Source organism: Hyla sarda, chromosome 4 (genome assembly GCF_029499605.1).
Source record: "Hyla sarda isolate aHylSar1 chromosome 4, aHylSar1.hap1, whole genome shotgun sequence".
NCBI classification, from domain to species: domain Eukaryota; kingdom Metazoa; phylum Chordata; class Amphibia; order Anura; family Hylidae; genus Hyla; species Hyla sarda.
This window is the reverse complement of record NC_079192.1, coordinates 26,903,111-26,975,199: the sequence shown is the minus strand read 5'-3', so window position 1 is coordinate 26,975,199 and position 72,089 is coordinate 26,903,111. Positions and strand designations below refer to the sequence as shown.

Sequence of the window (72,089 nt, the reverse complement as noted above, 5' to 3'; positions counted from 1 at the left end):
CTAACAGCTGTAGGAGTATTCTGCTACAAATATTTCTGCTGATGTGGGGGAAAGACCATAAAACATAACTTTTTAATAAATACTTATAAAATACACCAAATCTTGTGATTGTGCTCCAGATTCCCAGCACCAAATCATAATAATCAACTATTAAATCGCAGTTACCACATCTTCATGTGGATTTACAAAATGTTATAGACTATTGCCAGAAATAACACCCGACGTGTTTCTACCACAGTATTGTGGCGTCCTCAGGGGGATATAGAGATGTGCAATTGATCTAAGATAATGATAAACGGCTCCCCGCCACTGCGGGTTAGCGTATCCACAAGACAACCGAAATCGGAAGCGAGGCGGCAGGAGTGTACCCAGGAACAGATATGGGGATTGTTATCCTGAAGGATTTACCCACCTCCTGCAGAGTTTCTGCACTTATGCTAAGGGAATGTACACTATGTATCGGGGGTGTCTTCCCCTCCATAATTTACTCCGTTCTCTGTCGTATCATCTTTTTAACATAAACATTATTAAGCAGTTTTTACCGCTATTATCTGAGATCTATTGCATATCTCTATATCACCCTGAGGACGCCACGATACTGTGGTAGAAACGCGTCGGGTGTTATTTCTGGAAATAGTCTGTAACATTTTGTAAATCCACATGAATATGTGGTAGCTGCGATTAATAGTTGATTATTAGGATATTTATTGTTGGTTACTTTTCCATTTGAATGCCGGGAAATATATGCCCCGAGCATGCTGGGACATGTAGTTCCACACCAGACCTAACTACAGTTGCAGGAGCATGCTGGGACATGTAGTTCCACACCAGACCTAACTACAGTTGCAGGAGCATGCTGGGACATGTAGTTCCACACCGGACCTAACTACAGTTGCAGGAGCATGCTGGGACATGTAGTTCCACACCAGACCTAACTACAGTTGCAGGAGCATGCTGGGACCTGTAGTTCCACACCAGACCTAATAACAGTTGCAGGAGCATGCTGGGACATGTAGTTCCACACCAGACCTAATAACAGTTGCAGGAGCATGCTGGGACATGTAGTTCCAGACCTGACAACAGTTGCAGGAGCATGCTGGGACATGTAGTTCCACACCAGACCTAACTGTAGTTGCAGGAGCATGCTGGGACATTTAGTTCCACACCAGACCTAACTACAGTTGCAGGAGCATGCTGGGACATGTAGTTCCACACCAGACCTGACAACAGTTGCAGGAGCATGCTGGGACATGTAGTTCCTCACCAGACCTAACTACAGTTGCAGGAGCATGCTGGGACATGTAGTTCCACACCAGACCTAATAACAGTTGCAGGAGCATGCTGGGACATGTAGTTCCAGACCTGACAACAGTTGCAGGAGCATGCTGGGACATGTAGTTCCTCACCAGACCTAACTACAGTTGCAGGAGCATGCTGGGACATGTAGTTCCACACCAGACCTAACTACAGCTGCAGGAGCATGCTGGGACATGTAGTTCCACACCAGACCTGACAACAGTTGCAGGAGCTTGCTGGGACATGTAGTTCCACACCAGACCTAACTACAGTTGCAGGAGCATGCTGGGACATGTAGTTCCTCACCAGACCTAACTACAGTTGCAGGAGCATGCTGGGACATGTAGTTCCACACCAGACCTAACTACAGTTGCAGGAGCATGCTGGGACATGTAGTTCCACACCAGACCTAACAGTACTTGCAGGAGCATGCTGAGACTTGTAGTTCCACACCAGACCTAATAGCAGTTGCAGGATCATGCTGGGACATGTAGTTCCACACCAGACCTAGCTACAGTTGCAGGAGCATGCTGGGACATGTAGTTCCACACCAGACCTAACAGTAGTTGCAGGAGCATGCTGGGACATGTAGTTCCAGACCTAACTACAGTTGCAGGAGCATGCTGGGACATGTAGTTCCATAGCAGACCTAACTACAGTTGCAGGAGCATGCTGGGACATGTAGTTCCACACCAGACCTGACAACAGTTGCAGGAGCATGCTGGGACATGTAGTTCCACACCAGACCTGACAACAGTTGCAGGAGCATGCTGGTACATGTAGTTCCACACCAGACCTAACTACAGTTGCAGGAGCATGCTGGGACATGTAGTTCCACACCAGACCTAACTACAGTTGCAGGAGCATGCTGGTACATGTAGTTCCACACCAGACCTGACAACAGTTGCAGGAGCATGCTGGGACATGTAGTTCCTCACCAGACCTAACTACAGTTGCAGGAGCATGCTGGGACATGTAGTTCCACACCAGACCTAACAGTAGTTGCAGGAGCATGCTGGGACATGTAGTTCCACACCAGACCTAATAACAGTTGCAGGAGCATGCTGGGACATGTAGTTCCACACCAGACCTAATAACAGTTGCAGGAGCATGCTGGGACATGTAGTTCCACACCAGACCTAACTACAGTTGCAGGAGCATGCTGGGACATGTAGTTCCACACCAGACCTAACAGTACTTGCAGGAGCATGCTGGGACATGTAGTTCCACACCAGACCTAGCTACAGTTGCAGGAGCATGCTGGGACATGTAGTTCCACACCAGACCTAGCTACAGTTGCAGGAGCATGCTGGGACCTGTAGTTCCACACCAGACCTAGCTACAGTTGCAGGAGCATGCTGGGACATGTAGTTCCACACCAGACCTAACTACAGTTGCAGGAGCATGCTGGGACATGTAGTTTGAGTATAATCGCTTCTTTTTTTCCCCCCCAGGTCGGAGAGATCTTCTCAGCCGCCGGAGCCGCCTTTACCAAGCTGGGAGAGCTCACCATGCAGCTCCACCCCGTCACCGACTCCTCGCCCGCCGGGTAACTGCCCCTTACCGCACCTATGGCGACAAAACATCCAACCGATCCCCAATTATGTGTCGCTGAGGGACGTCATGTTGTCTTGGGGGGTGGTCAATTGTGCCTCCTGTCACACGTACACCAGTATTTACCCCCCCCCCCCCCCTTCTTTTTTTCGTATTTTCGGCCATTTAGCGAGGCATCTGCAGAGGCGGAGCTCAGGGGTTCACATACTTTTGGTCACACAATGGAGGGGGGAGAAAGATAACAACAGTGCGGCTCGTCCGCAGATGCAATAAATAGGGTTACTGTAAGGGTTTGTGCCATCCTTCCTAGATTTTGGCCCTTCAGCTGTTGCAAAAGTACAACTCCCAGCATGCCCGGACAGCCAACGGCTGTCCGGGCGTGCTGGGAGTTGTACTTTTGCAACAGCTGGAGGGCCGCAGGTTGGACACCTAGGCCATAGTGCAGTGTCCCCCAATTATGTCTTTTCATGACAGATGGGAATTGTAGTTTTGCCCCAGCTGTAGAACAATAGGTCAGGAAACACAGCCCTAGTGGCAGGCTTGGGTACTGCACTGGCGTTTAAATAGTTGGGAAGTGTTTCCCAACCAGTGTGCCTCCAGCTGTTGCAAAATGACATCTCCCAGCATGCCCAGACTGTCCGGGCATGCTGGCAGTTGTCGTTTTGCAACAGCTGGAGGCGCACTGGTTGGGAAACACTGACTTAGTGGCTGTAATTAATTTTGCATTAGGGTTGGGCATCTATAGCGGGGGGGTCAGGGTGTCTCTTTTTCCATGTCCCCCCCCCCCCCCCCTCCGCTTCCCCTCTTGTCTCACTCCAGGTCTCCCCTTGTGTCTCCTTAGGGCCCGCTGGACAGACACTGAGATTCAGATGTTACACTCGGCCGTCCGGCGCTTCGGGGAGGACTTAAATCAGATCAGCTCAGTTATCAAGGAGAGGACAGTGTAAGGAAAGGGCTTGGGGGGGGGGGGGGTTAAGGTAGAATTAAGGATGGGGGGGGGGTTTCAGATATAAGACCTTGACCCCTTCATTATAGTCCCCACTATTTCCAACCTTAATTTTTCGCATTTCTTTCCAATATATCTACCATTACCTGGTATCTTACCTTATCCCCCCCCCCCCCCAGAGCGCAACTCAAGTTTGCCGTGAAACGGAAGATTTACGATGACAACGGGGTCCCCCTGTCTTCAGATTCCCCTAAGAAGGCGGTGAAGAAAGTGGTCCCCGTGCCCTCTTCTGTCATGTCCGTGCCGGCGCCACCAGCCGTCGGAGGAACTAGTCTTCCAGAAGGGTCTCAGGGCGCCATGAGGAAGCGAAAGTCGTCCGGTGAGCATCAAGGGGGGGGGGGGTTATTAAAAAAAATAAAATAAACGTTGATTGTGTCGCTGTTACTATCTCTCTTACTTGTTTCACCGTTTCTCCCCGCAGACGTAACGCTGAGCGCCTTGAATGACTCCGACGCCAACAGTGACCTGGTGGACATTGAGGGGCTGGGCGACAGGAGTACGGCGAAGAAACTCAACTTCGATCAGGGTGCGACATTCGAGTAAAAAAACAAATACGGGTCAATGAGCGAAGGGGGTAATGACTGGTTGCAGGATTGTAAGGGAAAGGGTTAAAACGTGAACAGGCCGATTGGTCGACTCGTACACCTTTTAGGCTGTGTTCACACGTCTTGCTAGCAGTTTTTGTCGCAAATGGATGAAATCGAGGTAAAAATGACGCTTTTTTTTTTTTCAGTGATTAAGTAAATTGTGGTAAAAGGTGTCATTATTTTACCGAGATTTCCGTAAAACATGTTAAAATCGCATGTCGTAATTAGATGCGGGATGGCTGATTAGTGTGAACACAGCCTTATGTGTTGATCCTGTCCTGCGCTCCTCCAGTCACACCTCGTCCCCCTTCTCTCATCTGACCACACTCTGTATTCTGGTAGAGGGAACTCCTTCCACCCCACCTGGACTCCTGTCTTCTCGAAGACCCTGCTCTCCCTCTGTCCCAGCTGGGCCCATCTCTCGCCTAAACACTCTTCTCCCCTTGTCTATACTAGGGATCGACCGATATCGTTTTTTTATGGCCGATACCGATAATCTGTGGAGGTTAGGGTCGATAGCCGATAACTTATACCGATATTCCGGTATAAGTTATCGGCTATTTATCCCCCCGCGACACCGGGCGGGCGCTTTAAATCAATGCACTGCAGTGGCTTTTGTGGTGCCATAGGCCGCCGCCGCCACCCGCTTCTCTCCCCCTGCCTGTCCGGGGGTCCTGAGACCTATCACCGCCACCGCTCCCCCTGCCGCGCCTAGGGGTGCCTCCAGCTGTTGCAAAACTACTACTCCCAGCATGGTCCGGGCATGCTGGGAGTTGTAGTTTTGCAACAGCTGGAGGGCCTACTGTAGGTATAGTATATTATACAGACCCCTGTCCATCCCAGAACCCTGACTCACCTTCCCAGCTGCTGCAGGGACCATCCGGGGAGGGTGGTCCGGGCGATCCATCTGTCCTGGAGTGTCCGGCGGCATTCCGGGTGGAGGGGGAACCGCTCCGGGCTGTCCTTCTTCTCCGCTCCGGCCTAGTAACGCAGCATAGATGCCGCTGCGCAGCGACACACTTGACGTCATGGCGTAGCGGCGTCTATGCAGCGTACTAGGCCGGAGTCTGCCCGGAGTGGAGAAGAGGACCCCCGGAGAAGGACAGCCCGGACCGGTTCACCCTCCACCCGGAATGCCGCCGGACACTACAGGAAGGATGGATGGCCCGGACCACCCCCATTACGGGTAAGTTTATTTTTTTATATTGACTCGGAGGGTGGGGGAGGGGCCCGACCGGTATAGCGGTATGGGCAAAAATCCATACCGTGTGAGAAAAAAAAAACGGTATCCGGTTCATACCGGTATACCGCACAGCACTGTGGTGGGGGGTGCGACGCGGGTCGGGGGGGGCGGTCGTGATGGGGGCGGTGCGGGGGGCAGGGCATTATCGGCTTATCGGCAAGGTAATTGCCGATACCGATAATGCCCAAAATCGTGATAATCGGTCGATCCCTAGTCTATACTAAATGGACCTTACGTCCAACTCCTTCTTTACCTTTCTGCTCTCTTTCCAACCGATAGATCCCACCTCTCTCCTGGCTGAACTCATGTTTCTATCCTTCTTGATCTCTGCCCCTTTTTCTCACCCCCGGGTCTTGTCCTGCTCCCCTGACGAAGCTTCTGTCCCTCTCCTCCTGCTAGAACCTGCTCTCCCTCGGTTTCACCTGGACCCAACTCTTAACCCACTTAAGCCTTGTTCCCCTTCTCTTCTCATACTGTAATCTCTATACTCCTGATCTATTGCACCTGCCAATAAACTGCTCCTAGACCAGTGTTTCCTTACTAATTAATGTGCCTCCAGCTGTTGCAAAACTACAACTCCTAGGCTGCCCAGGCATTCTGGGAGTTGTAGTTTTGCAACAGCTAGAGGCACACTCGTTGGGGAACCCTAAACTAGACCCTGTAGTCTGGACCCTGCCTGTACCCACTCTCCTATTTTCTGTCAACAGATACTACCCCCCCTCTTTCCCTCTCTCCCCCTTCTGTCTGTCCCTCTTGGGCTCGTCTCTCTCCCCCCTCTGTCCCTCTTGGGCTCGTCTCTCTCCCCCCCCCCCCCCTCTTGGGCTCGTCCCTCTCCTCTCTGTCCCTCTTGGGCTTGTCTCTCCCCCCCCCCTCTCTATGTCCCTCTTGGGCTTGTCCCCCCCCCCTCTCTCTGTCCCTCTTGGGCTCGTCTGCCCCCCTCCCCCCTCTTGGGCTCGTCGCTCGTCTCTCTCTCCTCTCTGTCCCTCTTGGGCTTGTCTCCCCCCCCCCCCCCTCTCTCTGTCCCTCTTGGGCTCGTCTCTCCCCCCCCCCCCCTACTCTCTCTGTCCCTCTTGGGCTTGTCTCTCCCCCCCCCCCCCCATCTCTCTGTCCCTCTTGGGCTCTTCGCTCCCCCTCTGTCCCCTTTGGACCCGTCCCTGCAGGGGTCTCAAACTGGTGGCCCTACAGATGTTGCAAAACTTCAACTCCCAACATGCCCGGACAGCCAATTGCTGCAGCTAACAGCTGTCAGGAATGCTGGGAGTTGAAGTTTTGCAATATCTGGAGGGCCACCAGTTTGAGACCCCTGCGTCCCTGACATCTGTCTGTCTCCCTCCACCGGGCCCGCTCTCCCTTTGCTCCCATTGGTCCCATCTATCTTCTTCTCATCCCATTAGACCTCCTCTGTAGGTTTTCCCTCTTCTCTTGCCAAATCCCCGTCCCCATCGGCCCCATGTATCTTGTCTCTCTGTCATACCTCTTGTCTCATTCCTTTTCTCTCACCCCTTTTACCACCCTCGCGCTGCTTTCTGTGCGTTTCTATTGCCCAGAACTATGCGTCACCCGTTTCCTCTTACACTCCTCCGTATTCATTGCTCCATCCCCTCTAATCCTCACTTGTTCTTCTTCTTCATTGCAGAAAGCCTAAACTTGGATTCCAGTTTTATTATGAACTCCAGTGACCTCCCGCTGTTATCCCGCTGACGCTGCTCCGCACCCGTCCGCTCGCCCCTTTCTGTAAATACCAAGTTCCTCACCTCCTGCAAGACGTGAAGTGTCCGATCTCCAGCTTGTCATCAACCCCAGAAGACCACCCCTGCCCCCCACCCCTATATATTCCCAACTCCCTTGGCTGAAATTGTGAATGAATTATTATTATAATTTTTTTTTTTTTTTTTAAATAAAATATTTTTAAAAACTCAAAGTTCTTGAAATTCTTTTCTTCATCCGGCCGTGACGTGTTTGATCCCAACACCCTGAAGCAGCACAAACAGAACTGGCAATAAATACCGGTAGGGCACTGCCAATATCTGTGTGCTGCTAAAGGGACATGGGCGCTGATGAATTATTATTATTTTTATTTTTAATTTTTCTTCTTTTTAGCTGAAGACTATTTACTGACAACATATAGACGACTTGTATGCCAGCAGAATGCTGGTGATGGGCATCCTTCTATAGCAGCTGAACAGGCTTGGATATCTGTATGGGATAAAAACCTACTTAAAAAAAAATAATAATAATAAAATATATATATATATATATATATATATATATATATATATATAAATATGCATAATAATAATTAATAAAAATATATATATATATAAAATTATAAAAAATATATATATTATATATTAAATAAACAATGGAAAATTATTTGTTAAAAAAAAAAAAAAATAATAAAATTAATAATATATATATATATATATATATATATATATATATATATATATGTATAATTATAAAAAAAATATTTAAAATAAACAATGGAAAATTATTTGTAAAAAAAAAAAAAAAAAATAAAATAAAAAAAAATATATATATATATATAATAATTGATAAAAAAAAAAAATATATATATATATATATATATATATTAAACTATGGAAAATTATTTGTAAAAAAATATATATATATTATTATGAAAAAAAAAAAAAAAAAAAAAAAAAAAAAATATATATATATATATATTCAAACAGATTTTTACAATGTATATTCACGCCTGCTAGCCAAACCCTGTTTCTAGTTCAGTGCTTCTCAACCAGGGTGCCTCCAGCTGTTGCAAAACTACAACTCCCAGCATGACCGGACAGCCAACGGCTGTCCGGTCATGCTGGGAGTTGTAGTTTTGCAACAGCTGGAGGCACCCTGGTTGAGAAACACTGTTGTAGTTCACGTGCAAACTCTTTGTCTGATCCAACCCCGTGTTATGCAGCACTTGGCAGGGTGACTCCTAATACGCAGAACACCTACTCGTCACTGTAGCGAGACCGTGGCACCACATGGGCGTCACTGGGAAAACACCAGCGTTTATACAGGTATTAATAGAAGCTGGCTACCATCTTCTATATATAGTTTGCCAGCGTGCACCTCCCCATTGTCTCCTTTTATCAGTCGGCGCAAAAAGGGAAACAAGGTAACAATATTACGTAATTAAAAAAAAATTCTAATAAAACAAATAAAAACAACAATTTAAATAAATAAAAATTAAAAATATATATAAAAAAAAAAACGTTAAATTTGAAATAAAGCAATAACCCCGTCACCAGTTGCTCGTACAATAGTGCGTATTTGCACGGGGCACATTTAGCACCCAGCAGTGGGCACTGCCCTAGTCTTATTGTGCATGCTGTTACATGTGGGGATGGCAGTCTTGGGGATGTCGCAAAAAATAAAATGCGGGCTCCCTGTTAATAATAATAAGCAATCGCGCCATCGCCATTCCGGATTTTGTGCCAGTTGAATGTTAGAAGAAAAAAAAAAGAATTTTTTTTAAGCTCCCTTGACCCAGGATGCCAACCCATTCACGTTCGGAGTGGAATAGAAAGAGGGAGAATAAGAAAGAGGGGGCAGAGTGTAGAGACAACAGAAGGACAAAGAAGCCTGACCCGTGCCCAGACCTTACCCCTCTTGTCTACATAGCACCTTCTTTACTTGCAAAATCTCCCGTACCCGTTTCGGGGCGTCCCCCCCCCCTTCTTCGCCTCGTTTGCTCACTTACCTTTTTGTGCACACCCCTGGTGTATCATTAATTTTTTGGGAGATTTGCTACCCACCGTTTTTTTTTTTGGCTCCCTTAACACCCCCCCCCCACCACCACCTCTCCCTCTGCGCATCCTCTCTCTGAGACACCAGACAGGCACCCATATCTTTCTAGCACTCCCTGTTGCACCCCAATATTTAGGGCTATCGACTTCGGGGGGCAGCTCAGGGCGTCTCCCTCGACCCCCTCGCCCCGTGTGGAGAAGTTGCGTCCAAGACGGAGCGCTCTCTCTCCCTTTCTGTCTTCCCCAGCAGAAAACTCTCTTCTCTCCCCCCACACAACTTTCTACACTTAAATCAAATGCGTTTGAGCGGGCAGAAAAATCTCAAAAAATTTGGGGGCGCGGACGAATGGTAGAGGGGCGCTGGTGCCAAATTTGGGATCTCTAGGTGAAACGGGGTGCGAGATAAAAATAGGGGAATGAGGGGGACGTTTGAGGCCCGAAGTTAACTAGTCTGACTCGTGTTTTGACTTTGTGCCAAGATAGAGCTGGAAGACGAGAACGAAGGGAGGGAGAGAGAGAGAGCAGAGGGGATCGAGAGTCGGAGAGAAAGTTAGGGGAAAAAAAAAAAAAGAAGAAAGTTTAGGCCGGGAGAAAAGGAAAGGAAAGGAAAGGACAGAGCATGGGGGGGGGGGGGGGGGGGGATAGGAAACGCAATTAAAAACTAAACACAACATTCTTTGACGACAACATAAAATAAAGAAATAAAAAAGGAAAAACAGGAAGTAAATAAATACATAAGAAATCAGGATTAATAGAGTGGAAAGTTCTGTGTTCAGGTAAAAACATCGAAATTTTGTTATTGAGTTCGTAAAGAGAAAAATAAAAAACTATAATAAAATAAAATAAATTGATTCATAAAATAATAAAGTTGTATTTTAAAATCGGGGATTATTTTCAATCGAAGCGAAAATGTGGCTAAGCTGGGGAAGAAAAAGTACAAATTGCTTTAAAAAATAAAAACAATAAATAAAAAAACAATAAAAAAAATATAGATCTATATAAACTGAAAAAAATGTATTGTATGGGTGTAATCCAAGGTCACGTCCTCAATGACCGATGCGCCCAGACTGGCGTGGGCAGCGCCAGAAACGGAAAACTGAAGAAAATAGAATGTCCAGCGCAAAATAGATCCAACGGAGCAATTTATTGGAAGATAGAACCTCACGGACAACGTGGGTACAGGTGACGCGTTTCGGCTCACCTAATGGGCCTTAGTCATTCGAGTTGCATGTGTCTGAACAAGTCTTTTATAAGTCTTTTATTGGGGATGAAATGTGGAAAAAGCGAGGTTTTGGCGCAATCCGTGGAATGAAATCACAGCACGTGATGTATAGGTAAAAGGTCCATTTATTAATACCAGAAACAGACGCGTTTCGAGGCCCAGGCAGCCTCTTTCTCAATGTTACAAGTGGTATAAGTCTTTTATTAAACTGGGGGGGGGAAAAATATAATATATATATATATATATATATATATATATGTATATATATATATATAAAAATAAAAAATAATTTAAAAAAATATATATAAACTGAATTTTTTTTTAATTAAAATGTATTGTACTAAAAATAATAATAATACTATAATTTTGGTTGGACTTCCCCACCAATCAGATAGTTATTCCCTATCCTGTGGATAGGAGATAGAACCCCTTTAGGATATTCTTGTGGGTCTTACCTGGAGATGAGCGCAACATTTAGCAGATTTTATTTTAAGACATTATACATCCTAAAGATATATTACAGCTGGAGGGACAAAAGAGGAGAGAAGTTCGGAGATCTAGAGTCGGCCCGCCGTGCTACAGGAGCGTGAAATGATGTAATGTCTCGTAAATCCAGGTGATAGAGTCCTTGTGTGATGGATGGTAAAGATCTTATCAGGTTGATCTCACAGACTTTTATAGTATTAAAGGGGTACTCCGGTGGAAAACTTTTTTTTTTTTAACCAACTGGTGTCAGAAAGTTAAACAGATTTGTAAATTACTTCTATTAAAAAAATCTTAATCCTTCCAGTACTTATTAGCTGCTGAATACTACAGAGGAAATTATTTTCTTTTTGGAACACAGTGCTCTCTGCTGACATCTCTGTCCATTTTAAGAACTGTCCAGAGTAGGAGAAAATCCCCATAGAAAACATACGCTGCTCTGGACAGTTCCTAAAATGGAAAGAGATGTCAGCAGAGAGCACTGTGTTCCAAAAAGAAAATAATTTCCTCTGTAGTATTCGGCAGCTAATAAGTACTGGAAGGATTAAGATTTTTTTTTTAAATAGAAGTAATTTACAAATCTGTTTAACTTTCTGGCACCAGTTGATTTAAAAAAATAAAATAAAAAAGTTTTCCACCGGAGTACTCCTTTATCTGAATGTAAGAGCGGTAAAAGTCCGGCACTGTTGCCCAAAAAGCAGGAAAAACGGCAACAGTCACAGAGTCAGGGAGATGTCCCGGGGGTGCACTCCGAAACAACAGGCATATGCTGTAGGTGAAAGAGATGAAAGGATGCACTCACCCGGGATGCTTGATAGCAAAATACTTTATTCCAATACGGTAAAATGTACAGCGGGTAGACGCAGAGGAGCGACCTCGCAGCGACAGGCTGTTTCCTGCGCTTAGAGCGCAGGAAACAGCCTGTCGCTGCGAGGTCGCTCCTCTGCGTCTACCCGCTGTACATTTTACCATATTGGAATAAAGTATTCTGCTATCCAGCATCCCGGGTGAGTGCATCCTTTCATCTCTTTCACCTACCTTTTATAGTATTAACACTTTACGATCAGTTATGAAGTGTGCACCCACTATACTCCTATAATACTGCCTCCTATGTACAATTTCCAAGCGTAATTTCAACGCAGAATTACGCTCGCAAATTCTCCAGTCTGAACCCCGCCTCATACTGCTCCTGAGTTATACTGCTATAATGAATCTAAAAACTTGCAAAACTCCCAGTATGACTGGACAGCCTTTAGCATGCGGTTGGGAAACAGTAGGTTAACTACAAACCAAAGTGTATTAAAGGGGTTCTCCACCATAAGGTGATTTTAGTATGTACCTGGCAGGCAGTAATGGACATGCTTAGGAAGGATCTGCGCTTGTCTTGGGGCTAAATGGCTATGTTGTGAGATTACCATAACACCTGGCTGTTGACTGGTATTTCCTGTTTGACTTTTCTTTTTTTGACTACAAATCCCACAATTCCATCTTCCTCCCTCCCACACATCAGCAACCCCACCCATTGAAACATAAATGAGCTGCATCCATTCAAAAGACCTGTGGTTTTCAATCAGGGTGCCTACAGCTGTTGCATTAGTTGCAGATTGATCTCTCTCCCACCAAGCGATCCCTCTACCCATTGAAGTAGACAGGCTCCCTGTCATCAGCTGACTAGTGATGTCAGGTCTCGGCCGCTTTGCAACCTGGGAAAAACCTGAGACAACAGTCATTTTGTATGCTGGTAAAAATAAAACCGTCACACACAGGTACAGACACTAGATTATGGACTACACTAACTTTACACCCCTGTAGCATAGTCAAATCCTGGAATACCCCTTTAAGTGTTACATGAATACTGTGTATTGTCATTTGAGAAATGTATGGTGGTATATTTTTGAGCACGGTATGACAATTGGGCACTGCATTGAAATCTTATATGCGCACTGTTTGGTGGTATATTGTTTGGACGTTGTATGTTGATGGCATTTGTCTTGTATTGTTTGAACACTTTTCTGGTGTTAATATATGGGCACTGTATGGCAGCATTATTTAGGTGCTTTAGGGAATTGTTCTTCTCAGATCTTGGCCAGGATCTACCATCCCTAGAGTGATCATGGTGGAGGCAGCATCATGTCTGGAGGACACCAGGTACTGCCCATCACCTGCCCAATATCATCTCTACAGTGATCATGGTGGGGGGCAGCATCATGTCTGGAGGGAACCAGGCACTGCCCATCACCTGCCCAATACCATCCCTACAGTGATCATGGTGGGGGCAGCATCATGTCTGGAGGAAACCAGGTACTGCCCATCACCTGCCCAATATCATCTCTACAGTGATCATGGTGGGGGCAGTATCATGTCTGGAGGAAACCAGGCACTGCCCATCACCTGCCCAATACCATCCCTACAGTGATCATGGTGGGGGCAGCATCATGTCTGGAGGAAACCAGGCACTGCCCATCACCTGCCCAATACCATCCCTAAAGTGATCATGGTGGGGGGCAGCATCATGTCTGGAGGGAACCAGGCACTGCCCATCACCTGCCCAATACCATCCCTACAGTGATCATGGTGGGGGCAGCATCATGTCTGGGGGAAACCAGGTACTGCCCATCACCTGCCCAATACCATCCCTACAGTGATCATGGTGGGGGCTGCATCATGTCTGGAGGAAACCAGGCACTGCCCAATACCATCCCTACAGTGATCATGATGGGGGGCAGCATCATGTCTGGAGGAAACCAGGCACTGCCCATCATCTGCCCAATACCATCTCTACAGTGATCATGGTGGGGGCAGCATCATGTCTGGGGGAAACCAGGCACTGCCCATCACCTGCCCAATACCATCCCTACAGTGATCATGGTGGGGGCAGCATCATGTCTGGAGGAAACCAGGCACTGCCCATCACCTGCCCAATATCATCTCTACAGTGATCATGGTGGGGGCAGCATCATGTCTGGAGGAAACCAGGCACTGCCCATCACCTGCCCAATACCATCCCTACAGTGATCATGGTGGGGGCAGCATCATGTCTGGAAGGAAACCAGGCACTGCCCATCACCTGCCCAATACCATCCCTACAGTGATCATGGTGGGGGCAGTATCATGTCTGGAGGAAACCAGGCACTGCCCATCACCTGCCCAATACCATCCCTACAGTGATCATGGTGGGGGCAGCATCATGTCTGGAGGAAACCAGGCACTGCCCATCACCTGCCCAATACCATCCCTACAGTGATCATGGTGGGGGCAGCATCATGTCTGGAGGAAACCAGGCACTGCCCATCACCTGCCCAATACCATCCCTACAGTGATCATGGTGGGGGCAGCATCATGTGTGGGGGAAACCAGGCACTGCCCATCACCTGCCCAATACCATCCCTACAGTGATCATGGTGGGGGGCAGCATCATGTCTGGAGGAAACCAGGCACTGCCCATCACCTGCCCAATACCATCCCTACAGTGATCATGGTGGGGGCAGCATCATGTCTGGAGGAAACCAGGCACTGCCCATCACCTGCCCAATACCATCCCTACAGTGATCATGGTGGGGGCAGCATCATGTCTGGAGGAAACCAGGCACTGCCCATCACCTGCCCAATACCATCCCTACAGGGATCATGGTGGGGGCAGCATCATGTCTGGAGGAAACCAGGCACTGCCCATCCCCTGCCCAATACCATCCCTACAGTGATCATGGTGGGGGCAGCATCATGTCTGGAGGAAACCAGGCACTGCCCATCACCTGCCCAATACCATCCCTACAGTGATCATGGTGGGGGCAGCATCATGTCTTGAGGAAACCAGACACTGCCCATCACCTGCCCAATACCATCCCTACAGTGATCATGGTGGGGGCAGCATCATGTCTGGAGGAAACCAAGCACTGTCCATCCCCTGCCCAATACCATCCCTACAGTGATCATGGTGGGGGCAGCATCATGTCTGGAGGAAACCAGGCACTGCCCATCACCTGCCCAATACCATCCCTACAGTGATCATGGTGGGGGCAGCATCATGTCTGGAGGAAACCAGGCACTGCCCATCCCCTGCTCAATACCATCCCTACAGTGATCATGGTGGGGGCAGCATCATGTCTGGAGGAAACCAGGCACTGCCCATCACCTGCCCAATACCATCCCTACAGTGATCATGGTGGGGGCAGCATCATGTCTGGAGGAAACCAGGCACTGCCCATCACCTGCCCAATACCATCTCTACAGTGATCATGGTTGGGGCAGCATCATGTCTGGAGGAGACCAGGCACTGCCCATCACCTGCCCAATACCGTCCCTACAGTGATCATGGTGGGGGCAGCAACATGTCTGGAGGAAACCAGGCACTGCCCATCACCTGCCCAATACCATCCCTACAGTGATCATGGTGGGGGCAGCATCATGTCTGGAGGACACCAGGCACTGCCCATCACCTGCCCAATACCATCTCTACAGTGATCATGGTGGGGGCAGCATCATGTCTGGAGGAAACCAGGCACTGCCCATCACCTGCCCAATACCATCTCTACAGTGATCATGGTGGGGGCAGCATCATGTATAGAGGAAACCAGGTACTGCCCATCACCTGCCCAATACCATCCCTACAGTGATCATGGTGGGGGCAGCATCATGTCTGGAGGAAACCAGGCACTGCCCATCACCTGCCCAACACCATCCCTACAGTGATCATGGTGGGGGCAGCATCATGTCTGGGGTAAACCAGGCACTGCCCATCACCTGCCCAATACCATCCCTACAGTGATCATGGTGGGGGCAGCATCATGCTGTGGGGACAGGGAGACTGGTCAGGGTTGAGGAAAAGCTGAATGGAGCAGCACAGAGATATTTTTAATGTAAACCTGATCCAAGGCTCTGGACCTCAGAGTGGGCCGAAAGTTCACCTCCAACAAGACAATGGTGGAGATTTATCAGAACCTGTGTAGAGGATGAGTGGTGCATAAAGCGACCAATCAGATGGCTTATTTCATTTTCAATAAGACTTTTTAAAAAAATGAAAGAAGCGATCTGATTGGTTGCCAGGGGCAACCGGTCAGCTTTTCCTCTTCACAGGTTTTGATAACTCTCCCCCAGTGTCCCTAAGCACACAGCCAGGACAACACAGGAGCGGTTTAGGGACAATTCTGTGAATGTCCTTGAGGGGCCCAGTCAGAGCCCGAACCCAACAGAACATCTCTGGAGAGACCTGAAAATGGCTTCCAGCGACGATCCCCATCCAACCTGATAGAACCTGAGATGATCTGCAGAGAAGAATGGCAGAAAATCCTCAAACCCAGGAGTGTAAACCTTGTGACCTCATCCCTAAGAAGACTGGAGGCCGGAATCACTGCCAAAGGGGCTTCACCTAAGTCCTGAGTAAAGGGTATGAATACTTATGTCACTGCACGATTATAGATTTTTTTTTTCTATAAATTTCTCAAATTCTGTTCTCACTTTGTCATTATGGGGTATTGAGCGCAGTATGATGGGGGAACTTGAATTTTATTTGTTTTAAAAGCGACAACAAAATATGAAAAAAGTGAAAGGGTCTGAAAACTTTCTGAATGCTTTGTATAAGTCGTCATCCCCGATGTGCCAGGATGCCCACATACACCACAGAATCTAGAGGGTAAAAAGTGTGAACTTAGTTTAGGATTGACCATACACTGCGCTGTGTGTACTTGGCTGTATTATTAATTCATTGTGACATTGATACCCAAAACACAGCGCCAGAATGTGGACAGATTGTGCTGTCACTATGACAGCATCGACTGTCACTATTATGGGGTATTGTGGCTGTCACTATAACAGCATCGACTGTCACTGTTATAGGGTATTGTGGCTGTCACTGTTATGGGGTATTGTGGCTGTCACTATTATGGGGTATTGTGGCTGTCACTGTTATGGGGTATTGTGGCTGTCACTATTATGGGGTATTGTGGCTGTCACTATTATGGGGTATTGTGGCTGTCACTATTATGGGGTATTGTGGCTGTCACTATTATAGGGTATTGTGGCTGTCACTATTATGGGGTATTGTGGCTGTCACTATTATGGGGTATTGTGGCTGTCACTATTATAGGGTATTGTGGCTGTCACTGTTATGGGGTATTGTGGCTGTCACTATTATGGGGTATTGTGGCTGTCACTATTATGGGGTATTGTGGCTGTCACTATTATGGGGTATTGTGGCTGTCACTGTTATGGGGTATTGTGGCTGTCACTGTTATAGGGTATTGTGGCTGTCACTATAACAGCATCGACTGTCACTGTTATGGGGTATAGTGGCTGTCACTGTTATAGGGTATTGTGGCTGTCACTATAACAGCATCGACTGTCACTGTTATGGGGTATTGTGGCTGTCACTGTTATGGGGTATTGTGGCTGTCACTGTTATGGGGTATTGTGGCTGTCACTATAACAGCATCGACTGTCACTGTTATGGGGTATTGTGGCTGTCACTGTTATGGGGTATTGTGGCTGTCACTGTTATGGGGTATTGTGGCTGTCACTGTTATGGGGTATTGTGACTGTCACTGTTATGGGGTATTGTGGCTGTCACTATAACAGCATCGACTGTCACTGTTATGGGGTATTGTGGCTGTCACTGTTATGGGGTATTGTGGCTGTCACTGATATAGGGTATTGTGGCTGTCACTATAACAGCATCGACTGTCACTGTTATGGGGTATTGTGGCTGTCACTATAACAGCATCGACTGTCACTGTTATGGGGTATTGTGGCTGTCACTGTTATGGGGTATTGTGGCTGTCACTGTTATGGAGTATTTTGGCTGTCACTGTTATGGGGTATTGTGGCTGTCACTGTTATGGGGTATTGTGACTTTCCCTGTTATGGGGTATTGTGGCTGTCACTGTGATGGGGTATTGTGACTGTCACTGTTATGGGGTATTGTGGCTGTCACTGTTATGGGGTATTGTGACTGTCACTGTTATGGGGTATTGTGGCTGTCACTGTTATGGGGTATTGTGACTGTCACTGTTATGGGGTATTGTGGCTGTCACTGTTATGGGGTATTGTGGCTGTCACTGTTATAGGGTATTGTGACTGTCACTGTTATGGGGTATTGTGGCTGTCACTGTTATGGGGTATTGTGGTTGTCACTGTTATGGGGTATTGTGGCTGTCACTGTTATAGGGTATTGTGGCTGTCACTGTTATGGGGTATTGTGGCTGTCACTGTTATGGGATATTGTGGCTGTCACTGTTATGGAGTATTGTGGCTGTCACTGTTATGGGGTATTGTGACTGTCCCTGTTATGGGGTATTGTGGCTGTCACTGTGATGGGGTATTGTGACTGTCACTGTTATGGGGTATTGTGGCTGTCACTGTTATGGGGTATTGTGACTGTCACTGTTATGGGGTATTGTGGCTGTCACTGTTATGGGGTATTGTGACTGTCACTGTTATGGGGTATTGTGGCTGTCACTGTTATGGGGTATTGTGGCTGTCACTGTTATAGGGTATTGTGACTGTCACTGTTATGGGGTATTGTGGCTGTCACTGTTATGGGGTATTGTGGCTGTCACTGTTATGGGGTATTGTGGCTGTCACTGTTATAGGGTATTGTGGCTGTCACTGTTATGGGGTATTGTGGCTGTCACTGTGATGGGGTATTGTGACTGTCACTGTTATGGGGTATTGTGGCTGTCACTGTTATGGGGTATTGTGACTGTCACTGTTATGGGGTATTGTGGTTGTCACTGTTATGAGGTATTGTGGCTGTCACTGTTATGGGGTATTGTGGCTGTCACTGTTATGAGGTATTGTGGCTGTCACTGTTATGGGGTATTGTGGCTGTCACTGTTATGGGGTATTGTGACTGTCACTGTTATAGGGTATTGTGACTGTCACTGTTATAGGGTATTGTGACTGTCACTGTTATAGGGTATTGTGGCTGTATGTCTTTTTGCTGATGACACAAAGATATGTAACAGGGTTGATGTTCCTGGAGGGATCCACCAAAATGGAAAAGGATTTAGGAAAACTAGAAGAATGGTCAGAACTCTGGCAACTGAAATTTAATGTGGATAAATGCAAAATAATGCACCTGGGGCGTAAAAACCCTCAGGCAGAATATAGATTATGTGACACAGTCCTGACCTCAGTATCTGAGGAAAGGGATATAGGAGTAATTATTTCAGAAGACTTAAAGGTAGGAAGACAATGTAACAACAGTAAACACTAGCAGAATGCTTGGATGTATAGGGAGAGGTATAAGCAGTAGAAAGAGAGAAGTGCTCACTGTTATAGGGTATTGTGAATGTCACTGTTATGGGGTATTGTGGCTGTCACTGTTATGGGGTATTGTGGCTGTCACTGTTATGGGGTATTGTGGCTGTCACTGTTATGGGGTATTGTGGCTGTCACTGTTATGGGGTATTGTGGCTGTCACTGTTATGGGGTATTGTGGCTGTCACTCTTATGAGGTATTGTGGCTGTCACTGTGGCTGGTACTGTTAAGCAGGCTACATGTGTTTTGGCAGTGTTTTAGGTCCATATGGCTCACAATATGATAGTGCTTTTGTGGGTAGCATTGATATGGGGACACTTTATACTGTTTTGGGGGGTACTCTGGTTGCAACTGGTATTGCTGTGGCTTTGGGGAAATGGTGACAGGTAATGTTATGGGTTATTTTGGCTGTCACTGTTATGGAGCACTGTGGATGTTTGTGTTATTAGGTCCCTGTGTCTGGCACTGTTATGGGGCACTGTGGTATTCACTGCTATAATGCAAATTATGTTAATTCTGTTATGGGGGTACTTTGGTTGTCACAGTTATAAAGACATTTAAGGTATTACTGTTAGGCTCCGACAGTTCCTCCGCTTAGCACTGTTATAGAGTACTGTGGCTTTGTACTGATACAAGAACTCTTTGTCTGGCACTTTTATATGATACTGTAACTGGCACTGATACGAGGGCCCCTTGTTTGGCTGTGTTATAAGGTACTGTGGCTGGTAACAATATGAGGACACTCTGATTTGCACCGTTATATGGTAGCTGTTATATGATACTGCAGCTGGTACTGATACAAGAACACTGTGTTTGGCACTGTTATAGGGTACTGTGACTGGTACTAATACAAGAACACTGTGTTTGGCACTGTTATAGGGTACTGTGACTGGTACTGATACAAGAACACTGTGTTTGGCACTGTTATAGGGTACTGTGACTGGTACTAATACAAGAACACTGTGTTTGGCACTGTTATAGGGTACTGTGACTGGTACTAATACAAGAACACTGTGTTTGGCACTTGTATAGGGTACTGTGGCAGGTACTAATACAAGAACACTTTGTTTGGCGCTGTTATAGGGTACTGTGGCAGGTACCAATATGAGAACAGTGTTTGGCGCTGTTATATGGTAATGTGACTGGTACTGATATGAGAACACTGTTTGGCGCTGTTATAGGGTACTGTGGCAGGTACCAATATGAGAACAGTGTTTGGTGCTGTTATAGGGTACTGTGACTGGTACTGATACAAGAACACTGTGTTTGGCGCTGTTATAGGGTACTATGACTGGTACTAATGCAAGAACACTTTGGTGCTTTTATAGGGTACTGTTGCAGGTACCAGTATGAGGACAGTGTTTGGCGCTGTTATATGGTAATGTGGCTGGTACTGATGTGGCTGGTACGAACAATGTGTTCGGCAATGGTAAAGGATACTGTGGCTTGTTCCTAAATGAGTCCATTGTGTTCGGCACTGTTATAGGATAGTGTGGCTGGTACTGATACACGGACACTGGTTGGCACTGCTATAGGATACTGTGGATTGTTCGTATATGAGGCCACTGTGTTTGGCACTGTTATAGGGTAGTGTGGCTGGTACTGATACACGGACACTGGTTGGCACTGCTATAGGATACTGTGGATTGTTCGTATATGAGGCCACTGTGTTTGGCACTGTTATAGGGTACTGTGGCTTGTTCGTATATGAGGCCACTGTGTTTGGCACTGTTATAGGGTACTGTGGCTTGTTCGTATATGAGGCCACTGTGTTTGGCACTGTTATAGGATACTGTGGCTTGTTCGTATATGAGGACACTGTGTTTGGCACTGTTATAGGATACTGTGGCTTGTTCGTATATGAGGCCACTGTGTTTGGCACTGTTATAGGGTACTGTGGCTTGTTCGTATATGAGGCCACTGTGTTTGGCACTGTTATAGGATACTGTGGCTTGTTCGTATATGAGGACACTGTGTTTAGCACTGTTATAGGATACTGTGGCTTGTTCGTATATGAGGCCACTGTGTTTGGCACTGTTATAGGATACTGTGGCTTGTTCGTATATGAGGCCACTGTGTTTGGCACTGTTATAGGGTACTGTGGCTTGTTCGTATATGAGGCCACTGTGTTTGGCACTGTTATAGGATACTGTGGCTTGTTCGTATATGAGGACACTGTGTTTAGCACTGTTATAGGGTACTGTGGCTTGTTCGTATATGAGGCCACTGTGTTTGGCACTGTTATAGGGTACTGTGGCTTGTTCGTATATGAGGCCACTGTGTTTGGCACTGTTATAGGATACTGTGGCTTGTTCGTATATGAGGCCACTGTGTTCGGCACTGTTATAGGGTACTGTGGCTTGTTCGTATATGAGGCCACTGTGTTCGGCACTGTTATAGGGTACTGTGGCTTGTTCGTATATGAGGCCACTGTGTTTGGCACTGTTATAGGGTGCTGTGGCTTGTTCGTATATGAAGCCACTGTGTTCGGCACTCTTATAGGGTACTGTGGCTTGTTCGTATATGAGGCCACTGTGTTCGGCACTGTTATAGGGTACTGTGGCTTGTTCGTATATGAGGCCACTGTGTTCGGCACTGTTATAGGATACTGTGGCTTGTTCGTATATGAGGCCACTGTGTTTGGCACTGTTATAGGATACTGTGGCTTGTTCGTATATGAGGCCACTGTGTTCGGCACTGTTATAGGATACTGTGGCTTGTTCGTATATGAGGCCACTGTGTTTGGCACTGTTATAGGGTACTGTGGCTTGTTCGTATATGAGGACACTGTGTTTGGCACTGTTATAGGATACTGTGGCTTGTTCGTATATGAGGCCACTGTGTTTGGCACTGTTATAGGGTACTGTGGCTTGTTCGTATATGAGGCCACTGTGTTTGGCACTGTTATAGGGTACTGTGGCTTGTTCTTATATGAGACCACTGTGTTTGGCACTGTTATAGGGTACTGTGGCTTGTTCGTATATGAGGCCACTGTGTTTGGCACTGTTATAGGGTACTGTGGCTTGTTCGTATATGAGGACACTGTGTTTGGCACTGTTATAGGGTACTGTGGCTTGTTCGTATATGAGGCCACTGTGTTTGGCACTGTTATAGGATACTGTGGCTTGTTCGTATATGAGGCCACTGTGTTTGGCACTGTTATAGGGTGCTGTGGCTGTTATTGATATGACACTATGGGAGAGATTTATCAAAACCTGTGTAGAGGGAAAATTGCCCAGTTGCCCATAACAACCAATCAGATCGCTTCTTTCATTTTTGAAAAGGCCTCTGAAAAATTAAAGAAGCGATCTGATTGGTTGCTATGGAAACTGGTCAACCTTTCCTCTACGCAGGTTTTGATAACCCTAACTATAACTGCAGGAGAATATGATGTATGTCAGTATGGTATTGGCACGGTGGCTGCTATGGGTTACCGTAACATTATCCTTTTGGGGGGGTTATGGTAGATGGCAGTATGTGACGTGGATCACTGTGCACTATGTACGGTAGACTTTGTTAGCTATGGCGATGTGTCTTTGGTTGTGGGAGATGTCTCGGTATATTTTGCGGTTTTATATGACATTATGTAGAATACTCCAGATGGCTGACATTACAGTAGGCCCGGGGCTGGTATGTGCAGTACACATGTAGATATATGCAGGCACTCAGACACGGAGGCTCGCTCCCTCTATTTCCCAGCATGCCTCCTGCACACTATGGGTGTATATATAAACGTATAGAGAGCGATTACGTTTTCCCTCCCTCTCCGAGCACTTGTGGTGAATCTGCTGCGCCCGGGAGCAAAATGAATTTACTCAGCAAGTGAGAAAGAGAGGGGGGAGAGGAGGGGGACGGTGCCTCCCCCTGCCGACTCCCACCCAATGCAGGCATGGAGTCCGTTCACTGACATGCACATAACTGCACACACACGTACGCACGGCACACCCAGACTGGGGGAAGACAAAGACTCTCACATCCACCAGGAAGACACAGAATGTATCACACATCATAGGCTTAGATACACAGCACAGCAGACAGTATCAATGGAGATTGGCTTAGATTCACAGCTCAGAAGACAGGATTACACATAATTGGCTGATTTACGGCTCTGCAGGCAGTATCACACTGGATTAGATACAGTGACTCAGCAGACAGTATCACACTGAATTAGATACAGTGACACAGCAGACAGTATCACCCTCGATTAGATACAGTGACTCAGCAGACAGTATCACACTGAATTAGATACAGTGACACAGCAGACAGTATCACCCTCGATTAGATACAGTGGCTCAGCAGACAGTATCACACATGACTGGATTAGATACAGTGACTCAGCAGACAGTATCACACTGGATTAGATACAGTGACACAGCAGACAGTATCACACTGGATTAGATACAGTGACACAGCAGACAGTATCACCCTCGATTAGATACAGTGGCTCAGCAGACAGTATCACACATGACTGGATTAGATACAGTGATTCAGCAGACAGTATCACACTGGATTAGATACAGTGACACAGCAGACAGTATCACACTGGATTAGATACAGTGGCTCAGCAGACAGTATCACACTGGATTAGATACAGTGGCTCAGCAGACAGTATCACACTGGATTAGATACAGTGACTCAGCAGACAGTATCACACTCGATTAGATACAGTGACACAGCAGACAGTATCACACTCGATTAGATACAGTGGCTCAGCAGACAGTATCACACATGACTGGATTAGATACAGTGACTCAGCAGACAGTATCACACTGGATTAGATACAGTGACACAGCAGACAGTATCACACTGGATTAGATACAGTGGCTCAGCAGACAGTATCACACTCGATTAGATACAGTGACTCAGCAGACAGTATCACACATGACTGGATTAGATACAGTGACTCAGCAGACAGTATCACACTGGATTAGATACAGTGACTCAGCAGACAGTATCACACTGGATTAGATACAGTGACTCAGCAGACAGTATCACACTGGATTAGATACAGTGACTCAGCAGACAGTATCACACTGGATTAGATACAGTGACACAGCAGACAGTATCACACTGGATTAGATACAGTGACACAGCAGACAGTATCACACTCGATTAGATACAGTGTCTCAGCAGAAAGTATCATACATGACTGGATTAGATACAATGACTTAGCAGACAGTATCACACATGACTGGATTAGATACAGTGACTCAGCAAACAGTATCACACATGACTGGATTAGATACAGTGACTCAGCAGACAGTATCACACATGACTGGATTAGATACAGTGACTCAGCAGACAGTATCACACATGACTGGATTTGATACAATGACTTAGCAGACAGTATCACACATGATAGGTTTAGATACACAGCTCAGCAGACAGTATCACACATGACAGACTTAGATACCCAGCTCAGCAGACAGTATCACATATGATAGGCTTAGATACCCAGCTCAGCAGACAGTATCACATATAATAGGCTTAGATACCCAGCTCAGCAGACAGTATCACATATGATAGGCTTAGATACCCAGCTCAGCAGACAGTATCACATATAATAGGCTTAGATACCCAGCTCAGCAGACAGTATCACATATGATAGGCTTAGATACCCAGCTCAGCAGACAGTATCACATATGATAGGCTCAGATCTAACCTGGGCTCCTTAGACTGTGTTACACATGATGGGCTATGATATACAGTATAGCACAGCAGATGGTATCACAGACTGGGCTTAGATACAGTTGTTATATGAGTGTATCAATTATGAGTAGCTGTTTATGTTACTACATAATGTTTAGTGTAACTATGTTTTCTCCCCAGTCCTATTTGATCTGTGATTGTTATCATGGTGAGATGTTGTAGAGGATTCTCACATACAGACCCCTCCTTTCCTGGGTGACAATTAATACTAACTACAACTCCCAGCATGCCCTGATACAGTCTGTGGCTCAGGAGCTGCCCCAAACCAAAACTACAACTCCCAGCACGTTGGACTGTATAGTAGTATATAGTATAGGTCAGTGTTTCCCAACCAGGGGTGCCTCCAGCTGTTGCAAAACTACAACTCCCAGCATGTTGGACTATATAGTAGTATATAGTATAGGTCAATGTTTTCCAACCAGGGGTGCCTCCAGCTGTTGCAAAACTACAACTCCCAGCATGTTGGACTGTCTAGTAGTATATAGTATAGGTCAATGTTTTCCAACCAGGGGTGCCTCCAGCTGTTGCAAAACTACAACTCCCAGCATGATGGACTATATAGTAGTATATAGTATAGGTCAGTGTTTTCCAACCAGAGGTGCCTCCAGCTGTTGCAAAACTACAACTCCCAGCATGTTGGACTGTCTAGTAGTATATAGTATAGGTCAATGTTTTCCAACCAGGGGTGCCTCCAGCTGTTGCAAAACTACAACTCCCAGCATGTTGAACTATATAGTAGTACATAGTATAGGTAAGTGTTTCCCAACCAGGGGTGCCTCCAGCTGTTGCAAAACTACAACTCCCAGCATGATGGACTATATAGTAGTATATAGTATAGGTCAGTGTTTTCCAACCAGGGGTGCCTCCAGCTGTTGCAAAACTACAACTCCCAGCATGTTGGACTGTATAGTAGTATATAGTATAGGTCAGTGTTTTCCAACCAGAGGTGCCTCCAGCTGTTGCAAAACTACAACTCCCAGCATGTTGGACTGTCTAGTAGTATATAGTATAGGTCAATGTTTTCCAACCAGGGGTGCCTCCAGCTGTTTCAAAACTACAACTCCCAGCATGTTGAACTATATAGTAGTACATAGTATAGGTAAGTGTTTCCCAACCAGGGGTGCCTCCAGCTGTTGCAAAACTACAACTCCCAGCATGTTGGACTATATAGTAGTATATAGTATAGGTCAATGTTTTCCAACCAGGGGTGCCTCCAGCTGTTGCAAAACTACAACTCCCGGCATGTTGGACTATATAGTAGTATATAGTATAGGTCAGTGTTTCCCAACCAGGGGTGCCTCCAGCTGTTGCAAAACTACAACTCCCAGCATGATGGACTATATAGTAGTATATAGTATAGGTCAGTGTTTTCCAACCAGGGGTGCCTCCAGCTGTTGCAAAACTACAACTCCCAGCATGTTGGACTGTATAGTAGTATATAGTATAGGTCAGTGTTTTCCAACCAGAGGTGCCTCCAGCTGTTGCAAAACTACAACTCCCAGCATGTTGGACTGTCTAGTAGTATATAGTATAGGTCAATGTTTTCCAACCAGGGGTGCCTCCAGCTGTTTCAAAACTACAACTCCCAGCATGTTGAACTATATAGTAGTACATAGTATAGGTAAGTGTTTCCCAACCAGGGGTGCCTCCAGCTGTTGCAAAACTACAACTCCCAGCATGTTGGACTATATAGTAGTATATAGTATAGGTCAATGTTTTCCAACCAGGGGTGCCTCCAGCTGTTGCAAAACTACAACTCCCGGCATGTTGGACTATATAGTAGTATATAGTATAGGTCAGTGTTTCCCAACCAGGGGTGCCTCCAGCTGTTGCAAAACTACAACTCCCAGCATGTTGGACTATATAGTAGTATATAGTATAGGTCAATGTTTTCCAACCAGGGGTGCCTCCAGCTGTTGCAAAACTACAACTCCCAGCATGTTGGACTATATAGTAGTATATAGTATAGGTCAATGTTTTCCAACCAGGAGTGCCTCCAGCTGTTGCAAAACTACAACTCCCAGCATGTTGGACTGTCTAGTAGTATATAGTATAGGTCAGTGTTTCCCAACCAGGAGTGCCTCCAGCTGTTGCAAAACTACAACTCCTAGCATGTTGGACTATATAGTAGTATATAGTATTGGTCAATATTTTCCAACCAGGGGTGCCTCCAGCTGTTGCAAAACTACAACTCCCAGCATGTTGAACTATATAGTAGTATATAGTATAGGTCAGTGTTTTCCAACCAGGGGTGCCTCCAGCTGTTGCAAAACTACAACTCCCAGCATGCCCAGACAGCCGTTGGCTGTCTGGGCATGCTGGGAGTTGTAGTTTTGCAACAGCTGGAGGCGCTCTGGTTAGGAAACACTGGTATAGTATATGGTGCAACATTCCGGGAGTTGGAGGATTGGTTGGATAAATACCGTCCATTGCATTGCCGGAACTTTTAATATAAAAATACCGTCAGGGCGGCCAAAATACCCGCTGTGCCGGGAAAATACCGTCCAGGTGGCGACCCTAACTGGGTCCGGCTGGGATACGGTAGCGATAAGAGGAATTGAAGGAAGAGAGGAATTTAAAAAAACTGAGAAATTTTCTTTCAAAAGACCACCCCCTGTCTGTCTCCAGGTTGGGTTTGGTTTTGCAGCTCAGTGAAGTGAATGGAGCCAAATTGTAATACTGGGAAAGAAATTAGGTACGTTTTTCGATTCCTGGATAACCCCTTTAATAAAAGTAGTTCTGCCATGGGGCCCTGTGAGTTTTAGCTCGTTTGGGGATTTATTTATTGTTATTATTTATTTTATTTTATTTATTTATTTAAATAAAGGAAATAGATGTATTTTCGTATTAAAATCATTGTAGTAGCCTTTTATTAAAACATTTTAGCCACGATTTTTCCCAATTTTCAGAATTTTGTTCAGAGTGAAATCCGACTGCGTGATCTGCAGCCGATCCTGGATTCTGGGCGATCAAGTATGATCCAATCAAAGATAGAGGCCTACCGCAACTTTAAAGGGGTACTCTTTTTTTTTTTTTAATCATCTGGTGCCAGAAAGTTAAACAGATTTGTAAATTACTTCTATTAAAAAATCTTAATCCTTCCTGTACTTATTAGCTGCTGAATACTACAGCGGAAATTATTTTCTTTTTGGAACACAGAGCTCTCTGCTGACATCACGAGCACAGTGCTCACTGCTGACATCTCTGTCCATTTTAGGAACTGTCCAGAACAGCATATGTTTGCTATGGGGATTTCCTTTTACCCTGGACAGTTCCTAAAAATGGACAGAGATGTCAGCAGAGAGCACTGTGCTCATGATGTCAGCAGAGAGCTCTGTGTTTCAAACGGAAAAGAATTTCCACTGTAGTATTCAGCAGCTAATAAGTACAGGAAGGATTAAGATTTTTTAATAGAAGTCATTTACAAATCTGTTTAACTTTCAGGCACCAGATGATTAAAAAAAAATAATTTTTCACCGGAGTACCCCTTTAAAGTTGCGGTAGGCCTCTATCTTTGATTGGATCATACTTGATCGCCCAGAATCCAGGATCGGCTGCAGATCACGCAGTCGGATTTCACTCTAAGCAAAATTCTGAAAATTGGGAAAAATCGTGGCTTAAATGTTTTAATAAAAGGCTACTACAATGATTTTAATACGAAAATACATCTATTTCCTTTATTTAAATAAATAAATAAATAAATAAAATAAAATAAATAATAACAATAAATAAATCCCCAAACGAGCTAAAAATCACAGGGCCCCATGGCAGAACTACTTTTATTAAAGGGGTTATCCAGGAATCGAAAAACTTACCTAATTTCTTTCACAGACCGCTCCCCGTCTTGGTATTACAATTTGGCTCCATTCACTTCACTGAGCTGCAAAACCAAACCCAAGCTGGAGACAGACAGGGGGTGGTCTTTGAATGAAAATTTCTCAGTTTTTTTTTAATTCCTGGATAACCCCTTTAGGTTCACACGGGCGGATTTATTTGTGGGTTTCCCGCTGCGTATTTGATAGGGGGCGGGCTCTTCTCAGCTGTCCGCAGCAGATTTTCCGCGGTGGAATTTCCGCTGTGTAAAATCTGCCGCAGAAAATCTGCTGCAGATAGCTGAGAAGAGCCCGCCCCCTATCAAATACGCAGCGGGAAACCCGCAAATAAATCCGCCCGTGTGAACGTACCCTTAAAGGGTTACTCCGCCCCTAGACATCTTATCCCCTATCCAAAGGATAGGGGATAAGATGTCTGATCACAGGGGACCCCCACAATCTCTTCTGCAGCACCCCCCTGTCATCTGTTGCACGGAGCGAACTTCACTCCGTGCCTGATGACGGGCGATACAGGGGCCAGAGGATCGTGCCGTCACGGCCCTGCCCCTCGTGATGTCATGCCCCGCCCCCTTGCTCCATTTGCTCCATGCAGCAGATGACAGGGGGTGCTTCAGGAGAGATCGTGGGGGTTCCCAGCGGCAGGATTCCTGCGATCAGACATCTTATCCCCTATCCATTGGATAAGGGATAAGATGTCTTGGGGCGGAGTACCCCTTTAAGCTCCAAATCCTCTACTTTTCCTTTACAATGTCGTATTGATACGTAATAAAATCGTACCTCACTGGAGCCACCATTAGGGGGAGCTAACTGCATCTGAATTCATACAGGTTAGTATTGACTTTGCTGTATACATCTGTATGCATTGAGCTCCCCCTAGTGACATCTGAAAGCAAATACTTTGCCAGGTAGAAGGATAAGTGTGTCACTGGTGGGTTTTATGGTGGGCCCCATAGCTGGCACATGCTCTGCCTCTATGGTAGGAATCTGAAAATGGAGGAAGAAAAACAGCACCTCGTGTGTTACCCTCTAAGATTAGCACCCTAAAGGGGGTGGTGCACAGTCAGGAAGATGGACGCTCACCTTGTGCTCATTGATTATGTGCAAATCACCCGCAGTGGGGTATAGTGAATCCTTGGTGCAAGCAGAAGGGCCCAGGAATCCAAGTAAACAATCCCATCAAAACAGTGAGGCCACATTCAGACCGCAGAAGTTCTGCATAGATACGTAAATTCTGCGGCTGCATTAACCCCTTAAGGACTCAGGGTTTTCCGTTTTTGCACTTTCGTTTTTTCCTCCTTACCTTTTAAAAATCATAACCCTTTCAATTTTCCACCTAAAAATCCATATTATGGCTTATTTTTTGCGTCGCCAATTCTATTTTGCAGTGACATTAGTCATTTTACCCAAAAATGCACGGCGAAACGAAAAAAAAAATCATTGTGCGACAAAATCGAAAAAAAAACGCCATTTTGTAACTTTTGGGGGCTTCCGTTTCTACGCAGTGCATATTTCGGTAACAATGACACCTTATCATTATTCTGTAGGTCCATACGGTTAAAATGATCCCCTACTTATATAGGTTTGATTTTGTCATAACTGCATGCAGGAAAATTTATACGTTTAAAAATGTCATCTTCTGACCCCTATAACTTTTTTATTTTTCCACGTACGGGGCGGTATGAGGACTCATTTTTTGCGCCGTGATCTGAAGTTTTTATCGGTATGATTTTTGTTTTGATCGGACTTTTTGATCACTTTTTATTCATTTTTTTAATGGTATAAAAAGTGACCAAAATACGCTTTTTTGGACTTTGGAATTTTTTTGCGCATACGGCATTGACCGTGCGGTTTAATTATTGATATATTTTTATAGTTCGGACATTTACGCACGCGGCGATACCATATATGTTTATTTATTTATTTTTTTACACTGTTTTATTTTTTTATGGGAAAAGGGGGGTGATTCAAACTTTTATTAGGGAAGGGGTTAAATGACCTTTATTAACACTTTTTTTTAACATTTTTTTTGCAGTGTTATAGCTCCCATAGGGACCTATAACACTGCACACACTGATCTCCTATGCTGATCATTATTATCCCATAGGGACCTATAACACTGCACACACTGATCATTATTATCCCATAGGGACCTATAACACTGCACACACTGATCATTGTTATCCCATAGGGACCTATAACACTGCACACACTGATCTCTCCCATAGGGACCTATAACACTGCACACACTGATCTCCTATGCTGATCACTGGCGTGTATTAACACGCCTGTGATCAGCATTATCGGCGCTTGACTGCTCCTGCCTGGATCTCAGGCACGGAGCAGTCATTCGTCGATCGGACACCGAGGAGGCAGGTAAGGGCCCTCCCGGTGTCCGATCAGCTGTTCGGGACGCCGCGATTTCACCGCGGCGGTCCCGAACAGCCCGACTGAGCAGCCGGGTCACTTTCACTTTCACAGCGGCGGTCAGCTTTGACCGCCGCTTCTAAAGGGTTAATACCGCACATTGCCGCGATCGGCGATGTGTGGTATTAGCCGCGGGTCCCGGCCGTTGATGAGCGCCGGGACCGACGCGATATGATGCAGGATCGCGGCGCGATCCCGCTTCATATCGCGGGAGCCGGCGCAGGACGTAAATATACGTCCTGCGTCGTTAAGGGGTTAAAGGGGTTATCCAGGAAAAAACTTTTTTTTACATATCAACTGGCTCCAGAAAGTTAAACAGATTTGTAAATTACTTCTATTAAAAAATCTTAATCCTTTCAGTACTTATGAGCTTCTGAAGTTAAGGTTGTTCTTTTCTGTCTAAATCCTCTCTGATGACACGTGTCTCGGGAACCGACCAGTTTAGAAGCAAATCCCCATAGCAAACCTCTTCTAAACTGGGCGGTTCCCGAGACACGTGTCATCAGAGAGGATTTAGACAGAAAAGAACAACCTTAACTTTAGAAGCTCATAAGTAGTGAAAGGATTAAGATTTTTTAATAGAAGTAATTTACAAATCTGTTTAACTTTCTGGAGCCAGTTGATATATAAAATAATTCTTTTTTTCCTGGATAACCCTTTTAAATCAGATGGAATTCTGCATCTTTCAAGCATTTGCAGAATTCATGCAAAATTTCCAAATTAATTATGCTGGAATCCACGTGCATGTAAAAGAAGTGACTTCATTCAATGCAAATGCAACAAATCCCTCGGAATCCACACAAATTCTGCACAAAATCCCCCGAAATCCATACCAAATCAACATTAAGCAAGAAAAGAAATCCCTATTGACTTCAATGGGCTTCAGCAGCCGAATTCCACAAAAATTTTAAGTGGTACTCCACTGGAAAACATTTTTTTTTATTTTTTATCAACTGGTGCAAGAAAGTTAAATAGATTAGTAAATTATTTCTATTTAAAAATCTTTACCCTTCCAGGACTTATCAGCTGCTGTATACTACAGAGGAAGTTCTTTTCTTTTTGAATGTCCTTTCTGTCTGACCACAGTGCTCTCTGCTGACACCTCTGTCCATGTCAGGAACTGTCCAGAGCAGCAGCAAATCCCCATAGCAAACCTCTTCTGCTCTGGACAGTTCCTGACATGGACAGAGGTGTCAGCAGAGAGACCTGTGGTCAGACAGAAAAGAAATTCAAAAAGAAAAAGAACTTCCTGTGGAGCATACAGCAGCTGATAAGTAATGGAAGGATTAAGATTTTGAAATAGAAGTTATATACAAATCTGTTTAACTTTCTGGCACCAGTTGATGTGAAAAAAATGTTTTCCTGTGGAGTACCCCTTTAACCCGTTAACGACCATGGACGTCTATGCTCGTCCATGTGCCGTTAACGTGGTATGATGCTGGCTCGAGTCGGGAGCCCACGTCATACCGGCCGGCCCCCAGCTGATTCCTGTAGCTGGCGGCCAGCGTTAATAGCGAGGCCGGCTATTAAACCTTTAGAATGCCGCTGTAAAAGCGGACAGTAGCGTCTAAAGGTGCCTTCATCACGCTGGCATCTATATGCCGAACAAATTTGCACCAATTTTTGAAGATCGGAGCGCCCACCAGAGAGACATTGGGGGAGATTTATCAAAGGATTTAGACTGTTTTTTCCCGTCTAAAATTGTCGCGCAGAAAGTCGCAGTCTAAATATGTGCGACTTTTTTGTGACTTTTAGAACATGATGCATTCTAGTCTATTTTGGACGGAAAAATGCATTGGTGCTGAATTTATCAAAAGCGACTTTTCTGCAAGAAGTCGCATTGGCCGAAAGTACGCCGAAATGTCAGACCATACTGGAGCAGGTATAAATACAGTCTAAACCGTAGATCCCGAAGTCCGTGCGCAGAATTTATCAAGAGCCGTGCGACTTTTGATAAATTAAAGGGGTACTCCACTGGAAAACATTTTTATTTAAATCAACTGGTGCCAGAAAGTTAAACAGATTTGTAAATTACTTCTATTAAATTTTTTTTTTAATCCTTCCAGTACTTATCAGCTGCTATATGCTCCACAGGAATTTCTTTTCTGTCTGACCACAGTGCTCTCTGCTGACACCTCTGTCCATATCAGGAACTGTCCGGAGCAGGAGAGGTTTTCTATGGGGATTTGTTCCTACTCCAAAAGGAAAAGCACTTCCTGTGGAGCATACAGCAGCTGAAAAGTACTGGAAGGATTAAGATTTTTTTAGTAGAAGTAATTTACAAATCTGTTTAACTTTCTGGCACCAGTTGATTAAAAAAAAAAAAAAAACAATGTTTTCCTGTGGAGTACCCCTTTAAGCGCACAAAAGACCGGCCTTATGCTCTGTAGGTTGGTCTATATTGATGCAGGAAATAGAAAACTTTGATAAATCCCCCCCCCCCCCCCCATTTTGTTTGCTACTTCCACGGTGGGAACAACACTGAGAAAAAACAAACAAAAAAACATATGTATATTGTATGTATGGATTTTAGAGTAATCCCCAGAGTCATTATGCAAAGTTACAGCTGGGGGCAGTAGTGCGACTAGAAACTTGGTATCACATATTAGGAGATGCCTTGTCATACGGGCTGCGTGCTTTTTTTTTTTTTCTTCGTATAATGAATTTAGTAGGAGAGAGAGTTCAGAGGTGACACCTAGTGCTGATTGCAGGTACTGCACTCCTATCCTGAGCAGCCTTAGGGTGCATGCACGCCACGTTTTTGCTATACAGTTCGCGTATACGGTTTCAAGTTGTAAACCGTACAGAACCGTATAGAAAACCGTATGCATTGACTTAACATTGTAAACCATATGTCAAACGCATCATCCAGTTTAGTTCGTTTTGCATCTTTTTTGACAGTTTTTTTTTACCCGTACCCAAAACTGTGGCCTACCATGGTTTTTGGTCTGGGTGAAAAAATGTATTAAACCGTATACGTTTTTTTTTTTTTTTAACATGGGAGTCAATGGGAACCGTACAGAACTGTATGCGCATACGGTTCCATCCGGTTTTCACCATATGGTTTTTGACTTTGCACATTTTTTTTCTTGGAATTTCAATCAAACAAGTGAAACTTTATTCAAAATGGAGTGAAAAGTTAAAAATGTATACATTTTTTTCTTAAAAAACAGATGAAACTTGGAGGGGTATCTGGCCAGTCGTCGTCATCATCTGCCGATGATGACGACGACTGGCCAGATACCCCTCCAGGGGAAATCGCGGGGACACCTGGAGCATCTTCACCGGTGAGACTGTCCCCTCACCACCGAACATGGGGTTCGTGGGCTGAGATCCCGACGGAGGAGTCCTCTGTAAGTACACCATCAGAAGCTGGGGGAAGATTGCAGACCCCCCTCTTCATCCCATGATAACCTCTGCAGACGGTCGGCGAGATCGTGGAACAGTTGGGCTGCGACCGCCGCAACTTTCCTTTGTTCCGGTGCCATCTTGGTGCGCACGCCAAGTGTAACGTTGCTCTCTGCCATGTCTGTACTTTCCGGCTCTCCCTTGTGCAGACTGAAGAGGTCGCTGTGCAGGGCTCCTATTATAATGAATATATAAAATAGATGAGTGCAGCTCACAGAAAAAATATGTAAAGTTAACTGAGATATCGGTGAAGAAAGGAGTTATACAAAAAAGGATTACTCAGTCCTCAGCATAACCACTCAAAAAGACTGTACCATGGATATGTAGTCCGGTATGGAAAAGAATTGTAGACTTCCAGACCAATGTAAAATTATTTAATACTAAAAAGTCAAACAATTTTAAACAATATTAAAATTATGAAAAATAAATAAAAAGAATTGCAGCCGCAGGGCCCTACGACTGCATGTAAAATAAGGATTATGTAAATGATTCTATCACCAGTAAAACCTTGTAAATATATCTAAATGGCTAATAGTATTTCTCTATGATCGATCATGAGAACAACGTTTGAAGATGTATACAAAATGATGTGCTACACAATATAACAAAATGTAAATGTAGCAAAATGGCAAGATAAGTAGTGATATGTATTCAAACAGCTGTGATAGTAATAAACCTGCAAAGAAAAAAGAATTGTCCTACGTGGGGATCAGCGTCCGTTCTGAATGGATAAGAAAAATAAACGAATGTATAATGGATATATTAAATGTATAATGGATATATTGTCCAGCAATGTATCTGGGGATTCAGTGCGGGGAATGTTGAGCACCTATGGCGGGGGGACAAGTAACTGGAGGTACGGCTGGAAGGACCTGCTGTGCCAAGATATTAAAGGGGTACTCCGCCCCTGGCATCTTATCCCCTATCCAAAGGATAGGGGATAAGATGTCAGATCGCCGCGGTCTCGCTGCTGGGGACCCTGGGGATCGCTGCTGCAGCACCGCGCTATCATTACTGCACAGAGCGAGTTCGCTCTGTGCAGTAATGACGGGCGATACAGGGGCCGGAGCAGCGTGATGTCATGGCTCCGCCCCTCATGACATCACGGCCCGTCCCCTTAATGCAAGTCTATGGCAGGGGGCGTAACGATCGCCACGCCCCCTCCCATAGACTTGTATTGACGGGGGCGGGCCGTGACGTCATGAGGGGCGGAGCCGTGACATAACGATGCTCCGGGCCCCTGTATTGCCCGTCATTACGTGCAGAGCGATCTCGCTCTGCGCAGTAATGATAGCGGGGTGCTGCAGCAGCGATCCCCGGGGTCCCCAGCAGCGGGACCCCGGCGATCTGACATCTTATCCCCTATCCTTTGGATAGGGGATAAGATGTCTAGGGGCGGAGTACCCCTTTAATAAAAACGACACAGGCACTAATGTGCCACTCACCCACTCCGCGATGGAACCGGACTGATGATCGTTCTGCTCAGTCCGGTTCCATCGCGGAGTGGGTGAGTGGCACATTAGTGCCTGTGTCGTTTTTATTAATATCTTGGCACAGCAGGTCCTTCCAGCCGTTCCTCCAGTTACTTGTCCCCCCGCCATAGGAGCTCAACATTCCCCGCACTGAATCCCCAGATACATTGCTGGACAATATATCCATTATACATTTAATATATCCATTGTACATTCGTTTATTTTTCTTATCCATTCAGAACGGACGCTGATCCCCACGTAGGACAATTCTTTTTTCTTTACAGGTTTATTACTATCACAGCTGTTTGAATACATATCGCTACTTATCTTACCATTTTGCTACATTTACATTTTGTTATATTGTGTAGCACATCATTTTGTATACATCTTCAAACGTTGTTCTCATGATCGATCATAGTGAAATACTATTAGCCATATAGATATATTTCCAAGGTTTTACTGGTGATAGAATCATTTACATAATCTTCTTATTGCGGCTGCAATTCTTTTGATTTATTTTTCATAATTTTAATATTGTTTAAAATTGTTTGACTTTTTAGTATGAAATAATTTTATATTGGTCTGGAAGTCTACAATTCTTTTCCATACCGGACTACATATCCATGGTACAGTCTTTTTGAGTGGTTATGCTGAGGACTGAGTAATCCTTTTTTGTATAACTCCTTTTATAATGGGCTTCTCCAAAATGGGTGCTGGCCGGAAGGACATCATCGGTGCAGCCCCAACTTCCGGTCCCCCCCCCCCCCCCCCCCCCCGGAAACAACTGGGAATTTAAGTTCCCTTTCGGATGCGATACGTTTACTTGGTAGCCACGCCCAGGGGCTGGTCGTGGCACAGCGCAGGCTTTCTTCGCACTCTTTTCCGGCAGCGGGTTAACTCTTACATTGCTGACCGGACCAGAGGATCGTAGCATACATTCACTTTTCACTTTACACATTTCTGCAGCAAACATTTTTTCGCCTCCCCCTTACTTTTCGAGTGTGCTCTCTGCACGCGGCACCATACACACGATTCCGTTCACTGGGATGGCGCTTCGTAACACATTAATAAAGTCTATTACATAGGGGGGAGTACACTTTACACAGCTGTAGGCACACACCCGTATCCTGTTCGTGATGCCAAAAAGCTATGTGATAGCCTGGGGGAGTAGGGTATATGGGGTGTAGCTGTGCGGTGACTAAAGGGTGTCTGGCTAACCCTTTCTATTCGTGACACCAGGGTGAGGGCTCCTCTGTAATGCTTGTCCTACCGCCACCCTTCCCAAGAGCGATAGGGAGGTATTGAATAATTGAATGTCCACAACCGGAGAGTTTGCTGAAAACAGTTGGAACTTTTAATGAAGATTTAATGCAAACTTCACAACAGGAACAGTCTCTACAAATGCAAATTCTCTTGGAGATTGAAAAAGGTTGGGATCTTAAGCAATTTAGAGTCTTTAGCCTGATATGCGCTGTTCCACTGGATTTAGGGGATTTAGTTGCGGTCCAGCAGTCATGCTAGCTTTACCGGGGATTTAGTTTAGAACTCACGGTTTAGTTCAGCTGAGGCCGGTAGGTTTTCAGGCCTAGTGTGCCTTTGAAAGTTGCGCAGATCCATCATGAGAGTCCGGCATCCACGAGAGCGATAATTGGCTACAGCTCCCTTATATGGGCAGGGGCTGGACTAGAGCTTATTGGTCCAATATTGATGTCAATCCCCTTCGCATAGGATTATGGGTAACATGTGACCCAAGGACCTCCAAAGGTCCTCCAACATAACATAGAGGATTTAACATGGTCACATATATTAAATATACATTATTATTAAATATGTACATGTAAACATCACAGAATTAGAGTAGAGGAGAGGCGACTAGGGGCTGTCCCACCTGGGGGACCCTACCTTAGTGTAGTTACTCTGACTTTGGGGACCACCATACAAGGTACAGTATGCAATACGGTACCGGGACACCACACGACCCTGTCACCAGTCTCTCCACCACTGCTGCCAGCGACTCCGAATCCAACTAGTCCTGGACTAATACCAGCTCCCGAGTTCGCTGAGGAAAACCCATCTGCCGTTCCAGAGGTTCCAAGAGCTCCTGAAGATGAAGGCGTTCCAGACTCTCAAGAAGTGGTGTTGCACAGGTCCCAAAGGTTAACACAAGGACAAATTCCCGCAAGGTACAAAGATTTGCACACAATATAGTGTATAAGATTATGTACCACACATAGTCAGTTCATATGTAAACAATTAAGTTTGGACTGTAATATTACTTGTAGTCTGAGTCCACAAATGTCCAATGTATATATATCTGTTTAAATTTTTTCTGTTCTCGTGTACAGGCTACTCTACTGGCCAGAGGGTTCCCCTGAAGCTAAAAGTAAGACACGTGTAGAAGCAGAGGTAAAATCGTTATATAGTAACACACTACTTGTTGAGTTCTGGGGAGAAGTGTTAAGAACTGAAGGGGCCCCAGCAGCCAAAGCATTGGGTACATAGCCTCCAGCAGCCCAATCTGCAAACTTGTGTGTATTAAGGCCTAAAATGTGTTCCTAGAGAAGTTACAAAGCTTGTTAACCACTTAAGGACCCATGACGTACCACAGCATGGCTCCCCATTCATAGCGGGTTGGGCCTGGCCTCTAACTACGGCCGGGACCCTGGCTAATAGCGTGCAGCACTGATCACGGTGCCGCGCGCTATTAACCCTTTAGACGCTTCGTTCAAAGTTGAACGCCGCGTCTTAAGTGAAGCTAAACTGATGCCGGTTATCTCAGGGGGCTGTTCGGGATCGCTGCGGTGAAATTGTGGCATCCCGAATAGCTGTAGGACATGAGGAGGATCCACTCACCTGCCTCCTGGTGTCCGATCGCCGAATGACTGCTCAGTGCCAGACATGAGCAGTCAGACGGCAGAATCATCGATCAATGGTTTCCTATGAGAAACCATTGATCAATGTAAAAGATCAGTGTGTGCAATGTTATAGCCCCCTATGGGAGCTATAACACTGCAAAAACAAAGTGAGAAAAAAAAGTGAATAAAGATCATTTAACCCCTTCCCTAATAAAAGTTTGAATCACCCCCCTTTTCCTATTTAAAAAAAAAAAACTGTGTAAATAAAAATTAAATTAAACAAATGTGGTATCGCCGCGTGCGGAAATGTCTGAATTATAAAAATATATAATTAATTTAACCACACGGTCAATGGCGTACACGCAAAAACATTCTAAAGTCCAAAATAGAGCCCTCATACCGCCCCATACACGGAAAAATAAAAAAGTTATTGGGGTCAGAAGATTACAATTTTAAACGTATTAATTTTCCTGCATGTAGTTATGATTTTTTCCAGAAGTCCGACAAAATCCAACCTATATAAGTAGGGGATCATTTTAATCGTATGGACCTAGAGAATAAAGATATGGTGTCATTTTTAACGAAAAATGTACTGTATAGAAATGGAAGCCCCAAAATTTACAAAATGGAGTTTAACCCCTTAAGGACCGGAGTTTTTTCCGTTTTTGCATTTTCGTTTTTTGCTCCTTGCCTTTAAAAAATCATAACTCTTTCAATTTTGCACCTAAAAATCCATATGATGGCTTATTTTTTGCACCACCAATTCTACTTTGTAATGACGTCAGTCATTGTGCCCAAAAATCTACGGTGAAACGGGAAAAAAAATCATTGTGAGACAAAATTGAAAAAAAAAAACGCCATTTTGTAACTTTTGGGGGCTTCCGTTTCTACGTAGTACATTTTTCGGTAAAAATGACACCTTACCTTTATTCTGTAGGTCCATATGATTAAAATGATACCCTACTTATACAGGTTTGAATTTGTCGGACTTCTGGAAAAAATCATAACTTCATGCAGAAAAATTTATACGTTTAAAATTGTCATCTTCTGACCCCTATAACTTTTTTATTTTTCCGTGTATGGGGCGGTATGAGGGCTCATTTTTTGCGCCGTGATCTGAAGTTTTTAACTGTACCATTTTTGCATTGATAGGACTTATTGATCGCTTTTTATTCATTTTTTCATGATATAAAAAGTGACCAAAAATGCACTATTTTGGACTTTGGATTTTTTTTGCGCGCACGCCATTGACCGTGCGGTTTAATTAACGATATATTTTTATAATTCGGACATTTTCGCACGCGGCGATACCATTTATGTTTATTTTTATTTTTATTTACACTGTGTTTTTTCTTTTATGGGAAAAGGGGGGTGATTCAAACTTTTAATAGGGAAGGGGTTAAATGATGTTTATTCACTTTTTTTTTGCACTTTTTTTTTGCAGTGTTATAGGTCCCATAGGGACCTATAACACTGCACACACTGATCTTTTACATTGATCACTGGTTTCTCATAAGAAACCAGTGATCGATGATTCTGCCGCATGACTGCTCATGCCTGGATCTCAGGCACTGAGCAGTCATTCGGCGATCGGACAGCGAGGAGGCAGGTAGGGGCCCTCCCGCTGTCCTGTCAGCTGTTCGGGATGCCGCGATTTCACCGCGGCTATCCCGAACAGCCCACTGAGCTAGCCGGCATGCTTTCGGTTTCACTTTAGACGCGGCGTTCAACTTTGAACGCCGCGTCTAAAGGGTTAATAGCGCGCGGCACAGCGATCAATGCCGCGCGCTATTAGCCACGGGTCCCGGCCGTTGTTAGAGGCCCCGCGTTATAGATCGGGAGTGGACACATGACGTTCCAGTACGTCATGTGTCCTTAAGGGGTTAAAAAAAAAAATTTCTCGCACAATTATTTTTTTCTGTTATGCCATAGATTTTTGGGTAAAATGACTGATGTCATTAGAAATTAGAATTGGTGGCGCAAAAAATAAGCCATCATATGGATTTTTAGGTGCAAAATGTAAAGAGTTATGATTTTTTAAAGGTAAGGAGGAAAAAACAAAAGTGCGAAAACGGAAAAACTCGGGTCCTTAAGGGGTTGATCCCACATGTTTACCAAACCAAAGAGCATGTATGGACATTTACAGTGCTACATGGACTCGTTTTTACCTTGTTCTATAACCAGACCTGTGAAGGGCATTTTGCATAATGCCCTAGGAACTGTCACTAGGCCCCAGTGTCGACTTCAGTTCTCCGCCCTCCAGGACTGGGCGTCCAGGATGACTGTATTTAAGAGGGGGAGTTTGTGGTGGCCCAGTACGGGAGATGTTACCCGTACCCTTGCTGCCCTGTCAGGTAGCCTCCTTGAGTGTCCACCCCTGTACATATGTTCTACAGTGTATTGTATTATAAAATGTGTTAATTCTTTAAGAGTTATGTCATGTGATTGTTACCCGGGAGGTACCAGTGACCAGGTGATCTCAGGGGTGACCTATGGGCTCCCTGCTAGTCTCCCCCATATAAGCCCTAGGTGGAGCTAGCTCTTTCTTCTTGCCTTACAAGTCTTTGCTGAGGTTAGTTGTGCTTAGTGTGTGTGTCCACAGTGTTGGAGACCTCAAATTCAAGTCCTGCAGCCACCATCAATTCATGTAAGATAAAGTCACAGCTTTATGAGTCAAGTCAAGTCAGTCCCCGTCATCTGTCAAGTCAGTGTGGTCTGCATTCAATTGTCCAGTCCTACTACAAGTCCCAGCAAGCCCTTAAGGTCTCTGCATCACTGGTCACCTCCGTGGGCCCTGACTGAACTGTATAGACTTTACCATCTGTCTACCCTCAGTAAAGCTACTGTCGTCCGTAACTTGGCGTCGGAGTCATTATTGCCCCGGTGCCTGGCCCAGCATCCAGCAGTATACCTTTGGTTAGTTTTAGGCTAAACCATGCCCTGGCATCACAAATACAAGGGGTTAATGCCATCTGCCCCTAGGGTAACAACATCTGCCCTCATCACACCCCGCTACCACAAGGGGTTAATAGTTGCATTGATGGGTTGTGGTAAGAGACGGGTTAATAGTTATATTGCTGGATTGTAGTAACAGAGGAGTAAACAGCTCTACTGCTTAATTGTGGTACCAGATGGGTTAAATAGTTATTTTGCTGGATTGTGGTAACAGAGGGGTTGATAGATATGTTTTTGGACTATGGTAACAGAGGAGTTAATATAGTTATATTGCTATAAAGGGGTTAATAGTTGTATTTCTGGATTGTGGTAACGGATGAGTTAATAGTCAAAATGCTAGATTGTGGTACCAGAGGGGTTAATAGTTATTTAGCTGGATTGCGGTAACAGAGGGGTTAAAAGTAATATTGCTGGATTGTGTTAATAGGGCTTAATAGTTATATTTCTGGATTGTGGTAACAGAAGGGTTAATACATATATTACTGGATTGTGGTATCAAAAGGGGTAATAGTTATATTGCTGGATTTTGGCAAGAGAGGGGTTAATAGTTATATTACAATATTCTAATAGGAGAGGGGTCAATAGTAATATTGCTGCATTGTGTAAATGGTTTCATAGTTATATTGCTGGATTGTGATAACAGAGGGGTTAATAGTTATATTACTAGATTGCGGTAAGAGAGGGGTTAATAGTTATATTACTAGATTGTGGTAAGAGAGGGGTTAATAGTTATATTACTAGATTGCGGTAAGAGAGGGGTTAATAGTTATATTACTAGATTGCGGTAAGAGAGGGGTTAATAGTTATATTACTAGATTGTGGTAAGAGAGGGGTTAATAGTTATATTACTAGATTGCGGTAAGAGAGGGGTTAATAGCTACATTACTAGATTGTGGTAAGAGAGGGGTTAATAGTTACATTACTAGATTGTGGTAAGAGAGAGGTTAATAATTATATTACTGGATTGCGGTAAGAGAGGGGTTAATAGATAGTTAAAGACCAATCTATTAACCCCTCTCTCAATACATTGCAGCAGTAAAACTATTAACCCATTTGTATCCATACTGCAGCAGTATATCTATTAACCCCTCTCACACCACACTGCAGCAGTATATCTATTAACCCCTCTCACACCACACTGCAGCAGTATATCTATAAACCCCTCTCACACCACACTGCAGCAGTATATCTATTAACCCCTCTCACACCACACAGCAGCAGTATATCTATTAACCCCTCTCACACCACACTGCAGCAGTATATCTATTAACCCCTCTCACACCACACTGCAGCAGTATATCTATTAACCCCTCTCACACCACACTGCAGCAGTATATCTATAAACCCCTCTCACACCACACTGCAGCAGTATATCTATTAACCCCTCTCACACCACACTGCAGCAGTATATCTATTAACCCCTCTCACACCACACAGCAGCAGTATATCTATTAACCCCTCTCACACCACACAGCAGCAGTATATCTATAAACCCCTCTCACACCACACTGCAGCAGTATATCTATTAACCCCTCTCACACCACACTGCAGCAGTATATCTATAAACCCCTCTCACACCACACTGCAGCAGTATATCTATTAACCCCTCTCACACCACACAGCAGCAGTATATCTATTAACCCCTCTCACACCACACAGCAGCAGTATATCTATTAACCCCTCTCACACCACACAGCAGCAGTATATCTATAAACCCCTCTCACACCACACTGCAGCAGTATATCTATAAACCCCTCTCACACCACACTGCAGCAGTATATCTATTAACCCCTCTCACACCACACTGCAGCAGTATATCTATAAACCCCTCTCACACCACACTGCAGCAGTATATCTATTAACCCCTCTCACACCACACTGCAGCAGTATATCTATTAACCCCTCTCACACCACACTGCAGCAGTATATCTATAAACCCCTCTCACACCACACAGCAGCAGTATATCTATTAACCCCTCTCACACCACACTGCAGCAGTATATCTATTAACCCCTCTCACACCACACTGCAGCAGTATATCTATTAACCCCTCTCACACCACACAGCAGCAGTATATCTATAAACCCCTCTCACACCACACTGCAGCAGTATATCTATTAACCCCTCTCACACCACACAGCAGCAGTATATCTATTAACCCCTCTCACACCACACTGCAGCAGTATATCTATAAACCCCTCTCACACCACACTGCAGCAGTATATCTATTAACCCCTCTCACACCACACTGCAGCAGTATATCTATAAACCCCTCTCACACCACACTGCAGCAGTATATCTATTAACCCCTCTCACACCACACAGCAGCAGTATATCTATAAACCCCTCTCACACCACACTGCAGCAGTATATCTATTAACCCCTCTCACACCACACTGCAGCAGTATATCTATTAACCCCTCTCACACCACACTGCAGCAATATATCTATTAACCCCTCTCACACCACACTGCAGCAGTATATCTATTAACCCCTCTCACACCACACTGCAGCAGTATAACTACCTGTTAACCCCTCTCACACCACACTGCAGCAGTATATCTATTAACCCCTCTCACACCACACTGCAGCAGTATAACTACCTGTTAACCCCTCTCTATCCACACTGCAATAGTAAATCTATTAACCACTCTCTATCCACACTGCAGAAATAAAACTATTAACCCCTCTCTATCCACATTTCTGCATTATAACTACCTATTAACCCCTCTCTATCCACACACTGCAGCATTATAACTACCTATTAACCCCTCTCTATCCACACACTGCAGCATTATAACTACCTAATAACTGCTCTCTATCCACACTGCAGCAGTAAACCTATTAATTAACCCCTGTCTGTCCACACTGCAGTAATATAACAATTAACCCCTTGCTATCCACACTGCAAAAACAAAACTATTAACCCCTCCCTATCCACACTGCAGCAGTATCAACCCCTTGATAGACATACTGCAGCAGTAAAGCTATTAACCACTTTATATCCACACTGCAGCAGTAAAACTATTAACCCCTCACTATCCACATCGTAAGAATCAAACTACTGACCCCCCTCTATCCCCACTGCATCAGTAAAACTATTAACCTCTCTCTATACACAGTGCAGCAATATAACAATTTACCCCTTGCTATCCACTCTTCAGCAATAAAACTATTAACCTCCCTCAAAACATGCTGCAGCAATAAATATATTAACCCCGCTCTATCTACACTGCAGCAGTATAACTAGGATATCAAACTCACTTCACTACACTGCAGTTATGTAACTTTCTATAAAGCAAGAGAACTAAAGACCCCTCACGTATTGCTCTCCAGAGGTATTAATGGCTATTAACCCCCCTCTTACCACATTACAGCAGTTCAACTATCTATTAACCACTTCCTCACCATCCACACTGCAGAAATTAATTTATGAACCCCTCTTACCACAGTTAAGCCGCACGTCATTAACTCCACCCATACCACAGTAGTATTAGTCATGTTCCCTCTTATCACAGACCAGCAATATAATTATTAACCCCCTCTTTTCCCACACACCAGCAATATAATCATTAACCCCCTACTTTACCACAGTCCAGCTATATAATTATTAACCCCCTCCTTTACCACAGTCCAGTAATATATTATATTTTGCAAAAAAGGAAATTTCCAGCGTTGCAAACACCTTTGAGAACGATGCTTCTTTATTGGATGGAAACACACAAGGCGTTTTTTTGCGTTTTTATACAATAAAGAAGCATCGTTCTCAAAGAAGTTTGCAGCGCTGGACATTTCCTTTTTTGCATTGTGCAATTACGGTGATTCCACAACTATCTATGCAGCTGCAGGACGAGGGGGTGAGCTGGTTTACACTACTTGGACGTATAATATATTTTAACCCCTTTCTTACCATAATCCTGTGGTATAACTATGAATTAACGCTTCTCGGCCTTTTGGCTAAGATCAAGTGTAGTATCTGTTCTTATCAGTTTTCATGCTGGTGGGGATGGGTGCTGCATGGAGGATGCAGGTGTACCAGGGCTTTCCGGGGCTGGTTCTGAGGAATCAGCTCGACGGCTGCCCCGATGTGACCTGTTCCCTCCGGGTCTCGCCATGAGGCTGAGAGGGTCTAGAGCCGAGGTACTTTTGTGCCTCGGGGAGTGGTGACCCCGAGGTGCCGAAACTCACTGGGAGAATAGGCTCACTGAGTTGAAGCACGGGCACCATAATCTCTTCACCTTGTGGCACTCACCTCTTGATTCCCGGCCTTCTGGCTAGGATCAGAGAAATTTTTATAGATCCGGCCGGATGTCCGGGCAGTATATCTGCACACATTCACTTATTTATTTCTTTTTTTGTCTCACTGTGTCACTTTTTGCGTGTTGTGTGTTCACAGGATTTGTCAGGATGCGGTAGCCCTTCTGGGTGTCCCTCCTGGCGGTCTAGGGGAGGTGTGTGTGGCCATTAGGTTCCGCACCTCCCTGCAAACACCCCAGGTACTCCTGCTTTGGCAGGGTACCTACCGTAATCGGCTCTGCAGGCAGATACCTTGGCCAACGCCAAGGGGGATGCCGGGAGCATTTGTGGTCCCCTAGTAGCTTCGGCGAAAAGGGACATCGAACCTGGAACCTCGCAGGTACCTTTTGGTCCGGAGGCGAAGGGTAAGGTTTGTTGGGGGGCCTCTCTCCTATCGGAGAAGGGCTTGCGATAGACCGCATCCTTTGTGCACGTTTTTTTAGTGTAACACGTTTGCACTTTTTCTTGCACTTTGGGTGAATCGAAAGCACGTTCCTCGGCTTTAAAAAAAAAAAAAAAAAAATAACTATGAATTAACATCTTAATGCAGTTTAGCAGTATATGTATTTTTTAACCCCTTTCTCACCACAGTCTAATAGTTTATCTTTTAACTCCACCCTTTCTTTTCTGGTATGTCACGGTTTTCAGTCCGGCCACAAAACCAGATACGGGCAAAATGTGCCACTATCTGACTCCGGTCGCCTCTTTAAATAAATTAGATTTAACACCGGTCTGGCTGGGATACAGGAGCGCCTGGTTTTGAAATTTCCCGGCAGCCGGATCTCTAAAACGTGATGTGAATGCACCCTTAGAGGGTCCTCCAGGCCTTGTGCCTGCCTTATTGGGGGATATATCCCTACCATAGTGCCAAGGCTCTGGGCATGGGTCAGATTGCCCCCATTAACACATAAAAGAGGGAGGGGAATGCGGATGGGGTTAAAGGGGTTATCCAGGAAAAAAATTTTTTTTTATGTATCAACTGGCTCCAGAAAGTTAAACAGATTTGTAAATTACTTCTATTAAAAAAATATTAATCCTTTCAGTACTTACGAGCTGCTGAAGTTGAGTTGTTCTTTTCTGTCTAAGTGCTCTCTGATGACACGTGTCTTAGGAACCGCCCAGTTTAGAAGCAAATCCCCATAGCAAACCTCTTCTACTCTGTGCAGTTCCCGAGACAAGCAGAGATGTCTGCAGAGAGCACTGTTGCCAGACAGAAAACAACAACTCAACTTCAGCAGCTGATAATTATTGAAAGGATTAAGATTTTTTAATAGAAGTTATTTACAAATCTGTTTATCTTTCTGGAGCCAGTTGATATAAAAAAAAATATATATATATTTTTTCCTGGAATACCCCTTTAATGGCAAACATACTACTGGGGACTTCCATTAGTGATTACTGACTAATACCTGTTCATAATAAAGTCTAATATCTATTTCCATAAAAGGGAATGCTGGGAAAAAAATTCTTGAAATATTTGAGTTATTATTTAACGCTTTAAAAAATCAGCATTTTTTTTATAATTTTTTTTTTTAAATTGGAGTAATCCAGGATTAGAACAACATACCTGCTTTCTTCAGAAACTGCGCCACTCTTGACCTCAGAGTGAAGGGAGCTGTTCTCTTCAAGTGAATGGAATGGAGTTGTAAAACCCACACACAACCTAAAGACAGGGGTGGCGCTGTTCTTGAAGAAGCAGCCATTTTTTTTCTTTTCCCAAATAACTACTCTAACTTAATTTTTTTTTACTTTGTTACATTTTTCATAGGATATATGTTAAGTCTTGATGTAATAGCATTTTTCACAACATTAACCACTGATCAGCCCCCACCCCCCTCATGTCCATGCACTTTTTTGTTTTGTTTTTTAGTACATGGGGTTTTAAAAGCTGTAGGGGGGTATTTATCATAGTTTTTGTGCAGTTTCTTGGCGTGTTTTTAGTGTTTTTTCTGGCTTGAAATGCTATGCGCCTTATGTATGACAATTTTTTGGCTATTTTTTTTTGCGTTTTGTTCTTGCGTTATTTTAGTATTTTTGAACTTGTTGGGGTGTGGCTTAGGGTGCAAATATATACTCATTGCATTAATAATCTGCGTAAAAATAGTTTTCGTGCAAGAGAAAAAAATGCCCAAATATACTGCATTTTCTAGGTGGTGGTGTATGTGGTACAGTCATTTTTGCAGGTATTTTTCCACGTCACCTAATCCTTAAAAAAAATTCAGGCATTTTATTGTGGCGCTTGTACAGTTTTTTTTTTTTTATTAAATTAGACACAGACCCCCCCTACCCCCAGGGAAAAACTGTGTAAATGAAAAAAAAAATTGTGCAATTTTTGTGCAAATGCTAAATCCCCCTCTTAAACTTTCTTCTTATTCCGTTATTCATACTCCCCCCCCCCCCCCCCCCCCCCGGTGATATGTTGGGCTTTATTTTTATGCAAATCTTCTTTTTTTTTTTTGTGATATCGAGGCAATGTGTAAAAAACTATAAAGTGTCTTTTTTATTTTTCTGTTTTTTTTAAATAATAAAATGCTGCTAAAATACTTTCCTTATGCTAAAAAAAACTTTGTCCACTTTCCATTACGATCATCTCCATATGCGAATTTATGTATTTATTTATATTTTATTTATGTTTTATTTTCTTTTTATATATATATAACACTATCATACTGGCCTATTATCTCATATGTTAGCCCCAGTAGAGTGGAAAAACAGCCCTGTGACACTCACTGTAGACATTTCTCTGCCAAGTGTCAAAGAGGTGGAGCCATGCTGCTCAAGTTTAACATCCTGGCCCGCCTCCTCTTTTGTCCTCACCTACCAGCCCTGAACACCAGGCAAGAAAGGGTTGGGAGGAGAGAACAAGAGATTAGGCATGCCAGCCTCTTTGATCATGAGTAGCTTGGCTCCGCCTCTTTGATCATGAGTAGCTTTGCTCCGCCTCTTTGACACTCAGCTGAGAAATATGAAATTTAGTAATTTTGGCAACTACCATCAGCTCCCAGAAAAGTACAGTTTGCTTTTATACTCTAGGGGTATGTTCACACTGCGTAAAAAAAATTCTGTATTTTATTTACAGGCATATTTTGATCCAATTGTTTTTTCACAAAATTAGCAACAAAAATTGGTAAAAAAAAAAAGCTGATCTTTTTTTCTTTTTTTTATGGTAATACTGAAGTCGTAAATAAAATACAGTTAAATTTATTTTACGCAGTGTGAACAAAGCCTAAGGCCGGTTTCACACTGCAGAATTTCTGCACTCAATTCTGCATGGATTTATAGCCAATACACTTCAATAAATTCCTGTAGCAGAAATTCTGATGTGTGAATGTTACAGTGGAATCCCATTGAAGTATATTGGCTATAAATTCATGCAGAATTTTCATGCAGAATTCAGCCGTGTAAACCTGACCTAACAATTATCTAATGGTTTCTGCAGCAACAGATTTCCTTTAAATGGGCACTGTCAGATACAAAAACTTTTGATATGTTGTAAAGCATGTATAACCAATAGGTTTTCCAATTGCTTTCATTAAAAAAAATTCAGTATTTCATATTGAGAAAGCCAATCATACAACTGCCCCCCTGCCTGCTTGGACACATACTAGTCCTGCTGTGTCCATGCGTCATCACCTATATCATGGACACACTTCCTTGATTGACAGCTGGGAGTGCAGGAAAATCCTCCCACTGTCATCTTGTGTCCCGCTACTGTCCGTGAGGACAAGCTGGGAGTTGTAGTTTTGTTAATGCTAGGGGAGATGTGAGCAGACAGCACACAGAGGGAGGGGGCGGAGACCTGCACAGTGAGGCCACGCCCCCTCCCTTTGATAGGATTTCAGACTAGTGAGCTAAATTCATAGTGTAATAAATAAATAAATAAAAGTGCTAGACACATGAAAATTAGATGTATATGGTCAGGATTAGGTACTGAGTGATATGTTTAAAAAAACATGTTTTTTTGTTGGATCTGACGGGTACGATTCAAAGCAAATCTGTCATCTGATCACCCGCACTAACCTGTCGTACAGGCTTCTAGTGCGGGTGATACTGATCCAAATGATACTTACAACGTCTTGAATGGCCCTGCCATTGTGCCGTTATTGCTGGTTTTCATTTTATGTAAATGAGGTCCTTGGGGCATGGGCGGAGCTAGGACCAGAGCTCCAGCACACCATGTGATCTTCTCATCAATATGCACGACCTCCCTCCCTGCTCTCATGGAACGGCGCATGCGCCGCTACCAGAGTACACGCAGAAGCAGCATCAGTTTCAGCCTCATGAGGCTGAAACTGACGCTGCTTCCGAGTGTACTCTGGGAGCGGCGCATGCGCCTTGGCGAAAACCTGCCGCGAGAGCAGGGAGGAGCGCCTGCCCGACAGAAGATCCCGTGTGGTGCCCGGAGCTCCGGTTCTAGCTCTGCCCATGCCCAAAGGACCTCATTTACATAAAAAGAAAAACAGCAACAACGGCACAACGGCAAAGCCGTTCAAGACAGTGAAAGTATCATTTTGATCAGTATCACCCGCACTACAAGCCTGTATGACTGGTTAATGCGGGATATACTGATGGCAGATTTCCTTTATTCCTTTGAAACAATGACCTCTAGAGGCCAAATTATAGCAGTACAATAGGACATGGATTCCTGTAGTCGTCATTAGAGATGAGCGAACTTACAGTAAATTCGATTCGTCACGAACTTCTCGGCTCGGCAGTTGATGACTTTTCCTGCGTAAATTAGTTCAGGCTTCAGGTGCTCCCGTGGGCTGGAAAAGGTGGATACAGTCCTAGGAGACTCTTTCCTAGGACTGTATCCACCTTTTCCAGCCCACCGGAGCACCTGAAGCCTGAACTAATTTACGCAGGATAAGTCATCAACTGCCGAGCCGTGAAGTTCGTGACAAATCGAATTTACTGTAAGTTCGCTCATCTCTAGTAGTCATCATTTTACGGGGTACTCTGGTGGAAAGCAATTTTTTTTAAATCAACTGAAAGTTAAACAGATTTGTAAATGACTTCTATTAAAAAAATCTTGATCCTTCCAGTACTTATCTGCTGCCGTATACTATAGAGGAAGTTCTTTTCTTTTTTTAATTTCTTTTCTGTCTGACCACAGTGCTCTCTGCTGACACCTCTGTCCATGTCAGGAACTGTCCAGAGTAGGAGCAAATCCCCATAGCAAACCTCTCCTGCTCTGGACAGTTCCTGACATGGACAGAGGTGTCAGCAGAGAGCACTGTGGTCAGACAGAAAAGAAATCCAAAAAGAAAAGAACTTCCACTGTAGTATACAGCTGCTAATAAGTACTGGAAGAATTAGGATTTTTAAAGAGAAGTAATTTACAAATCTGGTTAACTTTTTGGCACCAGTTGATTTAAAAATAAAATAAAAATAAAATGTTTTCCAGAGGAGTACCCCTTTAAGGCTGTATAACTGATGTGTAAATCATCGCTCACTCATGGGGGTGCCATTGTTCTATTGTGGTACAGAATCTTCTACTAATGGAAAGGGTTATATAACAAGCAAAAATCCCCAATAAACAACCCTATAAGGAGCTGGGACTGTGACTGCCTCCAGTATAGGAGGTTCTGCCTTTAATACATAACCAGATAGGAAATCATTGTAGACTTCCAGTACACTATGACCCGGACTTCACAAGATTTTTAACTAAACCAAGGATGTCATGTTACCTATAGGCAAAGTGCAAAGTTCAATCCACTTACGGTTCACACAACACATGGCGGAGAGACATGGCAGATAACAGAGAGCAATACAGCTAATGTGATGCAACATGCAGGATGGCAATGCCGTGTCTCTGGGACAGAAGTCGTGACATCACCGATATACAGTAGTGGGTTATACCATTACCTATCTGCAGTTTTCTCATGTTTAACTTCATCAGGGAACAGCTAGGATCAGTGACAATGGCTGCATTATCTGTTGGATGATGCAATCTTAAAGGGTACCTCTCATCAAATAAACTTTTGATACATTTTAGATTAATGAATGTTGAATAACTTTCCAATAGCATGTTAATGAAAAATATGCTTCTTTCTATTGTATTTTTCCCTATCAGTCATGTCAGCAAGCATTTCTGACTCATGCTGGAGTCCTAAACACTCAGAGCTGCCAGCCTGCTTTGTTCACAGCCAAACAGGCTGTGAACAAAGCAGGTTGGCAGCTCTGAGTGTTCTCCTTTGTGAACAAAGCAGACTGGCAGCTCGTAGTGTTTAGGACTCCAGCATGAGTCTGAAATACTTGCTGCCAGGACTGGTAGGGAGACCCCTAGTGGTCATTTCTTCAAAGTGGAAAATTAAATAGAAAGAAGCATATTTTTTAATAACATGCAATTGTGAAGTTATTCTGCAGACATTAATCTATAATATATCAAAAGTTTTTTTGATGAAAGGTACCCTTTAAAGGGATATTCCGGTGGAAATAAAAAAAATAAAAAAATTAAATTAACTGGTGGCGGAAAGTTAAACAGATTTGTAAATTATGCAAAAAGACCAGGAAAGGAGAGGGCACACTATAGCGTTACTGCACCTGAAAAACGGGGATACTGCATGACATCAGAGGCCTATAAATGCGTCTCCTGCGGGGTGCACATACGAAAAGTGTGAAGTATCAACAAATGTAGCAACAAAGGTACGTGCGTGCACTCACCGCTCAACGGAGACTGTTCAGCATGGGAGTCCGGTCCATGGAAAGGCTGGATCACAGTATCGGTGCAGGCAGCTGGGCGCTCGGAGGCTTTCCTCTGAGCACCCAGCTGCCTGCACGATGCTGTGATCCAGCCTTTCCGTGGACCGGACTCCCATGCTGAACAGTCTCCGTTGATCGGTGAGTGCACGCACGTACCTTTGTTGCTACATTTGTAAATTACTTCTATTTAAAAATCTTAATCCATATTATTCCAGTACTTATCAGCTGCTGTATGCTACAGAGGAAGTTCTTTTCTTTTTGAATTTCTTTCCAGTCTGACCACAGTGCTCTCTGCTGACACCTCTGTCCGTGTCAGGAACTGTCCAGAGTAGGAGCAAATCCCCATAGCAAACCTCTCCTACTCTGGACAGTTCCTGACATGGACAGAGGTGTCAGCAGAGAGCACTGTAGTCAGACTGGAAAGAAATTCAAAAAGAAAAGAACTTCCTCTGTAGTATACAGCTGTTGATAAGTACTAGAAGGATTAAGACTTTTAAATAGAAGGAATTTACTATTCTGTTTAACTTTCTGGTGCCAGTTGATTTAAAAAACAAAATTGTTTTCCACCAGAGTACCCCTTTTAACTAGGCCTGAATGCGATGAACCCCCCATTATGTCAGTAGGGCTTTAGCGGCTTCGGCACTGCATCATGGTTTTAGCATAATGTCTTTAGCATAAGTCTTAACTCCAATTCTTGTCTTTTTACCAACTGCACGGTTTCTCTGCCATGCTTTATACTGCAGCTGGGCTTGCTGATATATATATATATATATATATATATATATATATATATACGGGATGAGTATTTAACTCAGGGAGAGTTCACCACTCCTGGTGTGACGGAGCTTTCAAGGGCCACTAAGCACTCCGCAGGCATTCTGGGTAGGGGAATATGCAAATCAGCTCATTACATCACCTTTTCAGGCGATGTTCCCTGGTATCAGCTTAGCTCCAGTTACGGAATATAAAAAGCTAATCGGGATTAATGCCAAGCCAGAACTCTCTCTCCAGAAGGAAAGAGCACCCATCTGCAGACAGCTGTTTCGGGGTACTTGTCCCTCGTCAGTACAGAGCAGGGTAATCTGGCTTGGCTGAGATGAGGGGCCTTAGACCAACTCTAACTGGAGCTAAGCTGATACCAGGGAACATCGCCTGAAAAGGTGATGTAATGAGCTGATTTGCATATTCCCCTACCCAGAATGCCTGCGGAGTGCTTAGTGGCCCTTGAAAGCTCTGTCACACCAGGAGTGGTGAACTCTCCTTGAGTTAAATACTCATCCCGTTTAGTTGGTCTAAGGCCCCTCATCTCAGCCAAGCCAGATTACCCTGCTCTGTACTGATGAGGGGCAAGTACCCCAGCCGTCGATGAGGAAGAAGAGGAGTGAAGACCCCTCTCCTTCTCCCATGTCTCCTTGAAGATACAGCCCAGCAGTTTGGCCCTATGATCCGCCCCCTCCCCACCCCCACATAGTGGCCCACACCCCTACCCCGATCACAGATTGTATTGTTTTGTTGTTCGATCTCTTGTGCTTTTCTTTTACACGATTGAGCGGAGTGTTAGAGTAGCATGGTGTGCGATGTATAGCTTAGGGAACCTTTGCTGTGTATTGTGCTGTCATGCTTTGTGTGATTGTAATTTATTGTATGACTTGTAATGACTGAACGGACAAAAAAGCTCTTTCAATAAACCCCAAACAGCTGTCTGCAGATGGGTGCTCTTTCCTTCTGGAGAGAGAGTTCTGGCTTGGCATTAATCCCGATTAGCTTTTTATATTCCGTAACTGGAGCTAAGCTGATACCAGGGAACATCGCCTGAAAAGGTGATGTAATGAGCTGATTTGCATATTCCCCTATACATATATACACACAGGCACCGTGAGCTGTATTTTTTACTGGGCTGTATTTTTTTAACGGTACCACTTTTGCGTAGTTTTTTAAATTTTTGATCACTTATTCTTTTTTTTTTCTAGGATGTGATGTGACCAAAAACCAGCAATTATGGCATTTTTTTTTTTTTTTTGTTTATACAGTTGACCGCGCAGAATAAGAAATGAGATAACGGTGTGGACAATCCTACATCAGACAGCGATACCAAATATGTTTATTTTTTTTTTTTGTTTACTTTTATCTTATTTGGAAAATGTGAAAAAGGGAAGTGATTTAAATTTTACTTTTTTCTTATTTTATGATAATTTTTTTAGCCCCTCCCCAGGTTCTTTTATAAGCAATTATTTGAATGCTTATATAGATCAATGTAATGCGCATGGGGGAAAAAAAGGGAGGGGGGGGGGGTGAATTTTTATTAGTGGTTTTTATTTTTAGTTTTACTTATTTTTATTTTTATTTTTTTTTTACACTAGGAGGGCTAAAAAGTCTTAAAATTTACATCACCCCCTATATCCACATGCATTACATTTATTTATATTGATTTATTGTATCAGCTTTCTATTGGTACTGCCTACCATAGGTAATGCCTCAGGCTGCCTTGAGAATCCTTCCAGTACTTTTTATGGGCTGTATACTACAGAGGAAATGCTTTACTTTTTAGATTACTCTGATGTCATGACCACAGTGCTCTCTGCTGACCTCTGCTGTCCATTTTAGGAACTGTTCAGAGCAGGAGAAAATCCCCATAGCAAACATATGCTGCTCTGGACAGTTCCTAAAATCGACAGCAGAGGTCAGCAGAGAGCACTGTGGTCATGACATCAGAGAAATCTAAAAAGCAAAGCATTTCCTCTGTAATATACAGCCCCTAAAAAGTACTGGAAGGATTAATATTTTTTAATAGAAGTAATTTACAAATCTGTTTAACTTTCTGGCACCAGTTGATTTTCAAAAACCGTTTTCCACGGGAGTACCCCTTTAACCAATGCCCTAAATGTAAGTCATGGATCGGAAAGTCCCCCTGGCATAAGCGCCCCTTTTCCCAAATTATCATGTATCTGCATACATAGATTGCAAGAGAAGCCTTGATAATTTAGTAGTGTGGAGATCCACTATAGTATGCAATGCTTAGCAAGTTAAAGGAGTTATCCAGGATTAGAAAAACATTTTCTTTCTTTCAAAAAAGCACCACCCTTGCCCTCAGTTTGTGTGTGGTATTGCAATTCAGTTCCATTGAAGTGAATGGAGCTGAGTTGTAATACCACACATAACCTGAGTACAGGTGTGGTGCTGTTGTTACATAGTTACATAGTTCATATAAGGTTTTAAAAAAAAAAGACAAGATCTCTCATCATTTTATATTTCGGAGCCATCCCTTATTTTTTTCCATACTGTGAGATCTTTATTTAGTAAAATACAAACGCTCTGGCACAAAGAATCCGGTTTCCCTGAATGTTTACAATGCTTAAATACAATTGACAGTCAAAAGCGCCACCTGGTGCCCAAATTATAAAGAAAAAAAAATGTAGAAGGTTGTAAAGTAGCAGAACTTTGTATCCCATGTGAATGTTGTTTTAGCAAGAACATAAAATAAGTTTTCGACCATCAAAAGCGTTGTTAGTCCATGAAGTACATTATGTCCTTGGTAGAGGAAAGTCTTTGAAAGTCTCTATACAAAGGTTACGGGCCGTGCTGTGGCCGATGGCGTTCATGTTACCCGTACTTTGCCGTTAGTGCAGCGTATACGTCTATAGCTTCAGTCCATTAGGTCCATTGTGATAAATAGTTGTACGATATATTTAAGAACATCCCACCAAAAAAACAACAAAAAAAACTACAGTAAATAGAATTAAAAAATAAAATAAATCTGTTAAAATCTGTGGGAAAACCAAAATGGCAGACAGTACAGGTACCACTGTAGTTGTCACTGGGCTAGTGTCTCATAGCACTGGGGCCCGGGGTCTACCCTCTATAGCAGAGGTCCCCAACCCACTCCTCAGGGCCACCAACAGTCCTGGATTTGAATGATTCCACGTTCTATTCCAATAGAGTAACTAAGAGGACTCGGAATGTTGGTGGGCCTTGAGGACTGGCTTGGGGACCACTTCTCTATAGCTACATAACTGGCACATTTCCATTTTGAACCCTTGAGCAACTATGTAAACCCACCACTGTGACAGCTGCAATGGCGGCCATATTGGTCATCACCCAGATTCCCATGGCATAAATATAATTTTTAACACATGGATGACTCAAAGAAAGTTGCTTTGTAATGTTTACCATATCTGGAAAAGTAGTTTCTTTCCATCTTTCCATCTGTTCCCGCAATATCTTCAAGGAAATTGTGGGTAAAAGTTACTCCAAGGTTGTTCATTCTTGGTGGGTCTCTTTTTGTCCCCTTTGCCAATTTGCTCTTTCTCTTTCTTTCCCCTCAGGGTTCGACCACAAGGCTCCTTGGTCAGGAAATACAGCAGGGCATTAAGAAAAGAATTGGCGCTGGCCAGAGGCCGGGTTACTTTGTAGCAGACCGCCACCACTCCCAAGGCACGACATCCAGCTAAAGATGCACCACCGGCCCTCATCGTCAGGAAAATGGTACGGGTGATATGGAAAGGTAGGAAGCACAGAGCAAAAAGAAGGGTGATGGTGACAATGGTCCGGATGGACTTGCGTCTTTGGATCACACCTGGCACTGGGCCTGGTACAACACCACCACGAAGAGTCCGGCAGAGGGTGCGTACCACTCTTGAGTAGCACCAGGCAGTAAGTGAAAAGGGCAAGAAAAAACCTGCTGCATGTAGAAAGAGTCCATATGGCATGTAACGTTGAAGATCTGCATCTAGAGCATCATCCCAACAGGTCACTATATCTTCTGGGCCTTCGAGAGGTCCTGTACGAGCAAACAGAAGTATAGGAGAGGTCATGGCAAACACCAAGGCCCACACCAGTAGGCAGGTTGCCCTGACCCAACGCATAGTCTCCAGCCTCATGGAACGCATTGGATGGCAGATGCCAAGGTAGCGGTGGAAGGAGATACATGTCAAGAAGAAGATGCTGCAGTAAAGGTTAAAGTAGAAGAGGAAGCGAACCAGACGACACATGGGGTCTCCAAATAACCAGCGGTCACGGGAGATGTAACTGGCAATAAGGAAGGGCAAGGACAAGCTGTACATGAGGTCACTGAGCGCCAAGTTGAACATGTAGACCAGTGATGGGTTCCAAGGTCGACGTAGGCATCGTGTGAGCACAATGGAGTTCAAAGCCAAGCTGAGCAGGAAAGTGATGAGGTAGCAGGTTGGCAGGAAGATGTGCTTGTAGGACTCGTCTAGTTGGCATGATGAACCTGGAGAATAGGATGAGGTGGGGGTTGAGGAGTTAAGAAAAGGGGTGAAGGAAGAGGTGGGCATGCTGGAAGGGAAATTTGCAGAGTTATGGAGGTCCCAGCATCACAATGTTGTAGAGTTAAAGAGGATCTAGAAAAGACAAAAAGAGGGGGACAGAAAAGGAGAAAAAAAGATGTGTTATTAATAGTATATACCCAAATTAGCAATTTCACCCAAAAAAATGTTTACCCATAAATTCCTAATACATAATATATTGAAAAAATTGGAAAAAGAAACCTGAAGCTTTCTGAACATTTCAGCTTTATCACCTCCCACCTCAAAAATTGGTCATGCCTCACTGCTTATCAATTGATTGCAGACCATTGTCCTCAATGAAGGTCCTAATGGTAATCCAGTCATTGGTCTTTGCTTTGGCTAATAAATTGGGATCCGCATGGAGGAACACTTGACGTTAACAAAAAAAGAAGCCTTCGAAAAGAAGTCAACATCTTTAAGGAAGTCTATGGCTGTTGGGAATACACACCTATAATAATGCGGGTCCAGTTAGGGCATTAACATAACAACATGCAATCTTTCAACCAGAATGTGGAAACCACCTGCCTGACATACGCACATGCCCCCTGCACATAGTATCAAAACACATATTTGTCTCTGTTAAACACTCTGCTTCTTTCTTAGTCAGCATTTCCACCCCATTAATTCCTCTTAATGAATAACGAAACCGTGGCCTCCTTGACCCCTCCACATCCCCCCCTATTTCCCAGCATCTGCTATAGTCATCCCTGTACAGTGTGCACAGATTATTGACCCTGGTACTTATGGCCACTGTTGTGGTCAAATGTAAGTTTCACGGGTTGACCTTATTGGGGCCAGTGTGCCAAGAAGGATGGCTTTCAATGAAGCCATAACAACTAATGGTCCCTCCAAGCATAGACATAGAGACAAGAAAGACAATAACACTGATGCCAAGTGTTGGCACAAATTATCTGCGCATCTATGGCAACAAATGGTTCATCAAAATGATCTATCATCTTACAATGTGTTTAACTTGTACTGTGTAAATGATAACTGCCCAATAACTTCCTATGTGGGTAACTAAAATGTTTTGCTATAGCTGCACTTAAGACATATAGATAGGGGCCATGGTGCAAAAATATCAAAATATTATGATGCTCATCCAATGTTCCATTCCCTTAAGTGTTCATTATCACTACTTCTTGCTGTAGAGAAGAGTGTTTTAACCATTGGGTGGTATTTCTACCTTTGTTTATGGACAACCTAACCTGCCAGAGTCCAGTGTTGCTGATGTGTGATCTTCTATACCAGTATCTACTTAACTCGAAGGGTTTCGATTAAAGCAAGTGGATAGTGAGTCAGTCTGTGGCTTTGGTGGATCAGGTGACTAATGCAAATAATTTGCCTACCTACAGGGTCAGTAATGTGTATATATTCCCTAGGGTGAGACTGGCACTATCACCCATTTGGTTCCTGAAAAGTTATTTTTGCCAAGAGAGTCCACACTTTAACTGCTCTAGTTCACGTCACACTTAGCAGCAGGTGCATACATTTTTGCACTCTAGGGTAGACATGCCATAGAAGAAGGCCTAATGTAGGTCTAGTTCAGGTTGGCATCTTCCTAGGTAAACCTGTGCATCTTTACCTATGTATAGACTTCAGTCATGTTTATCAACTCTCTCGGTGGATACTAAGAATTGTCTCTATGTGGTCAAACTATGATGGTCATAGACTCCAATCTGTACTCTAGACCCCAGTTTGCCTCAAAATGTTTATTCCGATGACCGAAAACATTAGGCACACTGCTAAGGAATAAATACCGACAACTTTAATTCCCCCCCCCACAACCACACCCTTTGGGGTCATCGTTGAGTGTCTGACAATGATATATGTTCCCTTTTAGGACTAAGGCAACTCAACATCATATGTTGCACAGTCATGTCATACAATGCCCACGGGCAAACATATAATTGTCTTGTTATTCCATAGAGTAGGATAAATAATCTGCACAGGTTGTTCCAGGGTTTTGTTTGTGCCCCAACAAGTCACTATAGCACATATACTCCGACGTGACTCTCTATAGTCTCCACCTCTGTATTTACACTAAGGTTACAGAACCCCCTGACACTCTCAAGGGATCAGTCCTGTGGGATGCTTATCTGTATCCTCTTTTGCTTTTTATGTCTTTCAAGCTATTTTCCCGATGGAGAATCTCTTATCTCTTACCTGCATGGTCGTTGCCTTAGGTAAAGGCGAGATCAGGTCACCAGGAGAAGCATCACTGGAAGCAATGGGTGTCTGGTCTGCGCTCCAGGTATCACACTCTATCTCCAGCCTCCTCCTCCTGTTTGCCCAAGGTTCTCTCCTCTGACTCTTGCAGTTTTCCCTTCTTGTCACTTTTTCTGCGTTGCTTCTACTTGTACTTTGCTCTTTCGGGATCACTGGGTGTCGGTGCATCTCATTACCTCCATCTCTTTCCTATTGGATAGACTGTCCCTTCCTCTGCCGCCCTCCGTGGAATAAACCCTCTGCTCCTTACAAAAAATCCAGGTGAAATCTACTCTTGAACCCGTTCACATGTCAGGGAGGTCACTGGTGCAACCATGGGGGATCCCCTAGTTTGCTGTGTACTCTGTGATATGATGACTTCATAAAAACCATGCCTAAGGAAGGCAAAGTCAATATCAAGACTAACCTAGTGGGCGCCCATCCACAAAATACATGATGCTGCAAAGTACTAGGAAACCTTTCTCATGGATACTACTCTAGAACCCAGTCCCCACTTTTTGTGGCCCCATAATAGCTGCACCTTAACTTTTCCATGCTAGTCTCCTCCTGTAGATTCTTGCAGTGATCCATTTTGGATAGGTTTGGCCGGTGTTATTGAGTGGCACGAAATAGCTACACATTGAGTATAACTGGCTAATATGCCTCAGTACTCTCACAGACATTGACACTTTCCAATGGCGCAGAAAATTGGAGGAAGTCCAGCATACGGAAAGTTCAGCTTTATTGCAGATAAAAGCAGACACAACACACCAGGGGAAACATCAAATGGGCATCTGGACGTGTTTCAGATGGATGTACCACCCTTTATCGCAGACTTTTCCAAACCCTGGATGGCTTCCTTATAAAGGATCAATCCACAGGGTGGAAACTTCCTGTCCAGAGATACACATGTGATGATTAAGGGTACGTTCACACGAGCGGGTCCCCAGCACGTATTACGCTGCAGATCCGCCGCTGAAGGACCGCTGTATGCCGCCTTTAAAGGTGCCTGCTCGGAGCAGCAATCTGCCGCTATGAGCAGACACACTGCGATGTGCGAGTCGCAGGGTGCATGCGCAGTATACTCGCACATCGCGGCTGCTCTTGGCCTAGCTCAAGGAGAAGGGGGAGAGGCCGCAATAAGCGCGAGTACATCTCGCACATCGCAGCAGTGTGTCTGCTTGTAGCGGCATATTGCCACTCAGAGCAGGCACATCTAAAGGTACCCTGTAAGGGTCCTTCAGTGGCGGATCTGCAGCATAACAGACGATGTGGATCTGCTTGTCTGAACGTACCCTTAAATAGCAATTAAAATAGTTACATGGAAAAACTCAACTAAGCCTACATGTTACCGAGTTCAGCAGTCAGATATTTGCACTTGAAATTGGCGTCCTGTACACATTATGCAATCATACGTGGTATGAGATGAGATACAAACAAAATAAGTTTAAAGGTACCTTTCATCAAAAAAACTTTTGATATATTATAGATTAATGCATGCAGAATAACTTTCCAATAGCATGTTATTAAAAAATATGCTTCTTTCTATTTAATTTTCCACTTTGAAAAAATGACCACTAGGAGTCTCCCTACATGTTCTGGCCGCAAGCCCTTTTTATTTTATTTTATAGATTTCAGACTCATGCTGAAGTCCTAAATCTCAAACTGCAGCCGGGACACAGACAAGCTCAGCACTGCTCCCAGGGCGCTACGCCAGTGTCAGGTTAGGGACCCACTCTAACGAGGTGGCCTTGACGTGGAGAGTGGGCTTGTACTTTTTTATCAAAATGTATACTAACAACCTGTTAGTTTTTGAAATTATGCTGAGAAGCAAGTAGACCAAGATACAAATGGTGGATGTGCGGCTGTGTTTCTCTTTTTGTGTTGCACAATTATAGTAATTATATTCTTTAGGAGACAGTATTATAGTAGTTATATTATTGTATATAGGAGCAGTATTATAGTAGTTATATTCTTGTATATAGGAGGCAGTATTATAGTAGTTATATTCTTGTATATAGGAGCAGTATTATAGTAATTATATTCTTGTATATAGGAGGCAGTATTATAGTAGTTATATTCTTGTATATAGGAGCAATATTATAGTAGTTATATTCTTGTATATAGGAGCAGTATTATAGTAGTTATATTCTTGTATATAGGAGCAGTATTATAGTAGTTATATTCTTGTATATAGGAGGCAGTATTATAGTAGTTATATTCTTGTATATAGGGCAGTATTATAGTAGTTATATTCTTGTATATAGGAGCAGTATTATAGTAGTTATATTCTTGTATATAGGAGGCAGTATTATAGTAGTTATATTCTTGTATATAGGGCAGTATTATAGTAGTTATATTCTTGTATGTAGGAGCAGTATTATAGTAGTTATATTCTTGTATATAGGAGCAGTATTATAGTAGTTATATTCTTGTATATAGGGGCAGTATTATAGTAGTTATATTCTTGTATATAGGAACAGTATTATAGTAGTTATATTCTTGTATATAGGAGCCAGTATTATAGTAGTTATATTCTTGTACATAGGAGCAGTATTATAGTACTAATATTCTTGTATATAGGAGCAGTATTATAGTAGTTATATTCTTTTATATAGGAGGCAGTATTATAGTAGTGATATTCTTGTATATAGGAGCAGTATTATAGTAGTTATATTCTTGTATATAGGAGCAGTATTATAGTAGTTATATTCTTGTACATAGGAGCAGTATTATAGTAGTTATATTCTTGTATATAGGAGGCAGTATTATAGTAGTTATATTCTTGTATATAGGAGCAGTATTATAGTAGTTATATTCTTGTATATAGGAGCAGCATTATAGTAGTTATATTCTTGTATATATGAACAGTATTATAGTAGTTATATTCATGTACATAGGAGCAGTATTATAGTAGTTATATTCTTGTATATAGGAGCAGTATTATAGTAGTTATATTCTTGTACATAGGAGCAGTATTATAGTAGTTATATTCTTGTATATAGGAGCAGTAGTATAGTAGTTATATTCTTGTATATATGAGCAGTATTATAGTAGTTATATTCATGTACATAGGAGCAGTATTATAGTAGTTATATTCTTGTATATAGGAGCAGTATTATAGTAGTTATATTCTTGTATATAGGAGCAGTATTATAGTAGTTATATTCTTGTATATATGAGACAGTATTATAGTAGTTATATTCTTGTATATAGGGGCAGTAATATAGTAGTTATATTCTTGTATATAGGAGCAGTATTATAGTAGCTATATTCTTGTATATAGGGAGCAGTATTATAGTAGTTATATTCTTGTATATAGGAGCAGTATTATAGTAGTTATATTCTTGTATATAGGAGCAGTATTATAGTAGTTATATTCTTGTATATAGGAGCAGTATTATAGTAATTATATTCATGTATATAGGAGCAGTATTATAGTAGTTATATTCTTGTATATAGGGGGCAGAATTATAATTATAATATTCTTTACTAGAACAGATCCAAATAATTTGAAAAGTTGCAGAATATTACATTTCCCATTTGTCGGTGTCTTCTAGATCATTAGGACTAGTATCAAGGACATTTATCTCCTCCTATAACAGATGACAGAAGGTCTTGCTGACTGTATCATATTCATATTCAGAGGCCTTTCAGTCTAGATGAAAAATGACCTCAATTGGTGCTTGTGCTCTTTTAGTGTGTGAGCATACCAGTCTTTTTTAGTGCCATAGAAAAAAACTGTCCCTATAATTTGGGTTAAATGGGCACTTGTACTAAAAGTGGTGGGGGCTTATGTCCCTCTTTGCTTTCGGAGCAGTTATGGAGGATTTGGAAGTTCATTCGACCAACCAGATCTCCAGTTTGTATGGGAAACATTTGGGCCCCCAAGTTTGATTATTTCTTTGCCTTCTTACAATCATTGAGAACCTTTTTGGGGCTTCACGTGACTGTAAGCAGGACAAGCATCAGTCCACTCTTCCGTCTTAGATGGTGGGAGATAACTGTAATTTTTAAGATCGTGGTGGGAACTAGCCTCAAGAATAAGATCACATCGGAGGTGGAGGAACTGCTGACTCCTTCTTCCTGGTCATTACCTCCTCTTTGTAACCTCAAGCCGCTTTCATTAGAATCTGATGGGACTTGTCAATGGACCACAGCTGGAAGAAGCCATTATCTGCACGAAGAGCAAATATAGAGACAAGATAAGGGCCCATCTGTGTGGTCAATGATCAGCCATGATTGACCACTATGACTGTGGCTTTGCATGTTAGGGTTCCTCACCATTGTTGGTCCTCACCATGATGGTTTTGAAAGGATCAAGGGCTTTACAGCCGCAATAAACTCATGAAACGTGTCGGATGCTCAGAGTTTAATCTTTCTTCCTTTAATCCAGGAAGAGATTGATTTTCCTATTTGCTAATGAATCCAAGGATATGTCACTCACGATACTGTGCGGTATAATCCTTGGCCGGATAATGAAGGTGGCTGATAACACCACAACACCCGGGGCCCTGAAGGAAATGATTCCCCGTTTAATTAATGGCAAGAGAAGGAGATTTCTTAATTGTTCAAGATTATTAGCTGCTTTATTTCTCTGTTTTAGTCAACCTGGAATAACCTGGGCATCATCTGCATATCATAATACACCGGATAAAAAAAATTGTGAAAACTCTAAAAGGTATGGAAAATTAGCTCTATAGAACCGGTCAATTAGTGGCAAAATAGTAGTCAGAGACAGGGACATGGATGTTTATTTAATCAGGGCTTCTCCTGTCTTTATTTTTTATTATCAAAATAAAAAATGGCACAAACTAAATAAATCCTGCTTTCCAGCAATAACTACAAAAAATATCCACTCTCTGTATTAGTGGCTTACTACCAGCCACCCAACAAAACAGTCACCAAAAATGTGTTACTTAAACAAGGTAAATGTTTCCTTTTTGAAGCTGGCCACCTCAGGACTTCAACTCTCATTAGATGTTCCTAACAATCTCTAAGTGCAGATTTAGTTACACCTTTTGTAAGCTCAGACTCAGCACCTGTGCTGACTTGGGACCAACCTGGTAATCTGGACTGGCCCAGGAGATAAAAGGCCACAGTACCAAGCCTGCCTTTCATCCACCAAAAAATCTATGCAACCTAGATTTTAACAGGGAATTTAACTCTTTCTGGATTCCTCATATTTCCCTGGATGGGATATGCACTTCCTTAAACTTGGTATCCACGTACCTTTGTGAAATATAGTAATCCTTGACATCCATTCCTGTAACTTCCTGGTGCTTCACATCTGGGTCCATTTTCCTGACAGCTTTCCCCCAGCCTGAAGTGGGCGGCAGACCATGTCACTATGGCATATCCTAAGTTGCAATTGCCACATGCACTCACTGTCGCCTCCTGACCAGTAACATACTACTTGTGCTGGACAGTATCCCAATCCCAATGCAGTCCTCTAAACAGTGCTAACTGCTGGTTGTCCAGGAAAATCTATACACGGTCCGAGGTTGAGACAGCTTCTCTTGGGCCAGACACACGGGGGGTGGTAAGAAACACACCGTCATCGGGTTATGGATAACTGTCTTTCACTGAGCAGGTGTAGATGGTACAACACACAGTACGGAGCAGAATAGGGATGCAGTGTAACCCTGCAGTGGGAGCTCTGTTCCTTGCTAGGATTTATGGTGCTTTTCACTAGGGATCGACCGATATAGTTTTTTTAGGGCCGATACCGATAATCGGTGTAGGTTAGGGCCGATAGCCGATAACTTATACCGATATTCCGGTATAAGTTATCGGCTATTTATCCCCCCGCGACACCGCTGCAGATCATTGATTTAAAGCGGGCGCTTTAAATCAATGCACTGCAGTGGCTTTTGCGGTGCCATAGACCGCCGCCGCCACCCGCTTCTCTCCCCCTGCCTGTCCGGGGGTCCTGAGACCTATCACCGCCACCGCCCCCCGACCCGCCGCACCGCGACTGCCCCCCCCCCCCGACCCGCCGCACCTCCCCGGCCCGGCCCCATTGCCTCCCCCATCCCCGGTTTTATAATTACCTGTTCCCAGGGTCCACTCTACATCTGGCTCCGGTGGCGTCCTCCTGAACTGTCTCTGTGCGCACTGACGGTGACGTCACATCGCGCACGTCATGTCACTGTGCACAGCGTAACGCAGGACGCAGCAGGAGCAAGAAGAAGCGTGGGCCCCGGGAACAGGTAATTATAAAACCGGGGATGGGGGAGGCAATGGGGCCGGGGCGGTGCGGTGGGGCGGGTCGGGGGGCATTATCGGCTTTTCGGCAAGGTAATTGCAGATACCGATAATGGCCAAAATCGTGATTATCGGCCGATAATATCGGCCATACCGATAATCGGTCGATCCCTACTTTTCACCCACTTGAATTGTATAGACTTGAGATTTGACACTTGAAGATATCCCATGCTGACTAGGGTTCTGACAAGGTCCAGTTACTATCACCGCCAGGGTATGACTCACCAAGTGTTCGGGGGAGCTCTTGCAGAATGTTGGGGCCCACTTGATTTAGAGTTTTCCTCAGGCTTCCCTCTGGATTTACCACACAGGTCTTCTTCCTCCTTTCCACACTGTAGCTCAGACTTAGGTGCTGGGAACCAAGAAACCCGAAATCACTCAATAGCATACATAGAAAGACAAACAGGTACCAGCACTCACCGCAAGGAAACAGCAGGCCGACTTCTATGGCATCTCGGACAGATCCGACGTCAGGCTGACAGCAGAATGCTCAGAGTGAAGGCGACTGCCGGCAAAGTCTCGCGCAGATCACGCTTCTTCCGGCCTCGTATACGAGGCCGGAAGAAGCGCGATCTGCGCGAAACTTTGACGGCAGTCGCCTCCACTCTGAGCATTCAGGTGACTGTTTTGTTGGGTGGCTGGTAGTAAGCCACTAATACAGAGAGTGAATATTTTTTGTAGTTATTGCTGGAAAGCAGGATTTATTTACTTTGTGCCATTTTTTATTAAGATAATAAAAAATAAAGACAGGAGAAGCCCTGATTAAATAAACATCCATGTCCCTGTCTCTGACTACTATTTTGCCACTACTTTACCGGTTCTATAGAAAAGAAGAGCGATCTGCGCGAAACTTTGCCGGCAGTCGCCTCCACTCTGAGCGCCCTGCTGTCAGCCTGAAGTCGGATCTGTCCGAGATGCCATAGCAGTCGGTCTGCTGTTTCCTTGCGGTGAGTGCTGGTACCTTTTTGTCTTTCTATGTAAGCTATTGAGTGACTTCGGGTTTCTTGGTTCCCAGCACCTAAGTCTGAGCTACAGTATGTATATGTATAATCAACTAAATGTAAAATAAATATAAAAAGGCAATCAAATAAGCATAAAGTAAAAACACTCAGTTCATGAATCATGCTGCTAGTCAATGCACATAATTACATCTAAATAGCTGATTCGCTGCATAATTTCCTCACAGACGTATAAAAGAGGATATATTAAAGAGATCACCCGGTTCATGCGAATTAATGGATCAGTGCACACGACTGGTCAGGAGTTCATGAGATCTGGGGTCACTTGCTATAATGGTTTTAGTGGTGGCGCTTAGGTCAATGCTTCTAATGTTCAGTCACTCGGTTTATATCAATTATATTCAATGAACATGAAAGATCAGTAATGGTCAGGTGGTGCCCTGCACCCGCACACCTATAAAGCTGTTCACCCCTTTTCTGTGATCCTCAGATAGAGTAGATGAGGTTCCAGCTCCAGGAAGCGGGTTTTGCGGCCACTTACATTTCCTGTACAGGGTGCGCTCATTTGTGCGAGCACCTGTGTACTGTTTTATGGAAGATGCTGATTGGATGCTGATGGGGATAAGAGTTTCTGGTTTGTATATACATCTATATGGAGCTCAAAAGTAGAACCAATAGACTCTGCTGGCATATGAATCTTGATGTATTGGGACAAACACATTTCGGGGTTTACCTTGACCCCTTTCTCAGTGGCTATTTGTTAGATCTAAGAATATGACATAGTTCCCTTCCTTTAGTCTCCCAGTAGCAATGGTCCGGCTACAATCCGTAAGAAGTTGTTGAGGCTGAGTGGAAAAGGTTTTGCATACTGCATAAAGATTATTGGTGTGGGCAAGTTTATTGCAAGTGTATTCATGAACATTGCATCACATTCGTTGCTACACTGAGGTGAAACAAGAGTGTAAAGGGTTAAAATCTAGTACTGCATTGGATGAATGATGCCTTGGTCATGTGATCCTACCAACTAATGGTTGTGGGAGAAGCCCCTAGACCAGTGATCTTCAACCTGTGGACCTCCAGATGTTGCAAAACTACAACTCCCAGCATGCCCGGACAGCCAACGGCTGTCTGGGCATGTCGAGAGTTGTAGTTTTGCAACTTCTGGAGGTCCGCAGGTTGAAGACCACTGATTGGCTGTCCGGGCATTCTGGGAGTTGTAGTTTTACAACTTTTGGAGGTCTGCAGGTTGAAGACCACTGATTGGCTGTCCGGGCATGTTGGGAGTTGTAGTTTTGCAACATCTGGAGGTCTGCAGGTTGAAGACCACTGATTGGCTGTCCGGGCATTCTGGGAGTTGTAGTTTTACAACTTTTGGAGGTCTGCAGGTTGAAGACCACTGATCTAAGCCAATCTCTGAGTAGACTCAGACCAGTTAGTGCCAGTTGAGGCCTGGCTTTTACCAGAACAGCATCCCCCGGCCCTGCTATTACTAGGCATAAGTCCACTTAGGCCAAATTTGTCTACACAAGGTAAATTGTCCCTTTTTGAGGCTAGCCTCCTCAGGACTCCAACTCTCTCTAGACCTTTTGTAAGCTCGGCTTTAGCACTTGTGCTGAATTGGGGTCAACCTGATAATCTGGACTAACCCAGAAAAGGGATAAAAGGCCCCTAAGACTAAAAATCTCGACCTTATAACAATACTTACCAAACTCCCCAGTATGCCACGCCAGTGATTTCGACTCTTTCTGGGTTCCCCATATCTCATCCAGCTTTTCCTCGATAAAATAAGCACATCCTGAAACGTAGCATCCAGGTACGACAGGTACCTATGTGGACTATTGCGATCCTCGACAACCATTCCTGTCACTTCCTGGATCTTTACATTGGGGTCCATGCACCTGACAGCTTTGAGGGGCCAGACCATTCCCAGCTTGAAGGGGCCAGACCACGTCACTATGGCATGTACTAAGTTGTTATTGTCCTGATGTGGTGGCCTCAATTGTAAGACCATTGGCCACTGTGTGGAGGCCTGGGTTCACCCAGATGCTACATACATATCCTGAAGGCATGGTCTCAACGGCAAACTATCAAACCGTGTGGGTACTGACCTGGAAGTAGATGGCTGGGGACCAAGGAAAGGTAGATCATATGGGACATCCAGTGGTTAGCACTGTTTGGAGGACTGCAATGGGAGAGGGATCCTACGGGTCCTGCTGAAATACATGCGAGCGCAGACAGTATTGGGCATGTTGTGAACAGAAGTGGGCAGTCAAGCGCTATACCTGTGGAAGAAAAGGTTCCAGCTCCCGAAAAAATATATAAATTCTAAAAGTCCAAAATGTATTCAGTCCATATTAAAATCAAAAAAGCAAAAACACCCCGTGTGGTTAAAAAACCCCACGCCGACGCGTTTCGGACTGTCTAGTCGTTAGTTGTGCCATGACTAAGGACTAGACAGTCCGAAACGCGTCGGCGTGTTTTTTTTTTAACCACACAGGGTGTTTTTGCTTTTTTAATTTTAATATGGACTGAATAAATTTTGGACTTTTAGAATTTATATATTTTTTGGGAGCTGGAACCTTTTCTTCTATGGTTTATCTATACCAGGACAACGGCTTGGCTTCTACTCCGGGCTTCCGAACCAATTCCTACGAGTGTCAGGATCAAATCATTACAAACGGTGAGCTGGCTACACACTTTTCTCTTTGCTATACCTGCGGGTCCTGCTAATGTCAGAGAAGATCCCTCTGCTCGTTATATGTCCCGCCGTATAGGAATAGAAGGACTTCTGTCAGTAGGACTAGGAACACAGCCGCTTTAGTGCCCACCAGTGTCCTGTGACTTTTTTTTTTTTATTACCTGAGGGTGCAGATATACCATTCAGGAGCATAGAAAAGCTAGGTGAGAATGTCTCACTCAGCTTTTCCATGTTCCTGAGTGGCATATTGGCTTCTAACTGTGTGTGACAGTCAGACCATGTAATGATTACACAGCCATGAGTCATTACAAGGTCTGACTGTCACACACAGCTTTCCCAGGCTCCTGAATGGCATATCTGCTTAGTACAGCAACCACATGGCCACCATTACAGTGGCCAGTGGCGTAGCTATAGAGGTTGCAACAGTCGCCATTGCCACAATAACATGATGGCCGGCACCGCCATCATGTTAATTAATCAGTATTACAGCCGCTGCTACCAGACCTGTCCGTCCAGCAGCAGCGGAGTCTACATGAGGGCGTGGGGACAGCGCGGTGTCATCATCACGCCATGACTGTCCCACCCCTGCTTTGCTGCCGCATTAAGTGAGTGGAGGAGGAGGGGCAGGGCACTTACGGTGCCAAGTCCAGGAAGCCCTGCCTCACTCCTTCCGCAGTGTAGCAGTGACTGCTCGCTCATCCATCTGCTCGGCCGCCCGCAGGACCGTCTGTCCGGCTGCTTCCCTCCAGCCAGCAGACCCCGCTATCCTAACCGGTGTGAGTAAAACCATGCGCATCATAAATGCGCGCCGCTGCGGCGCGCAGCGCTGTTCATTTGCGGCATTGCTATGAAGTTAGCGCAAGAACTCCTGCGCTCACTTCATAGTAGTTGCACAGAATGACATCCTCTGACCTCAGCAGCCAGTGTTTTCCAACCATGGTGCCTTCAGCTGTTGTAAAACTACAACTCTCAGAATGCCCAGACAGCCAAAGGCTTTCTGGGCATGCTGAGAGTTGTAGTTTTGCCACAGCTGGAGGTGCCATGCTTGAAAAACACTGGCTTACAGTAAATGTCTTAAAGGAGTACTCCAGGATGCAAAAATTGTCATTCAGACTGCGGGCAGTAAATTAATAAATGGATACATACCTGCTATCTCTCCCCCGGTGCTTCCAGCCGCTCCGGCCTCCGCTGCCGCCATCCTTTTCCTGGTTGACGGTGGTCGGTGAGTCATACTGGCTGCAGCGAAGTCCCGCCTTGGCCGGTGATAGGCTGAGCGGCAGTGTGACTCACCGATCACCGCCAACCAAGAAGAGGATCTCGGTGGAGGCCGGAGCGGCTGGAGGCACCGGGGGAGAGACAGCAGGTATGTATGTACTCTGCTGCTCAGCGTTTGGAACAAACTGTTCCGAACGCTGGAGTTGGCACCGGGAGCTCATTATGTCATAGCCCTGCCCCCTCATGAGGTCCCATGCGTGCACCCATAGCAATAGCAGTGCAGAGCAGAGCAGCGAGGACCCGCGGGAATGGTAAGTTACCAGCACGTCATCTTCGGTGCTCTGACCATGGCTCCTCCGGTCCTGGGACC

The 72,089-nt window shown here is 44.2% G+C and overlaps 2 protein-coding genes and 1 pseudogene across 6 annotated transcripts in view; 2 read left to right on the top strand and 1 right to left on the bottom strand.

Annotated features, from left to right (window-relative positions):
- Positions 1-7,580, top strand: part of C4H17orf49 (chromosome 4 C17orf49 homolog) — an 8,430-nt gene extending 850 nt beyond the window's left edge. The window contains exons 2-6 of one of the 2 annotated variants that reach the window (XM_056569109.1): positions 2,751-2,845; positions 3,692-3,793; positions 3,976-4,175; positions 4,278-4,382; positions 7,323-7,578. In XM_056569109.1, the coding sequence (XP_056425084.1) occupies positions 2,751-2,845; positions 3,692-3,793; positions 3,976-4,175; positions 4,278-4,382; positions 7,323-7,387 (567 nt within the window). In that variant the 3' untranslated portion in view covers positions 7,388-7,578. Of the gene's footprint in view, positions 1-2,750; positions 2,846-3,691; positions 3,794-3,975; positions 4,176-4,277; positions 4,383-7,322 lie in introns of both variants that reach the window. The other variant, XM_056569110.1, reaches the window with a different exon arrangement.
- Positions 7,581-46,002: 38,422 nt separating this feature from the next.
- LOC130267822 (U2 spliceosomal RNA) lies at positions 46,003-46,162 on the top strand (annotated as a pseudogene).
- A 10,163-nt stretch (positions 46,163-56,325) lies between these two features.
- LOC130366767 (P2Y purinoceptor 4-like) lies at positions 56,326-69,569 on the bottom strand. Of its 4 annotated transcripts, none has more exons than XM_056569108.1 (2): positions 69,512-69,569; positions 56,326-58,426 (listed from the first exon to the last, which is right to left on the bottom strand). In XM_056569108.1, the coding sequence occupies exon 2, from the start codon at positions 58,358-58,360 to the stop codon at positions 57,287-57,289; it is 1,074 nt and encodes a 357-aa protein (XP_056425083.1). In that variant the 5' UTR covers positions 58,361-58,426; positions 69,512-69,569; the 3' UTR covers positions 56,326-57,286. The 4 variants fall into 4 exon arrangements, with proteins under 4 accessions (XP_056425083.1, XP_056425081.1, XP_056425082.1 ...); XM_056569106.1 differs by lacking the exon at positions 69,512-69,569 and adding an exon at positions 67,073-67,199; XM_056569107.1 differs by lacking the exon at positions 69,512-69,569 and adding an exon at positions 64,678-64,737.
- Positions 69,570-72,089: the final 2,520 nt, after the last annotated feature.

What these genes read in the sequence shown, in the direction of transcription:
- LOC130366767 (XM_056569108.1), bottom strand. Translation starts at nt 58,360, where the DNA reads ATGCCCACCTCTTCCTTCACCCCTTTTCTTAACTCCTCAACCCCCACC.